The sequence below is a fragment of the Miscanthus floridulus genome, chromosome 5 (assembly GCF_019320115.1).
Source record: "Miscanthus floridulus cultivar M001 chromosome 5, ASM1932011v1, whole genome shotgun sequence".
Lineage (NCBI taxonomy): Eukaryota > Viridiplantae > Streptophyta > Magnoliopsida > Poales > Poaceae > Miscanthus > Miscanthus floridulus.
In genome coordinates this window covers 147,557,266-147,627,746 of record NC_089584.1, presented here as the reverse complement: position 1 = coordinate 147,627,746, position 70,481 = coordinate 147,557,266, and the positions used below count along the sequence as shown (strand labels likewise).

At 43.6% G+C, this 70,481-nt stretch overlaps 5 protein-coding genes and 2 pseudogenes across 7 annotated transcripts; 2 read left to right on the top strand and 5 right to left on the bottom strand.

Annotated features, from left to right (window-relative positions):
* The first annotated feature begins 32,336 nt into the window (after positions 1 to 32,336).
* LOC136455589 (secreted RxLR effector protein 161-like) lies at positions 32,337 to 33,164 on the top strand. The gene is made up of 2 exons (XM_066455548.1): positions 32,337 to 32,981; positions 33,126 to 33,164. The coding sequence occupies exons 1-2, from the start codon at positions 32,337 to 32,339 to the stop codon at positions 33,162 to 33,164; spliced, it is 684 nt and encodes a 227-aa protein (XP_066311645.1).
* Position 33,165: 1 nt separating this feature from the next.
* Positions 33,166 to 36,658, bottom strand: LOC136455588 (pentatricopeptide repeat-containing protein At3g13880-like; annotated as a pseudogene).
* A 2,391-nt stretch (positions 36,659 to 39,049) lies between these two features.
* Positions 39,050 to 43,831, bottom strand: LOC136454059 (serine/arginine-rich splicing factor SR45-like). 2 transcript variants are annotated; one of them, XM_066454615.1, is made up of 13 exons: positions 43,526 to 43,831; positions 42,581 to 42,691; positions 41,987 to 42,075; positions 41,417 to 41,463; positions 41,248 to 41,328; positions 40,999 to 41,164; positions 40,618 to 40,858; positions 40,463 to 40,531; positions 39,890 to 40,009; positions 39,733 to 39,808; positions 39,537 to 39,574; positions 39,342 to 39,444; positions 39,050 to 39,274 (listed from the first exon to the last, which is right to left on the bottom strand). In XM_066454615.1, exons 1-12 carry the CDS (start codon positions 43,702 to 43,704, stop codon positions 39,372 to 39,374), a joined length of 1,290 nt encoding a protein of 429 aa, XP_066310712.1. In that variant the 5' UTR covers positions 43,705 to 43,831; the 3' UTR covers positions 39,050 to 39,274; positions 39,342 to 39,371. The 2 variants fall into 2 exon arrangements, with proteins under 2 accessions (XP_066310712.1, XP_066310711.1); XM_066454614.1 differs by having other exon boundaries at positions 39,050 to 39,444.
* Positions 43,832 to 46,030: 2,199 nt separating this feature from the next.
* LOC136455587 (uncharacterized) lies at positions 46,031 to 48,038 on the bottom strand (annotated as a pseudogene).
* Positions 48,039 to 50,441: 2,403 nt separating this feature from the next.
* Positions 50,442 to 57,604, bottom strand: LOC136454058 (DNA mismatch repair protein MLH1-like). Of its 2 annotated transcripts, none has more exons than XM_066454612.1 (16): positions 57,004 to 57,604; positions 55,859 to 56,031; positions 55,689 to 55,761; positions 55,467 to 55,601; positions 55,144 to 55,354; positions 54,746 to 54,894; positions 54,544 to 54,642; positions 53,995 to 54,073; positions 53,682 to 53,814; positions 53,259 to 53,353; positions 53,073 to 53,181; positions 52,587 to 52,746; positions 52,275 to 52,436; positions 51,810 to 51,975; positions 51,353 to 51,501; positions 50,442 to 50,747 (listed from the first exon to the last, which is right to left on the bottom strand). In XM_066454612.1, the coding sequence occupies exons 1-16, from the start codon at positions 57,247 to 57,249 to the stop codon at positions 50,703 to 50,705; spliced, it is 2,184 nt and encodes a 727-aa protein (XP_066310709.1). In that variant the 5' UTR covers positions 57,250 to 57,604; the 3' UTR covers positions 50,442 to 50,702. The 2 variants fall into 2 exon arrangements, with proteins under 2 accessions (XP_066310709.1, XP_066310710.1); XM_066454613.1 differs by having other exon boundaries at positions 50,443 to 50,747; positions 53,995 to 54,067; positions 57,004 to 57,600.
* Positions 57,605 to 58,692: 1,088 nt separating this feature from the next.
* Positions 58,693 to 62,104, top strand: LOC136451119 (uncharacterized). The gene is made up of 12 exons (XM_066451866.1): positions 58,693 to 58,778; positions 58,916 to 58,989; positions 59,088 to 59,159; positions 59,248 to 59,276; positions 59,466 to 59,516; positions 59,820 to 59,870; positions 60,365 to 60,424; positions 60,508 to 60,590; positions 61,117 to 61,268; positions 61,366 to 61,424; positions 61,573 to 61,677; positions 61,792 to 62,104. Exons 1-12 carry the CDS (start codon positions 58,708 to 58,710, stop codon positions 61,936 to 61,938), a joined length of 954 nt encoding a protein of 317 aa, XP_066307963.1. The 5' UTR covers positions 58,693 to 58,707; the 3' UTR covers positions 61,939 to 62,104.
* Positions 62,105 to 64,669: 2,565 nt separating this feature from the next.
* Positions 64,670 to 69,928, bottom strand: LOC136454057 (MACPF domain-containing protein At4g24290-like). The gene is made up of 7 exons (XM_066454611.1): positions 69,444 to 69,928; positions 68,446 to 68,684; positions 67,946 to 68,147; positions 67,213 to 67,281; positions 66,907 to 67,093; positions 65,835 to 66,001; positions 64,670 to 65,644 (listed from the first exon to the last, which is right to left on the bottom strand). The coding sequence occupies exons 1-7, from the start codon at positions 69,699 to 69,701 to the stop codon at positions 64,955 to 64,957; spliced, it is 1,812 nt and encodes a 603-aa protein (XP_066310708.1). The 5' UTR covers positions 69,702 to 69,928; the 3' UTR covers positions 64,670 to 64,954.
* Between the last annotated feature and the right edge of the window lie 553 nt (positions 69,929 to 70,481).

The window sequence follows — 70,481 nt, the reverse complement described above, 5'->3', positions numbered from 1 at the left end:
CTAAAATCGCATAGCTTAAGCTTAAAGCTCCGTGAAGAAATAGGTGATGTAATTTTTCAAGAAACCTTACATGGGAAGAAGGATGGACATACCCATGTCATAGTGGCGAGGAAGCTGAGAATATCCAATAGATCCGATGAGTTTAAGAAGACGGTGCATTTGCTTCAAAAAGCTTTCAAAATGTGCAGAAACGTGTCAGTGCTACATGATGTTAGCATGGATAGAGATTATCTATGAATAATTATGAATTTCTATAACATGTCTTTAAGCAAAAGAATATCATATCTTGATTTAAAAGATACTTTAAAGTTAATACATTTTATTACTCATGACTAATCTTCTTGTTTGGATTGGTGGAGGATAGACCCTAGATTAAATGACACTACATGATTAATGTCTTTTACAGGATGACCGAAGACATCACTCGAGGAACATTGGATCTGTAATGTGAGCTGCAAGTGTGTGGACATAGATTCAAACAGTATCTTAATTGACCATAAGAGAACTGCATATGTTCTTATGTCAAAGACGATGCCATAATAAATAAATATATGACACCTGAAATATAGACCAACCCTTACACAAAAACTAAAAAAATCTATTTCATGGAGTTTGGGATGCATTTTCTATGAAATGTTCATAGGCCATAACTTGTAAGTAATTATTTACTTTTTGTGAAGCCATAGCTTATAAGTATGTTACATAATTGAAATACAGATGAAATAGAATGAATGAGGATGAAGTTATGAGTTTCATGAAGAAACAGGACCTTCCTCCCTTTTTAAAGGGTAAGTTTTCATCTCCTCAACTGGACAAGATTATTGATTCTTGCCTTAAGTTTAAAGCTTCAGAAATACCAACTTTAATGGAACTACTACTTCCACTTTTTTAATGTTATAATGATGAAGGTGTGAGTCTTATATGAAGGTATGCCTCCGGTTAAACGTACATTGTCTCTTACTTGCTTAATAATCTTAATAAGTGTGAGCAGTTCTATAAATTGGACAAACCTTTCAAACAAGACCTTGCTAAAGAGAGAAAGAGAATGTTTATCTGTAGAAGTGATGTCCTCATCATTTGTTACAGTTAGAATCCATATGTTCACCACCATATCTCCTCTGTCTGATGCCAACATATTGGGCTCCTGGATAAAAGCGCTGAACATTAACACATCACGAAAGTACTAAAATGCAAAAAAAAAGCTTAATTTCTAGTGTACCTCACAACACCATTTGATATCATGAATAGGCCCTTTATGCGCTCTAGTCCTTTTTGCACTCAGCACATACACCTACATTGCACATTGCACATTATTATGCTACAATTCGCCATGTTATCACTTACTAAAACTACCAAAGAAGTTTTGGAGAAACCCATCTCTTTATGTTCCTCATACACACAGATGGTCCTTCCCCTGCATGCGCTAGCTATAAGATTGCTCATTCTGCACCAAAAGTAACAGCTCAATTTACCCACCACCCAATAAGTGTGAAATAAGTCTGTCATTTTTGTTTACCTTGATCAGTCTGTGCAAGTAATTCCTGCGTTGTGTTCGTTCAGAGATGTTCCGAATCTGAGAAAAGAATGCATCAAAGGAGGGATTAAATTTGATACAATATATTCTTAAAATATTTTTTCTAAAAGTTGCATAAAAGCTTTCTACTTATGACTATTTCTTAATATATACAAACTTGGTAGCCACTCATCATAATTTAGTTGAACCTTATTGACCATGTGTCTTTATCATCAATTTCGAATTTCTAAAGGTGTTAACAACCTTTTCATTCCCTCCCCTATCTACTCAGTGCTAACGCTGTTTGACCTAAATCTTTTAGAAGTACCATCTTTAATATTGTGAAGAAAAAAATGAAGATCAGATACTGTGCACATAGTTATGCAGTTTAGTTTATTCCTTTGCTTATTCTACACTAATTCTACACCCTGGTGCATCTACACCCTTTGAAATTACTACTCCACTAATGTTTACTCATGAGAAAGAAAATTTAGTGACAATCTGAGTGTGTAACGTTCATATCAAGATGAGCAGATTTAGTAAACTTACTCCATGTTAGTAATTATTTACATGCTATTGGTATGTGTGTTTAAAATAAGCGCTATCATTCTCAATATTTCTTTTTGGTGATTACAGTTTCTTGATTTTGTATTAATTATTGTCTTTTTACACCTACTAGGTAGCGTACCCGTGTATTGCTACGGGACAACTAAACTTTTGTACTAAAAACACACGGATCACATGGTAAGATAACAATAATATAAAATTAAATACGGCCATTAAAATGACATTTAATTGAAAAAGCAAAGATCGTGAAATTAATACAGTTACGGAGAGCGCGGCGTCGCAGGCTCACCAACTCAACTGTATAGACCTTTCCGTGTGTTGCATCAGTGTTTGATATTTGTTGGTCCATGTAAACATGCTTGAGAAGTTCATGCGCTTTTGTGTAGTCGTTTTGTTTTAACCGGAGGAGTTCCTTGTGGTACGTCTGAGAGAGTGCAAATTCATGTCAGTATCAAAAAGGAATCTTAGAGACACAATGATACTGAGACACAGAAAGTCATTACAGATCCTTCAGATATCCTGCTGAACCATGAGACAGTCAAGGCTAGCACCGAAACAGTTTTTGTAACCATGTATCTCCTTCTGCAAAGAGAAAAGCAGCACATAGAATGAACACCTAAAGTATTCAGGCTCTACATTCATTGCGGGCGTGTTTGAAATCAAAGTAATACATGAAAAAGCAATGGCATGAGGATACTGCATTTGTGTGCAGCGTCCTTTTTCAGATTCTCGCAGCACAGTTATCTTACTGTAATAAATATAACCTTCACCATGTACTAAAATGGCTTGGGATTGGGAAAATATACCAGCAAGATTAGAAAGAATAAGTAACTCATGCATTAATATATTTCAACTTGAAGGATAGATTACTTCAAAGATTTGACAAATAAGACAAATACCTTCGCTAGACAATAGAAGCATAACAGTAATAAAAAACTAAAGATAATCCCCAATTAAAATTATTTGCCAGCTGGTAGCATGAAAAGTTATCCCTTCCATGAACTCCACAATATTAGCAAGGCAAAACTGATATGGAAACCAAGTTGGTTGGTCGAAGTTGCAGTACAAAATTTGGGACAAAATAAACATCCTCCTTATAATTTCCAACATTTGAGTGGTTTGTTACTTGGCTAAATCGGATTGAACAAACATCGAGGATGCTTTTTATCTCTACACCTGCGACAAGAAAGGACAAAGGGGCAGCAAAACCAAACCTCAGAGAAATTCATCGCAGCAGGCTGACCCTCGTTCCAATAGTCATCTCCATCAACAAATTGCCTGTTGGGATACGTGGAGAGCAACAAGATGACAAGGAACATTAGAGACAAAATAAGCTCTGATTGCAGTCACCCATGCGAGGTAGGGAACTTCGCATCATTGGTGTTCCTCCATCTAGGACACGCAGATAACAACGAGGTAGGGCACGATGCTGCTATGGGAGAGGGGCGCATGGCAACGTCGTCAAAATAAGGACCTCATATATCAGTTTTTTGTTGCCAAAATCGATGGGCAGTTGGCAATCTGAGATATCACAACTTCATAGCTAAAAATCAAAGCATTAACGAACACAGCTGTGAAAAAGAAGACAGTCTATTGTCCCATACATATATTACGTCCGACCATCCTACAATGAACAAACAGGTATGGAAGAGAAATAAAGGCATGGTATATTCAAATAAGGCTGGAAATGGAATTGTTCAAAAGAAGGGCTACCTGCATTTGTCGTAGTCACCATATTGGCACAATAAAAAGAAAAACAGGGAACCTAAGTTGCAGGATGCACCCCTAAATTCCATTCCGTTACCTTTTTTTTAGATATAAACCTGAAATTGTTTCTATGTTAAAAAAAGAAACTCAGAGGCTGTCTAATAAGCTGCGCAAATCACAATTACCAGAGGCGATGAAGTTGGCTTTTATGAGCTGTAGAAGATAACCAGCAAGCGGCTTGAGGCCTTCACTGACAGCCATGGTGGTTTTCTCCTCCGACCCCAGGATTAGAAGATCAGATGACATCCTTGGAATCATTTATAAATAATATGTCAGTGATTACCATACGGGAAATATGGAACAGAAGCAATGATACACTAATAGGAAATAACAGATAGATATTGCACAGATAAATATTGCATGCATTTATATTGGTCTAGCATCTGTGTAGCTGGGATTGTCCAGGCTTAAAACTGAGGACCTATGATGCACATGAAGCCATTAGGCACTATGTTCAACTGCAAAATAGATAGGGACTTGGAAAAATAGGAAGCCGCATTCATGTTCATATACCTTTATTCTGCCTTTTTTTGTCATCGATATTAGAGCACTATTACTAATTTGAAGGTGAAATCCGCATCATTTGTAGAGTGCATAGAGAAGAGACAGCTTGCACATTTTTAGTGAATTGTTTGGTTGACTTAAGAAATTATGGATCAGAAAATCAAATAGATAAATTGATTGCAAATTTCTGAAGTGGTTGTAGCTTCCTGCAATACAACCCAAAGGAATTGGGCTGACGAAAAAAATCAAACCAACAAAGAAAAAAAATGAGGTTTCATTTTCAGGTTACACCAACTCGATTTGGTACTCCCAGTCGTAAATATTTGTTCATATTTGTCCTTTGAGAAACTGAAACAGCCTGTGATGCAAACAAAATGTGATAGCTAAATTATTCTAGACTCCTTTGTAGGAGGAGCATCTGTGATGCTGAATATAGTACTGCAGCCATCTCGAAGCATTTACTGTTTCTTTTTTTTAGGATATATTAGTGTGTAAGAAAAATTACTCATGTAGCCCTACGTAAGTACGTAGTAGAGCTGGGCCACAATAATTAAGAAATAGGACACCCAATAAAAGAAATTCTTGGAGGTATGCAGGATGTAGTCTCACTGGGATGTGGGCACAGGAAACTTTTTCCAGCTCTCTCCCTGGCTTTTGGTTTGTAGAATCTGGTATGCAATTTATGTTGATGCAGCATCTTATAATGGGACAAATTAGCACTTGAGTGCGAATTGAATGTTGGATGGCAATGTAATCAAAGTTTCATGGTACCTGTAGTTTCTTGGCCTTCCTGAAATGTGTGACACAATGTTAGAAGTCGTAACTCCTGCATAGTATTAGATAGATTTGTCAGAGTACAACTTCTGTTATTTTTCTTATCATTGGATTGGTAAGTGTTTAGTCAGCATTCGGATTACTTAACGCAGTGTTTTGGATGGTTTAATCAGAGAGCATATTTTCGCATTAGATAGCATTTTGACTTTATTCAGTGATGTGAACTGCACTCTGTACTATGAAGCCACATCACAATATATTCTTCTATCCTTTGTAAATTTAACACATACATTGAACCATGGCAACATATAAACAGAGAAAGCCATATCGGTCCATATAGGAGCAGTAACAAGCAGTAATACATTACCAACTAAACAGAGTATCATTACCTTTTGGCAGCATGGTGAAAAATAGACCATCCTTGGTCTGCACACACCTTTCCTGCTGCAGCCATATGGCAAATAAAGGCAGTAATAATTCTGGCAAAGTAGTAAGGATTTAGGAATTCCACCTGCAGATGTGTGTACCTTGGTCCAGCTGCTTGGTCCACTGAATTTCCAACTCTGTAAACCCAGTCGCAGAAGCACTCACATTACAAACAAGCTCACCAAAGCATGCTGATGACTGTGCTAACCTATTACAAAGCACCCACACACCTGCAATTAGTTAGTCAATGCATAAGAATTGATAATTTTTAGCATACTGGTTGACAACGTAGGAATTCGGAAGAGGAGACTGAGCAGGACAAGCGACCTCAAGATGAAGAGCAGACTGCCAGACTCCAGACCACGCTAGGGCCTCCACGTCAGGGGCCAACCTCGCTGGATCCGCCGGCGCTGCCGCGGACCGCGGCCCTCCGTGCCAGGGCCGCCCTCGCGGGGGTCGCGGAAGAATGCCAGGGCCTCCACGTCGGGGGCCACCCTCGCTGGATCCGCCGGTGCTGCTGCGGACCGTGGCCCTCCGTGCTAGGGCCGCCCTCGCCGGGGCCGTCGGAGCTGCCGCGTCGGGGCCCTCCCGCGCCGCTGAGAGAGGGGGGGAGGGAGCAGGAGAGGCACGCCAGGGAGGGGGGAGGAGGGGGGCCGCAACCGCGCCCCGCTCGCGCCGGCGAGCGTCGCCCTGGCCGTACCGGGAGGAAGACGGAGAGAGAGCGTGGAGGGGAGAGAAGATGGAGAGCGAGGACGTCGAGGAGCGACGCACGGAGCCACCGAGAAGGCTAGACGGGGATTCCCCAGCTCTACGCGGCCGCCGGCGGCGCGCCCAGATGCGGGCGGGCGCGGGCGACGATGGTGCGCGTGAGGCAGCGGCGCAGCCTGCTTTGGGCGTGCACGGGGGCAGGGTGGGCGTGATGGAGGCGCGGCCGGAAACACGGGAGCGAGCGGGATCTCGCGAAGGGGAGCACACGCGCGGGGGAGGGGGAGCGAGCGAGTTTGGTGTCGCAGGCGTGGGCACAAGAACCAAAACAAATATCCCGTCAAAACACTGGCAAACAATGTTTGCGATTACTGACTTTGGTTGGCTTTGCTCCTGCAATGGAATGGGATAGAGAAGCTTCTCTGGCCTTTGTAGCCTCCGTGACGCCGGAGCTCGCCATGACGGGGAGGACGACGCTGCAGGAAGCGCACGCGGCACTGCAGGGGCACGTAGACGAGGAGCGACGGGATGAGCCACCGCGCGTACGCGCCGGCCTTCGCGGCGATGCCTGGGTCCTGGCCGAGGAAGAACAGGATGATCTCGCCGGCGCACGCCCAGCCGAGCGCGATGGGGACGTAGGCGAGCCCCATCACGGGCATGGCGTGCTGCTTGTAGACGCCCGAGCAGGTGGTAGTGCCGCGCCCCGAACGCCTGGCCGCACGGCTTGTCCAGCGACGCCATGCCGGTCCGCCGCGGCGAGGCCCTGCTGCCGCCCGTCTGGCGTCCGCCGCCGCCGGGACAGGGTGGCACAACAGCGGCTCCTGGGCCTCCGCGTGTGGCTTGCCGGCCTTCGTCGACATGGATCGATCCTCCCCCATCCCCGTCGGGAGACGAGGACCAGATCGGGGAGTTGAATAGGTTGGGATCTGATTACATCGTATTCCGTTACGGAGTGACTTCAAACAAACACGATTTAATGCGAATACGTTACAAATTACAAAATGCTGAACCAAACACGTCCCAGCTTTACAGAAGAATAGTACAAACTACACAGCTTAACAGGGGCTTAACAGCCGCAGTACTTCTAGGGTGCATTTCTTACTTCTAACTGCAGTCATCTTGTTCGCTTGCTCGTAAACGATCGTAAATTTTCAGTCGGGAACAGTATTTTTCTCTCACACCAAACTAGCTAGCAGTAAATAATCCACGATACGATACGGTCTCCCGAGCAGGCTGAATTATTCAACCCTATTTCCTGCATCAGTCTATGACTCCTGCTGCCCTCTGTGGGGCAGGAGACCGTACCGGCACGATTTCAGCATGATTGGGTCAGCAATTCTTTTCCCTTTTAATTTTGTTCTTTAGCTGGTAGGATTTATAAAAAAGCACCACTAAAATGTGAGTTAGTATATTCTTTGCTTGCAATGTGAAAGTAAGTTCTAGCAATAAATAAAAGATCTTCTGTCCAATGTCAAATCAATATATACAGCACCTGCTAATGTCATGATCAAGATCCATCACCATCGTATATGTACGTGATCACCATCGAGCACACTTTCTGCATGCATGGGCAGATTGTGTCCAGTAGGTTAATGAGGGGGAGTGGTTATGTTATGTGAATAAGAAGTAGCATACTGTAAAATACTAATATATATACTACAGCGCAAGCAGTCTACTGCTGAACTCTGTTACTTTTCCTCTCTGTTGCAAAACAGCTCGATTATCAGCCTACCCAGCCTGTTCGTTTGATCGTAAACGATCGTAAATTTCTAACCAAAAATAGTATTTTTCTCTCACACCAAACCAGCCAGCAGTAAATAATCCACGATCGTTCACGGTCTCCCGAAGAGTCCTACGAAGACAGGTGTGGGGTGAAGCATTTCCGTAGATCACATGATTGTGGCTCAGACAACGAAATACTTGAACAATCAGAATAGGATCTAGCATTGCATATCAATTATAGCCGGATTCTTGGATTGTTTTTGTACAGTATCCATGATAGATTATTTCGTACGACATGGAAAGTAACCCCAGTGCTCATATGCTACCAGTACCAGTAGCCTAGTAGTACGACTACCACTAGTAGTATGGTGCAATTTATGTAGCACTTCCTCCTACATGCATAGGAAACGCAATAAAATATGCACTGGTCACTTCAGTGTCCGAAGCTTCTAAATATACTCAACTCTAAAATTTAAACTTTTCTGAAAATCGGGTGTATAATATCAGAGTGTCAGAGAAGAACGAATATCTCATCCAAAATTTGTGGCAGCCCATGTATAACTAGTATACTTCTTTGGGTCTTGTTTAGTTGGCGAATTTTTTTGAAGATGGTTAGCACTTTCGTTGTTATTTGGCAATTAGTGTTCAATCATAGTCTAATTAGGCTTAAAAGATTCGTCTCGTGAATTTTGTCTAAACTGTGTAATTAGTTTTATTTTTTATTTATATTTAATGCTTCATGCATGTGTCCAAAGATTCAATGTGACGGGAAATCTTAAAAAAATTTACAAAATTTTGGGAACTAAACACTACCTTGGTTTGGATAAAGGCCTTTGTTTATTTTCCTGCTCCGTTGCATCTTACATGCATATATAAATCTTTCATCTAGTTACTCCACTGAAGCTACCACTGCACATACTCGGATGCATGTGCGATTACTGATCAGTCTGCAGCTTGTTTGGCAGGCCGTAAATGATCGTGGATTATTTACTGCTGGCTGATTTGGTGTGAGAGAAAAATATTATTTCAACTTATAATACACGATCGTATACGAGCAAACTAACATGCTGCTGATCAGCACTTCTAATGCAACTCCAGCCAAATCTCGACAAAAAAAAATGTTGCCCGCCTCATAGAGGCCGGCACAAATTATTGTATGGATCATGGGATATCATACTACCAGCACACTTATTAACCTCTACGCAAGGACAGCTTACTTTTTTATCCTACCACTCAAGTCCCATGGTTGGTACAACTTGGACATGACACGGGCGCTAGAAATTTTACCACCTCGGAACATGTTCTTTACCAAGGCTTATCCTTCTATTTGCCGAGGCAGTCAAACTTCAACGCAGCAGGGTAAGATATCGCACTCGAGGGTTATCATTCGTCACCTGATCTAAAGCCCATGCTGTCTTCAGTTTTTTTTAACTGCATTTCACACACCAGTGAAGAGATGATCGTACATCTCTTTCACGTACTCGAATTTGCAGTGAAGTGCAGTTGCGGTTGGTCAAGTCTTGCCTCGAGTAAAAGCTTCCAGCCAGCCGGCTCTCCTCGTGCAGGCCACGTACTGATTGATGGATGCCCATATCCTTTCGCTCGCTTTGCCCCTGCGCTTTCGCCATGGATTTCACCGAGGCTTTACTGCTTTTCTTGCCTTGCTGATCTTGTTCCTACCACTCCTCTTTATTTTTCCTTGGTGTTTTATCTTTTCAGACCGTAAAGTTGTGGGCAAAGGTTGCTGCATGGTGCATATATGTGGCCCTGGCAGCTAGCTCATTTCTGACATGTGCATATCAAAGCATATTTGAGCTAGCGAGACATGATTCAGGCCGGGTTTAGATCGAAGATTTTTTCAACCCGATGAATAGTAGCACTTTCGTCTTATTTAGTAAATATTGTCCAATCATGGATTAACTAAGCTCAAAAGATTCATCTCGTGATTTTCAACTAAACTGTGCAATTAGTTATTTTTTTTACCTATATTTAATGCTCCATGCATGCGTCCAAAAATTGATGTGATGAAGAGAGAGTGAAAAAACTTGGAATTTTGGAGTGATCTAAGCAAGGCCTCAGTTCGGATACCGAATGAAAAGCATAGCTCCCATGCGGTGCAGTGCAACGATGGCCAGAGTCACCACACTAAAAAGCACGCACCAACGCAGTCGCGCGGTTATTTTTTGCAGCACTGCACTGAAAGACAGCTTGTAAGGCCTTGTTCGGCTGACCTTGAATCCGGCTCCGCTTCTTTTTTCATTCAGAACAGTGTTTTTCTCTCATAAAATTTTAGCATAAACAATGTCTTCAGTCGTGAACAGTGCAATACCCTGCCTAAAACCGTTAAAAACTAGCAGCCTGTTCGTTTCAGCTGGATTGACTTATAAACTAGTGGCTGAAGTACTACTGGCTTATTTAGTGTGAGAGAAAATACTGTTGACTGGCTGATAAACCAAGTCAGATACTAGTTGTTACAGCCTGCTGAACAGGGCGTACATATGTTAATCGGATCACACACCTTTGAGGAAGTGGTCAAGATTTGCACCGGAGCCGATGCACAAGGACACGGCCAAATCACTCACCCCATGAACTTAACACCAAGATTTCCTCAAGCAAACATGGAGAGCCTTGTCCTTGTTAGAAAGCAGTTATCAGAGTGAACAATGTTCACTGAACATCCAGGTGGATATTGATGTGTTTTACAGCTTTCTTTTTCTTGTGCCCCTTGGCCCATGCATGTGTCATGTGTGGCCAACTATCAGGTCAATTCACTATGCATACGATGCGGCCCTGCGACCAGCCTGTTCGGTTGGCTGATTCGTATCGTTGCTGGTTCGTTTATGTGAGAGAGAAGTATTGCTGGCTGGTTCATGTAAATAGTGTCCATGTGAGGGGGCTGGCCAGCCAGCCCAGCCAGCCAGCCCCAGCCGAACAAGCGGGACATGTCCTGAAGCCAATATTAGCACAGGAACCCTAAAGAAATTGAGCGCAGCCATGCCGCTTCGTCTCTTCTGATCTGCATATTAGATAATCTGCTGCTTCCCTAGGCGTGAACGTAGCAGGAGGCAGGCGTCGAAAGGCACCCTACTGTGTCACTGTAGCACTGCAGGGGCAGACGTCGAAAGGCTCACCTGCCGCTCTGTAGCCGCAGCAGGAACAGGCGTCAAAGTCAGTCCTGCTGTCACATCTAGTCAGTAGGATTAGATTTGTAGAGTTGTATATATAGTTTCCCACTGCAACTCAGTAAAGAGAGCGAGTTCAGTTTGCTATCTCATCTGTAGAGTTTCGGTCAACGCTGGTGCTTGTGCTGTGTGTACTCTGTTCTCCCTCCCGTCTTCTACCTCTGTTCCATAGTGTGTGGTCGGCAGACCCAGTGCGTGGTCGGCAGAGCTAGTGTGTGCTCGGCAGCAATGCTAGTTAGTGGTCGGCTATCTCCTCACCGGAGATCTAGTGGGCTAATAAGTGGTATCAAAGTCGTACAAGCACCGTCGTCGGACTAACTGCTGGCGATGACGGACGGTTTGGAGTTAGGCACCAGCAGCGGTGCTGCTGAGGCGACCCAGTCACGACAGGAGGTCGTTGTACGTACGGTGCGGGAGGTCAGCGGCACCAGTTGCCCGACGCTGAATCGCACCAACTATAGCGAGTGGTCGGTGACCATGAAGGTCAACTTAGAGCCCGACGGCTCTGGAATGTTGTTGACAAGGGCACCGAAAACGAAGAAGACGACATGTTAGCGTTGAAGGCTATCCTCGCTGCTGTACCACCGGAGTACAGGGAGCCGTTGGGGCGAAAAGCTCTGCTAAGGAGGCATGGGAGGCCATTGCGTCGATGTGTGTTGGGTCTGACCGCGCAAAGAGGACGACGGCCTAGCTGCTGAAGCTGGAGTACGCCCTCTTCAAGTTCAAGGATGGTGAACGATGGAGGACCTCTCCCTCCGCCTGCAGACGCTCATGAAGGGTCGAGATGGCGACTAGAGGGGGGTGAATAGTCTTTTCTAAAATTTAATCGCGTCGGCTAACCGATATAAATGCTGAATTAAAACTATCGGTCTAGCCAAGACTATACCCCACTATATATGTTCACTAGCACCTTGCAAAGATAACAATTATGCAACAAAGGTGCCGGGCTAGCTAGAGCTCTTCTAAACAATTCTAGGAGCAAGGTCACACAAACCTATGCCACTAGTACTTTAAGCAACAAGGGAGCTCCTACACATGCTAGTAAGCAAAAGCACAAAGCTAACTAAGCTCACTAGCAATGCTCAATAACAAGGCAACCAATGCCTAATTAGAGAGCGCAAATACTTAGCTACACAAACTAAGCAATGTGACTAACAAGGTTACTAAAACCAAATTAGCCACGCAAGGGAGCTACTTCTATGCTACACAAGCAAGAAGGTAATTAGCAAGCTACACAAGCTATCTAATTACAAGAGCAACTACACAAGCTTAATATGTATAAAAGTAATTGCAAGCTTGTGTAATGGGGATGCAAACCAACGGGAAGAACAAGGTTGACACGATGATTTTTCTCTCGAGGTTCACGTGTTTGCCAACACGCTAGTCCCCGTTGTGTCGACCGCTCACTTGGTGGTTCGGTGGCTAATTAGCATCACCCGCTAAGCCCGCACGTCGGGCGCCGCAAGAACCTACCCCTTGAGTGAGGGTAGCTCAATGACACGCTTTACTAGAGTTGCTCTTCGCGGCTCCCGCGGGGCGAGCACAATGCCCCTCACAAGCACTTCTCCGAAGCGCCGCACAAGCTTCTTGCGCGCTTCGACGGAGACCACCACCAAGCCGTCTAGGAGGTGGCAACCTCCAAGAGTAACAAGCACCACCGGCTTGCAACTCGATCACCTAATGCCACTCGATGCAACCTCACGATGCAATCGCACTAGAATCGCTCACTCACACAATCGAATGATCACTATCAAGTATGTGTGAGATGGAGGGCTCCTAAGCACTCTCAAGCATGGACACAAAGTCCCCCAAGGTGCTCAGCCATGGCTGAAGGCCACTTCTATTTATAGCCCCAAGGGCTAAACTAGCCGTTACCCCTTCACTGGGCAACGGTCGGGCCGATCGGACGCTCCGGTCGTGTTGACCGGACGCTGGACCTCAGCGTCCGGTCGCTCACAGACGACCACGTGTCCCGGTTCCAACGGTCACTTGACCTGACCGGACGCAGCAGCACTCAACTGACCGGACGCTGGACCCCAGCGTCCGGTCGTTTCCAGTAAGCTCCCGAGCATGACCGGACGCGTCCGGTCGAACGCGATCGGACGCAGCCAGCGTTCGGTCACTCTCTAGCTACTGTGTCACCGTACGTCAGCGCGACCGGACGCAGCCTGCCAGCGTCCGGTGCATTCAGATCCAGCGTTCGGTCAGTTGACCGACGCCAGCATCTTCTCCATTCTCTTCACCCTTGCTCAAGTGTGCTAACCACAAGAATTTGCATCCGGCGCAATAGATGTGCCAACACCACCAAGTGTACACCACCATGTGTATGTGTGTTAGCATTTTCACAATCATTTCCCAAAGGATGTTAGCCACTCAACTTGCCACGCCACTCGATCCTAGCGACAATGCAAAGTTAGATCACTCGAGTGGCACAAGATGACCGATATGCAAACAAGTTTGCCCCTCTTGATAGTACGGCCATCTATCCTAAACCCAGTCATAAACTTCTCTACACACCTATGACCGGTGAAATGAAATGCCCTAGGTTATACCTTTGCCTTGCGCATTCCATTCCATCTCCTTCAATGTCGATGCAACACATGCACCAACATGATCAACAATGATATGATCCACTTCATATCATCACATGATCATATTGGTTCATCGATCTTGACTCTACTTGCTCTTCACCGTTGCCATCGTCCATCGGCGCCAAGTCTTGCTCAAGCTTCACCGCCACGCGGTCCATCACTCCAAAGCCTTCGACTTGCCCTTCACGCTTGCAACCGGTCCATCAAGCCAAGTCTTGTCTTGATCTTCTCCACCTTGATCACATGACTCAATGTCATGTCTCATGTGCAATAAGCTCCTTCATCATCACATGTGTGAGCTTTGCAACATCTCCAAGCCATTTTCACCTTCATGGCATATGTTGCTCACACACATGTACTTGTGGACTAATCACCTGTATATCTCACATAAACACAATTAGTCCACCTAAGTTGTCACTCAATTACCAAAACCAAACAAGGACCTTTCAATCTCCCCCTTTTTGGTAATTGATGACAACTCTACAAAGATATAGAAATTAAGCTCTTTTGGATTCATGTTGCTTGCCCAAGCAATTTTACCATGTCAAAATGATTTTGGACAAGTACCACAAACCCGAAATGGTAGTATTAGCTCCCCCTACATATGTGCTAGAGTATTCGACTTTAAGTTTGCACATATGCATAGATTAAAAGTGTGGGAGAGTAAATACTACAAAATGATGCTAAGGTGTATAGAATAAACCTTTGAAGCGTAATACCAATCGGAGTTGCACCTTTAAGTTCATCCTTAGCACCATGGTTAGCTAGACATCACTTGGAAATAAAACACTAGATACCTTGTGAGATCAACATTAAAAGCAAGGTACTAGCATTACTTAAAAGGCATACCAAGTGTCTAGCTATCATCCTATGCATGCTAGTTATCAAATCATCATCCAAGTTCTACAACTAGCATACACCACACAAGCATGCATATTGAATTTAAAAGCTTTATGCAATGCAAGCAAGCACATGATTATGCACATATCAAATGCAATCAATCAAAGTTCATGAGCTTGCTCCCCCTACTTGTGTGCTTCTCTTGTCCAAGAATTTTGATCCATCTCTTTTCTTCAATGTTGCTCCCTCTTTGTCCATGTCCAACCTCTATTTCTTTTATATCTCATCTCTCCCATTGTACAATCTCTCCTCCATTCAATCAAGCTTTCATATCTTTGTACAATCTCTCCCCCTTTGTCATCAATTTCCATAAAATGTGTGCTTCTTATTGATGCAAAGGTATGCTCTTTGGGGTAGATGGTTGAGACTTGCATTTTTGATGGACATTACTTGAATATTGGAATGACACCACAAGTAGATACCATTTAGAACTTGTAACTTGTATTACATGTATCTTATCATTCTATACATGGGTCATCCATTTTATGCACTTAAGCTCTTATAGGTGAGGGATGCATTCTTTATTTGATGATCACTTAAAGTTGAGGATCACTTGTGGAACCATCATCTTGCATGATTGATACTATGTATAGATACCACTTGTAGGAAGTGAATATCATTTGAAAGAATCTTCTAGAATGGAACCACTTATTTGATTTATCAATAAAGACCATTTCTTGAACATTTGTTATCTTCATGAGTACCACTTATAGGATATCACGTGTGAGTTGAAACATACTAACTAGATATCCATTTGCATTGTTGTCTTGTGCTTGTACTCTTATCACTATCATGAGCTTCTATGATTGACTTGAACTAAATTGTTTTGCCTAAGCTTTCAAGTCCGGTTTGAACCAATGACAAGCTTCTTCACACCTCTTGCAAGGGTTATCTTGCCAATGTTGTACTTGTCACTTGTTGGCAATCCAAATTAAGTCAAGTACTTGGGTTCACTAGCTCATGAACAAATTCATGTACTAACCACTAGAACAAGTAATCATTCAAGCAATAGTGGTAGGATATGAATTTCAAAACATTTCATTTGTAATGCATGATCCTATGAAGCATGTACTATATGCACTAACCGCATACTAGTAAGGGATGAAATAATCATGCACATTACAATGATACCTTTCCTATGTTGGAGTAGAGGATAGTCACATAGATTCCAATTCATTACTCCAATAGCAATGTGAAGTCCAATTATAAGCTTGGTGAAGACCAATAGATACCAATTTGAATCTCATTTTTCACCCATATGAAATGAATACCACTTATGATCAAGTGTACTTTCTTATTGTGGTTGACTTGCTTTATCTTTTGATCTTTGCTTGCATAAGAGCATCAATTTGAGAATACCACTTGAAATATCATGACTAGCTCTCTTTTGGGTGTTGCTTGCTTTTCTTGATCAACCCTTTTGATTTCTTCAACTAAGCATCTTAAATGTTCCTCGGATCACCACTTCCATGTTAGCCTTCCAAGTACCACACTTGGTTTACCTACTCATAGGCGGCAAGCCCCTACACTAGGGAGAAGTGACCTCTCTCCAAGAATCATTCTTGATACTCACTTGAAACAACTTGATTGATTGATCCAAGTGATGGACTTAACTTGATGAGTAACCTTGATTCCTTCTTTAAGTCCTTTTCTTTCTACTTGTTTAAGTCCTTTTCTTTCTACCAAATGATTTCCAATAGTCACTAGAACTTAAACTTCAACTTCATCTTGAGTTTGATCTTGATCTTCTAATTTGAGTACCAAAAGTGTGCAAAGTACACTCCTTAATCACATGACCTTGTACTCTTTGTTTAACATGTTTCTAGATCATCTTAAAACCAAACTTAGGTGCCTCAAACACTTGTAAACCTGTTTCCAACTTGAGGACCTTTTAATCAAAGTGACTCTAGATCAATCCAATACTTGTCACTTTTCTGGCAGATTTTGTACCCTTCAAAGAAATAAGTATATATTCCAAAGTACAAATCCAAATACCACGAAATTTGGTGGAGATGAGCTTCACTAAGTTATCTAGCATCCATAAAAATTTTAGCTTCATTTGATCTCATATGAACTGCCAAATTTTAATTCTTCCACCACTGCTACATGCTGAAAACTGCTGCACTATAGCTGACAAGAACCACTCCAAAACCGAAGCATTTCTTATCCAATTTCCATGAAATTTCTACAGCATCTCATACCATAAGTCTAGAGCATGTACACCAATTTTCATGCCAATCCAATAAGATTTGATCACTCAAACATGGCTATGATCACAGCTAGCTCAGATTTTGAATATAGGACAGATTTCAAGCAATTGAGCTATACTTCATCAAATATGAATCAAACTTGAAACTAACTTGTTTGAATACTTTCATAAGACATATATCCATTCAATCCACTTACTAAATGTCATCTCATGAATTTATCCAACACAAATCAATCCAAACTTGATTACTAAGCAATTATCCATTCAAACATCTCATAGCAAGCAACATTGCATATTTATCTAATTCAATCAACTCATATGCACCCAAATGAAATGATCAACTAGAGATATACCTTGGTTAGCTCATGATCATCCAACTAGCAAGCTTCAACTCAATTATTTGCAAGTCATCAAATATTCCAATAAATCACCACAACTTGAATATGATACTTGTATGTTGTAGCACATTTGGACTTCATTCAATTTGTCATGGCATTGGGATTGCATGTGTACTAAGCTTCATATCTTGATTCAATATATGATGATTACTATGAAGATAATTGAATCAAGCCTCCAATGCCAATGGTACCTACACACATTCATCCACTTTTTGATGGTACCCAAACAACTTTGGGTCCTCTCAAGTTAGGAGCAACATACTTAGGCAATGTCTTAGTATGAATAGCGGGATGTTTTGCAATTGCAACCAATGAGGTATCATTACCATCCTTTCTAAGCATATCATGATCATCAATTGAAATAGGCTTAGAAATTTTACCTAGGGGACATGAATGTGCCATGTGTCCCCTTTCCCGGCATGAGTAGCACTTTCTCTTTGCTTGAGCCTTCTCTTCTTTGCTCATATGGTGCTTCTCATTGCCTTGCCTCTCATGGATTGCTTGAGCCTTCTTCTCAAGCTTGTTAGGACACTTAGAGGCAAAGTGTCCCGTACTTCCACACTTGAAGCACTTGATGTGAGCATAGACTTTCTTCTCAACTTTATTCTTGCTCATCATCTTGGCATCTTGAGTTTGCATTGGATGCCTTGCCTTTCCACCCCTTCTTGTTTTCTTCTTCTTGATCATCAAATCATCACCATCATGTTGGTTGATCTTGATTTGCTCTTGGGGTGTCTTCTCTTGCTCAACTTGTGGCTTTAGTTGAGGCTTCACTTGTTGCTTCACCAATTGCTTGGTTGGGCACATTGAGGTAAGATGACCCCAAGTGCCGCACTTGAAGCACTTGACATGCTTAAGCCTTTCTTCTTCTTTTAGCTTCTTGAGCTTCTCGGTGTTAGGGCAACCATTTGCAAAGTGTCCCACTTCATGACACCAGAAGCACATGGTATGAGAGAGCTTTCTTTGTTGTAGCTTCTTCATCTTTCTTTCTCTCTTCATTTTGCCCTTTGTCATCTTCTTTTCGAAGCCAAGGCCACACTTGTCACCATAGTTTCTTTGAGTTTTCAACATATGCTCAAAGGTGACTTTTGAGTTGTAGCACCTCTCTAACTTGTTGCTCAATTTCTTCACTTCATTTTTGAGCTCATTGTTCTCCTTCAAAATGTTAGTCCCACAAGACATAGAAGTAGAACAAGCATCTATATGTGAAGAGCATGGCATATCTAATAAATCATCACAAGAGGTGGATACATGCTTCTTGCCTACATCACAAGGGTTAGCAATAGTATGTGATTGATCAATTGACCCATGTGATGAGCTCTCATTATTTTTAAGTTTCTTTGTAAATATTTTAATGAGAGAAGCTTGTTTTTCTAATAATTCATCATGAGATGTAAGTAGTGTCTCATGATTCAATTTAAGCTCATCAAGTGAAAATTTATAAGCATTATTTAATTTTTTATGTTCTTCACAAGAGTTCTTTAGAAATGAGTTTTCATTTTCTAATTTCAATGTTTTAGCTTTCTCATTTTCTAAAGACATGGTCATGCTAGCAAGTCTACTAACAAGCTCATCATATGAAACATGATCAACCACATCATCATTTGATACCTTGGTGTCACCTTGTGACATGAGACAATGTGGTGTAGTGGATGGGCTTGTAGTAGCATCATCATGGTTTGGGCATGAACCATCATCACCATCAAGTGTGCATGGGGTAGCATCATCACTTGCAACACTTGTGGCATCATCATCAACCTTGTCAAGTGAACTTGTAGTGGATTGATCATCATCATCCTCACTTGACAATGAGGTGGAGCAATCTTCCACAATCACCAAATTGTGGTTATGCTCAACACACTCATGCACCTCCTTCTTTGGTTCATCCTCCTTCTTGAATTTTCCATCATCCCATGTGGAGGAGTCACCGTAAAAGGCTTGGAGTGCTAGCCACATTTCATGAGCACTTTCCAAGTCCCACACACGTCTAAAAATATCATCATGTAAAGCACATATTAGATAATAAAGAGCACGATGATCAAGTTGTAAGCAATCCTCTTGTGCTTGGGTTAGGTTATCCTTATCCAAAGCATCATGAGAAAAACCAACAACAATGATCCACCATGCCTTGGGACCCAATTCACGGAAATGATCAAGCATATGACGTTTCCACCATGCATAGTTTGTGCCATCAAAAATGTGTGTGTCACAAACAACCTCTAGCCCAAAGTTCGCCATCCTCTCGGGTCGGTGAAGACCACAAATGAGAGACCGGGCTCCGATACCACTTGAAGGGTCGAGATGGCGACTAGAGGGGGGTGAATAGTCTTTTCTAAAACTTAATCGCGTCGGCTAACCGATATAAATGCTGAATTAAAACTATCGGTCTAGCCAAGACTATACCCCACTATATATGTTCACTAGCACCTTGCAAAGATAACAATTATGCAACAAAGGTGCCGGGCTAGCTAGAGCTCTCCTAAACAATTCTAGGAGCAAGGTCACACAAACCTATGCCACTAGTACTTTAAGCAACAAGGGAGCTCCTACACATGCTAGTAAGCAAAAGCACAAAGCTAACTAAGCTCACTAGCAATGCTCAATAACAAGGCAATCAATGCCTAATTATTGAGCGCAAATACTTAGCTACACAAACTAAGCAATGTGACTAACAAGGTTACTAAAACCAAATTAGCCACGCAAGGGAGCTACTTCTATGCTACACAAGCAAGAAGGTAATTAGCAAGCTACACAAGCTATCTAATTACAAGAGCAACTACACAAGCTTAATATGTATAAAAGTAATTGCAAGCTTGTGTAATGGGGATGCAAACCAACGGGAAGAACAAGGTTGACACGATGATTTTTCTCTCGAGGTTCACGTGTTTGCCAACACGCTAGTCCCCGTTGTGTCGACCGCTCACTTGGTGGTTCGGTGGCTAATTAGCATCACCCGCTAAGCCTGCACGTCGGGCACCGCAAGAACCTACCCCTTGAGTGAGGGTAGCTCAATGACACGCTTTACTAGAGTTGCTCTTCGCGGCTCCCGCGGGGCGAGCACAATGCCCCTCACAAGCACTTCTCCGAAGCGCCGCACAAGCTTCTTGCGCGCTTCGACGGAGACCACCACCAAGCCGTCTAGGAGGTGGCAACCTCCAAGAGTAACAAGCACCACCGGCTTGCAACTCGATCACCTAATGCCACTCGATGCAACCTCACGATGCAATCGCACTAGAATCGCTCACTCACACAATCGAATGATCACTATCAAGTATGTGTGAGATGGAGGGCTCCTAAGCACTCTCAAGCATGGACACAAAGTCCCCCAAGGTGCTCAGCCATGGCTGAAGGCCACTTCTATTTATAGCCCCAAGGGCTAAACTAGCCGTTACCCCTTCACTGGGCAACGGTCGGGCCGACCGGACGCTCCGGTCGTGTTGACCGGACGCTGGACCTCAGCGTCCGGTCGCTCACAGACGACCACGTGTCCCGGTTCCAACGGTCACTTGACCTGACCGGACGCAGCAGCACTCAACTGACCGGACGCTGGACCCCAGCATCCGGTCGTTTCCAGTAAGCTCCCGAGCATGACCGGACGCGTCCGGTCGAACGCGATCGGACGCAGCCAGCGTTCGGTCACTCTCTAGCTACTGCGTCACCGTACGTCAGCGCGACCGGACGCAGCCTGCCAGCGTCCGGTGCATTCAGATCCAGCGTTCGGTCAGTTGACCGACGCCAGCATCTTCTCCATTCTCTTCACCCTTGCTCAAGTGTGCTAACCACAAGAATTTGCATCCGGCGCAATAGATGTGCCAACACCACCAAGTGTACACCACCATGTGTATGTGTGTTAGCATTTTCACAATCATTTCCCAAAGGATGTTAGCCACTCAACTTGCCACGCCACTCGATCCTAGCGACAATGCAAAGTTAGATCACTCGAGTGGCACAAGATGACCGATATGCAAACAAGTTTGCCCCTCTTGATAGTACGGCCATCTATCCTAAACCCAGTCATAAACTTCTCTACACACCTATGACCGGTGAAATGAAATGCCCTAGGTTATACCTTTGCCTTGCGCATTCCATTCCATCTCCTTCAATGTCGATGCAACACATGCACCAACATGATCAACAATGATATGATCCACTTCATATCATCACATGATCATATTGGTTCATCGATCTTGACTCTACTTGCTCTTCACCGTTGCCATCGTCCATCGGCGCCAAGTCTTGCTCAAGCTTCACCGCCACGCGGTCCATCACTCCAAAGCCTTCGACTTGCCCTTCACGCTTGCAACCGGTCCATCAAGCCAAGTCTTGTCTTAATCTTCTCCACCTTGATCACATGACTCAATGTCATGTCTCATGTGCAATAAGCTCCTTCATCATCACATGTGTGAGCTTTGCAACATCTCCAAGCCATTTTCACCTTCATGGCATATGTTGCTCACACACATGTACTTGTGGACTAATCACCTGTGTATCTCACATAAACACAATTAGTCCACCTAAGTTGTCACTCAATTACCAAAACCAAACAAGGACCTTTCAATCTCCCCCTTTTTGGTAATTGATGACAACTCTACAAAGATATAGAAATTAAGCTCTTTTGGATTCATGTTGCTTGCCCAAGCAATTTTACCATGTCAAAATGATTTTGGACAAGTACCACAAACCCGAAATGGTAGTATTAGCTCCCCCTACATATGTGCTAGAGTATTCGACTTTAAGTTTGCACATATGCATAGATTAAAAGTGTGGGAGAGTAAATACTACAAAATGATGCTAAGGTGTATAGAATAAACCTTTGAAGCGTAATACCAATCGGAGTTGCACCTTTAAGTTCATCCTTAGCACCATGGTTAGCTAGACATCACTTGGAAATAAAACACTAGATACCTTGTGAGATCAACATTAAAAGCAAGGTACTAGCATTACTTAAAAGGCATACCAAGTGTCTAGCTATCATCCTATGCATGCTAGTTATCAAATCATAATCCAAGTTCTACAACTAGCATACACCACACAAGCATGCATATTGAATTTAAAAGCTTTATGCAATGCAAGCAAGCACATGATTATGCACATATCAAATGCAATCAATCAAAGTTCATGAGCTTGCTCCCCCTACTTGTGTGCTTCTCTTGTCCAAGAATTTTGATCCATCTCTTTTCTTCAATGTTGCTCCCTCTTTGTCCATGTCCAACCTCTATTTCTTTTATATCTCATCTCTCCCATTGTACAATCTCTCCTCCATTCAATCAAGCTTTCATATCTTTGTACAATCTCTCCCCCTTTGTCATCAATTTCCATAAAATGTGTGCTTCTTATTGATGCAAAGGTATGCTCTTTGGGGTAGATGGTTGAGACTTGCATTTTTGATGGACATTACTTGAATATTGGAATGACACCACAAGTAGATACCATTTAGAACTTGTAACTTGTATTACATGTATCTTATCATTCTATACATGGGTCATCCATTTTATGCACTTAAGCTCTTATAGGTGAGGGATGCATTCTTTATTTGATGATCACTTAAAGTTGAGGATCACTTGTGGAACCATCATCTTGCATGATTGATACTATGTATAGATACCACTTGTAGGAAGTGAATATCATTTGAAAGAATCTTCTAGAATGGAACCACTTATTTGATTTATCAATAAAGACCATTTCTTGAACATTTGTTATCTTCATGAGTACCACTTATAGGATATCACGTGTGAGTTGAAACATACTAACTAGATATCCATTTGCATTGTTGTCTTGTGCTTGTACTCTTATCACTATCATGAGCTTCTATGATTGACTTGAACTAAATTGTTTTGCCTAAGCTTTCAAGTCCGGTTTGAACCAATGACAAGCTTCTTCACACCTCTTGCAAGGGTTATCTTGCCAATGTTGTACTTGTCACTTGTTGGCAATCCAAATTAAGTCAAGTACTTGGGTTCACTAGCTCATGAACAAATTCATGTACTAACCACTAGAACAAGTAATCATTCAAGCAATAGTGGTAGGATATGAATTTCAAAACATTTCATTTGTAATGCATGATCCTATGAAGCATGTACTATATGCACTAACCGCATACTAGTAAGGGATGAAATAATCATGCACATTACAATGATACCTTTCCTATGTTGGAGTAGAGGATAGTCACATAGATTCCAATTTATTACTCCAATAGCAATGTGAAGTCCAATTATAAGCTTGGTGAAGACCAATAGATACCAATTTGAATCTCATTTTTCACCCATATGAAATGAATACCACTTATGATCAAGTGTACTTTCTTATTGTGGTTGACTTGCTTTATCTTTTGATCTTTGCTTGCATAAGAGCATCAATTTGAGAATACCACTTGAAATATCATGACTAGCTCTCTTTTGGGTGTTGCTTGCTTTTCTTGATCAACCCTTTTGATTTCTTCAACTAAGCATCTTAAATGTTCCTCGGATCACCACTTCCATGTTAGCCTTCCAAGTACCACACTTGGTTTACCTACTCATAGGCGGCAAGCCCCTACACTAGGGAGAAGTGACCTCTCTCCAAGAATCATTCTTGATACTCACTTGAAACAACTTGATTGATTGATCCAAGTGATGGACTTAACTTGATGAGTAACCTTGATTCCTTCTTTAAGTCCTTTTCTTTCTACTTGTTTAAGTCCTTTTCTTTCTACCAAATGATTTCCAATAGTCACTAGAACTTAAACTTCAACTTCATCTTGAGTTTGATCTTGATCTTCTAATTTGAGTACCAAAAGTGTGCAAAGTACACTCCTTAATCACATGACCTTGTACTCTTTGTTTAACATGTTTCTAGATCATCTTAAAACCAAACTTAGGTGCCTCAAACACTTGTAAACCTGTTTCCAACTTGAGGACCTTTTAATCAAAGTGACTCTAGATCAATCCAATACTTGTCACTTTTCTGGCAGATTTTGTACCCTTCAAAGAAATAAGTATATATTCCAAAGTACAAATCCAAATACCACGAAATTTGGTGGAGATGAGCTTCACTAAGTTATCTAGCATCCATAAAAATTTTAGCTTCATTTGATCTCATATGAACTGCCAAATTTTAATTCTTCCACCACTGCTACATGCTGAAAACTGCTGCACTGTAGCTGACAAGAACCACTCCAAAACCGAAGCATTTCTTATCCAATTTCCATGAAATTTCTACAGCATCTCATACCATAAGTCTAGAGCATGTACACCAATTTTCATGCCAATCCAATAAGATTTGATCACTCAAACATGGCTATGATCACAGCTAGCTCAGATTTTGAATATAGGACAGATTTCAAGCAATTGAGCTATACTTCATCAAATATGAATCAAACTTGAAACTAACTTGTTTGAATACTTTCATAAGACATATATCCATTCAATCCACTTACTAAATGTCATCTCATGAATTTATCCAACACAAATCAATCCAAACTTGATTACTAAGCAATTATCCATTCAAACATCTCATAGCAAGCAACATTGCATATTTATCTAATTCAATCAACTCATATGCACCCAAATGAAATGATCAACTAGAGATATACCTTGGTTAGCTCATGATCATCCAACTAGCAAGCTTCAACTCAATTATTTGCAAGTCATCAAATATTCCAATAAATCACCACAACTTGAATATGATACTTGTATGTTGTAGCACATTTGGACTTCATTCAATTTGTCATGGCATTGGGATTGCATGTGTACTAAGCTTCATATCTTGATTCAATATATGATGATTACTATGAAGATAATTGAATCAAGCCTCCAATGCCAATGGTACCTACACACATTCATCCACTTTTTGATGGTACCCAAACAACTTTGGGTCCTCTCAAGTTAGGAGCAACATACTTAGGCAATGTCTTAGTATGAATAGCGGGATGTTTTGCAATTGCAACCAATGAGGTACCATTACCATCCTTTCTAAGCATATCATGATCATCAATTGAAATAGGCTTAGAAATTTTACCTAGGGGACATGAATGTGCCATGTGTCCCCTTTCCCGGCATGAGTAGCACTTTCTCTTTGCTTGAGCCTTCTCTTCTTTGCTCATATGGTGCTTCTCATTGCCTTGCCTCTCATGGATTGCTTGAGCCTTCTTCTCAAGCTTGTTAGGACACTTAGAGGCAAAGTGTCCCGTACTTCCACACTTGAAGCACTTGATGTGAGCATAGACTTTCTTCTCAACTTTATTCTTGCTCATCATCTTGGCATCTTGAGTTTGCATTGGATGCCTTGCCTTTCCACCCCTTCTTGTTTTCTTCTTCTTGATCATCAAATCATCACCATCATGTTGGTTGATCTTGATTTGCTCTTGGGGTGTCTTCTCTTGCTCAACTTGTGGCTTTAGTTGAGGCTTCACTTGTTGCTTCACCAATTGCTTGGTTGGGCACATTGAGGTAAGATGACCCCAAGTGCCGCACTTGAAGCACTTGACATGCTTAAGCCTTTCTTCTTCTTTTAGCTTCTTGAGCTTCTCGGTGTTAGGGCAACCATTTGCAAAGTGTCCCACTTCATGACACCAGAAGCACATGGTATGAGAGAGCTTTCTTTGTTGTAGCTTCTTCATCTTTCTTTCTCTCTTCATTTTGCCCTTTGTCATCTTCTTTTCGAAGCCAAGGCCACACTTGTCACCATAGTTTCTTTGAGTTTTCAACATATGCTCAAAGGTGACTTTTGAGTTGTAGCACCTCTCTAACTTGTTGCTCAATTTCTTCACTTCATTTTTGAGCTCATTGTTCTCCTTCAAAATGTTAGTCCCACAAGACATAGAAGTAGAACAAGCATCTATATGTGAAGAGCATGGCATATCTAATAAATCATCACAAGAGGTGGATACATGCTTCTTGCCTACATCACAAGGGTTAGCAATAGTATGTGATTGATCAATTGACCCATGTGATGAGCTCTCATTATTTTTAAGTTTCTTTGTAAATATTTTAATGAGAGAAGCTTGTTTTTCTAATAATTCATCATGAGATGTAAGTAGTGTCTCATGATTCAATTTAAGCTCATCAAGTGAAAATTTATAAGCATTATTTAATTTTTTATGTTCTTCACAAGAGTTCTTTAGAAATGAGTTTTCATTTTCTAATTTCAATGTTTTAGCTTTCTCATTTTCTAAAGACATGGTCATGCTAGCAAGTCTACTAACAAGCTCATCATATGAAACATGATCAACCACATCATCATTTGATACCTTGGTGTCACCTTGTGACATGAGACAATGTGGTGTAGTGGATGGGCTTGTAGTAGCATCATCATGGTTTGGGCATGAACCATCATCACCATCAAGTGTGCATGGGGTAGCATCATCACTTGCAACACTTGTGGCATCATCATCAACCTTGTCAAGTGAACTTGTAGTGGATTGATCATCATCATCCTCACTTGACAATGAGGTGGAGCAATCTTCCACAATCACCAAATTGTGGTTATGCTCAACACACTCATGCACCTCCTTCTTTGGTTCATCCTCCTTCTTGAATTTTCCATCATCCCATGTGGAGGAGTCACCGTAAAAGGCTTGGAGTGCTAGCCACATTTCATGAGCACTTTCCAAGTCCCACACACGTCTAAAAATATCATCATGTAAAGCACATATTAGATAATAAAGAGCACGATGATCAAGTTGTAAGCAATCCTCTTGTGCTTGGGTTAGGTTATCCTTATCCAAAGCATCACGAGAAAAACCAACAACAATGATCCACCATGCCTTGGGACCCAATTCACGGAAATGATCAAGCATATGACGTTTCCACCATGCATAGTTTGTGCCATCAAAAATGTGTGTGTCACAAACAACCTCTAGCCCAAAGTTCGCCATCCTCTCGGGTCGGTGAAGACCACAAATGAGAGACCGGGCTCCGATACCACTTGAAGGGTCGAGATGGCGACTAGAGGGGGGTGAATAGTCTTTTCTAAAACTTAATCGCGTCGGCTAACCGATATAAATGCTGAATTAAAACTATCGGTCTAGCCAAGACTATACCCCACTATATATGTTCACTAGCACCTTGCAAAGATAACAATTATGCAACAAAGGTGCCGGGCTAGCTAGAGCTCTCCTAAACAATTCTAGGAGCAAGGTCACACAAACCTATGCCATTAGTACTTTAAGCAACAAGGGAGCTCCTACACATGCTAGTAAGCAAAAGCACAAAGCTAACTAAGCTCACTAGCAATGCTCAATAACAAGGCAACCAATGCCTAATTAGAGAGCGCAAATACTTAGCTACACAAACTAAGCAATGTGACTAACAAGGTTACTAAAACCAAATTAGCCACGCAAGGGAGCTACTTCTATGCTACACAAGCAAGAAGGTAATTAGCAAGCTACACAAGCTATCTAATTACAAGAGCAACTACACAAGCTTAATATGTATAAAAGTAATTGCAAGCTTGTGTAATGGGGATGCAAACCAACGGGAAGAACAAGGTTGACACGATGATTTTTCTCTCGAGGTTCACGTGTTTGCCAACACGCTAGTCCCCGTTGTGTCGACCGCTCACTTGGTGGTTCGGTGGCTAATTAGCATCACCCGCTAAGCCCGCACGTCGGGCGCCGCAAGAACCTACCCCTTGAGTGAGGGTAGCTCAATGACACGCTTTACTAGAGTTGCTCTTCGCGGCTCCCGCGGGGCGAGCACAATGCCCCTCACAAGCACTTCTCCGAAGCGCCGCACAAGCTTCTTGCGCGCTTCGACGGAGACCACCACCAAGCCGTTTAGGAGGTGGCAACCTCCAAGAGTAACAAGCACCACCGGCTTGCAACTCGATCACCTAATGCCACTCGATGCAACCTCACGATGCAATCGCACTAGAATCGCTCACTCACACAATCGAATGATCACTATCAAGTATGTGTGAGATGGAGGGCTCCTAAGCACTCTCAAGCATGGACACAAAGTCCCCCAAGGTGCTCAGCCATGGCTGAAGGCCACTTCTATTTATAGCCCCAAGGGCTAAACTAGCCGTTACCCCTTCACTGGGCAACGGTCGGGCCGACCGGACGCTCCGGTCGTGTTGACCGGACGCTGGACCTCAGCGTCCGGTCGCTCACAGACGACCACGTGTCCCGGTTCCAACGGTCACTTGACCTGACCGGACGCAGCAGCACTCAACTGACCGGACGCTGGACCCCAGCGTCCGGTCGTTTCCAGTAAGCTCCCGAGCATGACCGGACGCGTCCGGTCGAACGCGATCGGACGCAGCCAGCGTTCGGTCACTCTCTAGCTACTGCGTCACCGTACGTCAGCGCGACCGGACGCAGCCTGCCAGCGTCCGGTGCATTCAGATCCAGTGTTCGGTCAGTTGACCGACGCCAGCATCTTCTCCATTCTCTTCACCCTTGCTCAAGTGTGCTAACCACAAGAATTTGCATCCGGCGCAATAGATGTGCCAACACCACCAAGTGTACACCACCATGTGTATGTGTGTTAGCATTTTCACAATCATTTCCCAAAGGATGTTAGCCACTCAACTTGCCACGCCACTCGATCCTAGCGACAATGCAAAGTTAGATCACTCGAGTGGCACAAGATGACCGATATGCAAACAAGTTTGCCCCTCTTGATAGTACGGCCATCTATCCTAAACCCAGTCATAAACTTCTCTACACACCTATGACCGGTGAAATGAAATGCCCTAGGTTATACCTTTGCCTTGCGCATTCCATTCCATCTCCTTCAATGTCGATGCAACACATGCACCAACATGATCAACAATGATATGATCCACTTCATATCATCACATGATCATATTGGTTCATCGATCTTGACTCTACTTGCTCTTCACCGTTGCCATCGTCCATCGGCGCCAAGTCTTGCTCAAGCTTCACCACCACGCGGTCCATCACTCCAAAGCCTTCGACTTGCCCTTCACGCTTGCAACCGGTCCATCAAGCCAAGTCTTGTCTTGATCTTCTCCACCTTGATCACATGACTCAATGTCATGTCTCATGTGCAATAAGCTCCTTCATCATCACATGTGTGAGCTTTGCAACATCTCCAAGCCATTTTCACCTTCATGGCATATGTTGCTCACACACATGTACTTGTGGACTAATCACCTGTGTATCTCACATAAACACAATTAGTCCACCTAAGTTGTCACTCAATTACCAAAACCAAACAAGGACCTTTCAGCTCATCAGCAAGCTGAAGAGCCACAGCGTCACCATCAACGAAGAAGAGGCGGTCTCCAAGTACCTCCACTCCATACCGGCGAAGTACATCTAGATCGCTCTCTCCATAGAGACGATGCTGGACCTATCCACACTCACCATTGAGGATGTGACTGGTCGGTTACGGGCGGTGGACGAGCGCCTGAAGCAGGCGGCAGCAACGAAGGACAGCAGCAAGCTCCTATTGACAGAGGAGGAGTGGGCTGCCCGAAGGAACTCTGGGAAAGCCTCCTCCAGCCGCGGTGGCGATGGCAAGCGCCACGGCATGGCTTCTTCAGAGAAGAAGAAGAATGTCGACCCCAACGCCTATCGGTGCTATGAGAAGATGGGCCATTGGGCACGGGAGTGCCCAAACCACAAGCAGGAGAAGAAGGCTGAGGCTCATCTGGCGTAGGCCGATGATGAGGATGGGGCCACTATCCTGATGGCAACGTTCTGTGCACTGCACAACGTTAAGGCTGAGGAGAAGGAAGAGGTGGTGGCGGTGGAAGGGCCTAGCAAGGCTCTAAAGGTTGTCCACCTTGACGAACCACGCACCCAAGCCCACCTCAGACGTGTGGGCGGTGGATAGGAGCAGCGGTGATACCTAGACTCTGGCGCCACCAACCACGTGACGGGCTCTAAGGAAGCCTTCTCTGAGCTCGACGACGATGTGACTGGCACAGTGAAGTTTGGTGACGGCTCAAGGGTGGCGATCCGAGGGCGCGACACCATCGTCTTTAGGTGCCAGAATGGGGAGCACCTCGCGCCTAACGGATGTATATTATATCTCGCAGTTGCATTCAAGCATCATCAGCATTGGCTAGCTGGATAAGCATGGTAGCGAGATCCTAATCAAGGACGGTGTCCTCAGGATCAGGGATCGGGAACATCGCCTTCTTGCCAGGGTGAAAAAGTTCTAGAACCGGCTGTACCTTCTTAACTTGAAGGTGGAGCGGCCAGTGTGCTTGGTGGCATGGCACACCGAGGAGCCGTGGATGTGGCATGCTCGGTTCGGCCATTTTAGCTTCGACGCGCTCAGTTGACTGGAGAAGATGGTCTAAGGGGTGCCTCACATCAAGCACGCAGGCGAGCTGTGTGACAGCTGCCTGGCCGAGAAGTAGAGGAGGTCGTCGTTCCCAAAGGCGGCCAAGTATCACGCGGTGGAAGTTCTTGAGCTCGTCCACGGCAACCTCTACGGGCCAATCACGCCAGCCACAAACGGTGGTCGGCGATACTTCCTCCTTCTCCTGGATGATTGCAGTCGCTACATGGCTCAGTCCATGATGAAGGCCAAGGGCATGCCGGCAAGGTTCTGGGGTGAGGCGGTGACCACGACTGTGTTCATCCTCAACCGCGCGCCCACCAAGGTCCTGAAGGGCAAGACGCCGTTCGAAGCTTGGTATGGGCGCAAGCCGAGCGTGTCCTTCCTCGGGACATTCGACTGCATCGGCCACATTAGGAAGATGAAGCCGGTCCTCACTAAGCTGGAGGACAGGAGCACACCGATGGTGTTCCTGGGCTACGCAGAGGGTACCAAGGCGTACCGGCTCTACAACCCACGCGGAGGCAAGGTCCTTGTCTCGCGCGACGTCGTGTTCAACAAGAAGGCGGCTTGGGACTGAAACAGTCCGAGCACGAGGGAAGTTGGTGGCTCCAGCAGCACCTTCGTCGTCGAGCACTTGGTCATCCACGGTGGTGGAGACGCTGGGGAAGAGGTGCCGAACACTCTGAGAGGAGTGCCGAGTACTCCAGCGATAGAGCCGAGCACTCCGGGAGGGATGTCAAGCACTCTAGGAGTGGAGCCGGGAGGTCCTGCAGTGGTGGAAACCACTGCAGGACGGATGCCGAGCACTCCCGTAGTGGAGCCAAGAGGTCTTGCAGTGGTGCCGACCACTCCAAGACTGAGGCTGAGTACTCCTACAGTGGTGCCGAGCACTGCAGGAGTTGTGATGAGATGTCTAGGAGAAGTTTCGAGCACTGCATCCGGGGTGCCAAGCACTCTAGGTGTTGTGCCGAGCACTACGGCGGAACAGGGAACTCCATCAACGCTGATCGAGTTCGCCTCATCTCTAAGTGACATCACTAAGTTCGTGGATGCCTTCCACGATGGTGAGGAGGTGTGGTTCCGTAGGCTGGACGACCTCGTCGGCGGCACAGGACCCTCTGGCCTGGTTGGTCGGCTGCTCAATGACCCTGAGCTGCTGCTCATCAGTGTAGAGGAACCACCCACGTTCGCGCTGGCCAATCGCGATGCAAATTAGCGACGGGCGATGCTGGAGGAGATGAAGTCGATCGAGAAAAATGAGACTTGGGAGCTCATCGATCCACCTCTAGGATGCCGTCCGATCGGTTTGAAGTGGGTGTACAAGGTCAAACGGGACGAGTATGGCGCCATTGTCAAGCACAAGGCACACCTCGTCGCCTGAGGCTTTGTCCAGCGCGAGGGCATCGACTTCGAGGAAGTCTTTACGCCGGTAGCGCGCATGGAGTCTGTCCGACTGCTACTGGCTTTGGCAGTAGCAAAGGACTGGCGCGTCCATCATCTGGACGTAAAATCGGCCTTCCTCAACGGCGAGCTAGCGAAGACGGTCTTCGTCAGGCAACCTCCGGGTTTCACCGTCAAGGGAGCGGAGCACAGGATGCTTTGACTGCGCAAGGCACTCTACAGGCTGCGGCAGGCCCCGAGAGCGTGGAACGCCAAGCTTGACGCCATGCTGGGCGAGCTTGGGTTCACACAATGCGTAACCGAGCACGCGTTCTACATGCGGCGACAGGGGAAGAAGGAGGAGCTTATCGTCGGCGTGTATATGGACTACTTGATCGTCATCGACGCGCATGCGGAGAACATCAACAGCTTCAAGCGCGAGATGGTAGCTCATTTTTGAATGAGCGATCTCGGTGCGCTCTCCTACTACCTTGGCATCGAGGTGAGACAGAGGAAGGAGGCACTCACACTCGGGCAGAGCGCGTACGCCTCCAAGCTGTTGGAGCGGAGCGGCATGGCTGAGTGCAAGCCATGCGTGACTTCGATGGAGGAGCGGCTGAAGCTGACGAAGGCCAGTACTGTGGCGAAGGTCGATGCAACACTCTACCGGAGCATCGTCGACGGTCTGCGCTACCTAGTCCACACCAGGCTGGACATCGTGTTCGTCGTGTGCTACGTCAGTCGCTTCATGGAGGATTCTCGAGAGGATCACTGGGCTACAGTGAAGCGGCTACTGCGCTACGTCAAGGGGACGGTGGATCATGGGATCGTTTTCCCCAAGACCGACGGAAGTAGGCTGCAGCTCACTGTGTTCAGCGATGCAGACATGGCGGGGGACATCGACGGATGGTGGAGCACTTCTGGTGTGCTCGTCTTCCTCGTGTCTGCTCCAATTTCATGGCTGTTACTGAAACAGAATATGGTGGTGCTATCTACGTGCGAGGCAGAGTACATAGCGGCGGCCACAGCGACGTGCCAAGTTGTATGGCTGCACCGGCTGCTGGGCGAGCTGACCGGTGTGGAAGCTCACCCACCAGCACTGATGGTGGACAACCAGCCCGTCATCGCCCTCGCAAAGAATCCGGTTCTGCACGACCAGAGCAAGCACATCGATGTGAAGTTCTACTTCCTCAGGGACTGTGTCGATGGAGGACAGATCGTCATCGAGTTCGTCGAAACTGGTCGGCAGCTCGCGGACGTCCTCACCAAGCCACTCGGCCGTCTTTGACTCACGGAGCTGAAGAAGATGATCGGTATGGAGGGGGTTATGAGGTAGCAACATGATTAGAAGAAGAATTGTTAGATAATCTACTGCTTCCCTAGGTGTGTATATTGCATCTGACTCTGTGCTAGTGCTAGTATTATCCGTGCTCGCCAACTTTTCTATCTAGGAAAGCATCTCTGCCAGTTTTTTTGTATATTGCATTGCTCTCTGGATGGGACTTGTCACCGGCAACGAAAGAGTGAACCCCAGACCTAAGTTCAATCCAACTAAGACCAGGCTCTTTCTTCACGCCTCTCTCTTTCATCAGGTCTCGAGTTTTTGAAGCTAAGGACAGCTCACCAGCATCTAAATACATGTTGTAAAGAATTACATATGATGCTGAGGAAGTGGGTCCCAGATCCATTATCTGATCCACCACAAGTTGGCCTCTCTCCATGTCTCCATGGATACGACATGAGGCCAGCAAAGACCGCCAAAGCACAGCGTCATCATGGAAAGCTGAATCCCTTATAAATGCCTCGGCATCAGCTAGCCTCCCAGCTCGTCCAAGAAGATCAACAACACAAGTACAATGCTTTATGGTTGGGCTCAATCCATATTCATTATTCATAATTTCATAATACCTGCATAAGATCATCAAATGAGGACGTATGAGGCATGTATTGTATAGCAAAGAAAGTTGCACTGGAAATTGATTGAATGTTCTGACCTGGAAGAAATGGCAAAGGCTTACCTGAGTCCCTCATCAACCAATCCTCCATGACTACATGCAGTAAGGACGCTGAGAAAAGTAATCTCATTAGGCGCCACCTTTGCGTCCACCATTTCATTGAAAATGCGTAAAGCATCCCTTGCACAACCATGCTGTGCATGGCTTGATATCACTGCAGACCAGGAGACAACATCACGTGATTCCATTTCCTGAAACCTCTGAGTCGCAGCATCAACATCCCCTGACCTAGCACACATATGTATGAAGGAATTCCCCATGGCAGTGAACCGGTTAAAACCATATTTTATGGCAAGACACTGGATCTGCTCACCGGTCCTTGCAACCAGTGCCGGCCCTAAGGGGTGGGCAGGAGGTGCAACGGCCGAGGGCCCTCGCGGGATGGGGGCCAAGTCTAAGTATATAATACTTCATACTCTTTAGCTATAGTCCATTAGGATTTAAGATTAATGAGAAGATGCAGTGGTCCATCAGCAAAAGGAATCGTCGGCCTCTTTCTTTCCGGGAGGCTAGGAGCCGAGCCGCCAACACTCGCACACGCGCACATAGCGATCGCGAGTCGTGACTTCCGGACTTCTGGCGAGACGGGAGACTGCGAGAGACGCAGTGCCGATCACCAGTTCACCACGCGATCACCAGCGCAGATCACCGAGACACCGATGCTCGAGTTCTAGTCTTCCAGAAGCCGCGTTCCAGACGACGACGGCGACCAGGCAGCTGAAGCAGGGCTCGACGAAGACGACGACATCTGATCTTGGTTATTGCCTTCTGCCCTTTTGTGATTTGTGAATCTTGGTTTTGAATAAGTTCATATCCAAATTGTCTGGGCCCTAGGTTTTTTTTCCTTGTTCAATTTTTGTCTAATACTTTGTACTCATATAGTTATATTTTTCTTGTAATTTAGGTCATGTGTTAGAATTTTAAAATGTTACCTAAAAAACATTTGTCGAAAGGGGCTGTCGCGACAAGTTCGCCAGATGGCCCTCAAAATCTTAGGACCGGCACTGCTTGCAACAGCTAAACTGGCACATGCATTCATCACGCTCGACATCGTGAAAAGATCGCCTGTTCGGTTGGCTGGTTTGTATCGTTGCTGGTTCGTGAAGAAGTACTGCTGGCTGGTTTGTGTGAGAGAAAAATACCGTTCCGGCTAGAAATTTACGATCGTTTACGACAAGCCACAGTCAAACGAACAGGCTGGAATTGTAGAAGAACCAAACGAACAGGCTGGAACCTTCTCAAAAAGCCATAACGTATTGACTCTTGGAACAATCTCAGTGCCTTCTCAAAAAGCTCATTCTGAACACACCCAGAAATCATTGACGTCCAGGTGACAATGTCTTGCTTAGGCAGAGATCTGAAACACCTGTATCCATCTTCCATGCAACCAGAATCAGAGTACAAGTCAATGAGTGTGCTCCCAGTATAGTCATCGTCTTGGAAACTGTGTTTGAGTACTTGACCATGTATCTGTTTCCCAAATCCAAATTCACCAGCCAAGTTACACGCACGTAGAATACTTGAGAATGTGAACTCAGAAGGTTGCATCCCTCGGCTCTGCAGCTCTGAATACAGACTTAAAGCTTCTCTAGTGACTTCCTTACCAACAGAGGCTTCATCACGACAGAATCCTGCAATCATCGCATTGAAAACAATCACATTTGGGTCTGGCACCGACTTGAAAAGCACAACAGCATTTGTCAAGGCGCCTCTCTTAGCGTACACGTCGATCATTGTGCTCGCAAGAAACAGGTCGGCGTCCAGTCCAGCCTTCACCACGCATCCATGAACTGCCTCTGCAATGTGCCCTCCGACATCACCGCCAGAAGCACAGCACTTGTTGATGCTCCCAAGCGCGAACGAGTTCCACCCCACGCCATGCCGGCACATCAGAGAGAACACCTTCAGTATCTCCTCACGTGCGCCGGCGCGGACGTACCCGGACAGCAGCAAGTTCCACGACACGTCGTCATGCTCATCGGCGGCATCAAACACGCGCCTGGCCTCGCCCATCTCGCCGCACCCGGCGTACATGCTGGCGAGCGAGTTGGACAGGAACACCCCGTTGCCGAGACCGTCCAGGACGGCCATCGCGTGCACGGCCTTCCCGGTCCTCACGTCGAGCGCCCGCGAGCACGCGGCGAGCGCGGCGGCGTACGTGAACCGGTCGACCCTGAACCCCGCGGCGGTCCGCGCCCGCGCGAACGTCGCCAGGGAGCGGCCCGGGAGGCCCGCACGGGTGTAGGCGGCGATGAGGAGGTTGTAGGAGACGGCGTTGCGGCGGGGCATTTCGTCGAGCAGGCGGGCGGCGTGGAGGGGCGCCCCGAGGCGGCAGTAGGCAGCGAGAAGGAAGTTGCGGAGGAAGAGAGAGGCGGTCGGGTGGGCGCGCGCGATGTGGGCGTGCACGGCTGCGACGTGCGGCAGCGCCCGCGCAGGAGCGGAGCAGGTCGAGGTAGAAGGCCTCCATGATTGGAAGCCACAGCGGCGAGCAAACCGATCGTAATCTACATCAGCAAGGACACAGATAACCAGATTTCCCGGCCGCCGCCGCCGCCCCTCGGCCCCTCCCAGCCTCCCGCGCGGGCCAGCCCCCGGCCCCGGCCTCGGTGTCGCACAGACAACCAGATGTCCAGAGTGCGGAGCCACCGACAGGACGTGAGAGCGACCGAGCGCCTCGGCCCGCCGGCCGCCGGGGATTGCTCAAGAACGGAGGGAGGCAGAGGATTGCTCAAGAACGGAGGGAAGCGAACGGCGGCGGCGGCGGCATGTCGGCAGGGGAGAGGCGGGAGACGCTTGAACTGGCATTTGGGTGAGATGGGTACCCGTTGGATCAAAAACTTGCGGTTATGATCGAGTCAGTAGGGAAACTTTCCCTCCGTACATCATTCAAGTGAGTGCCCTGTCGGCGCACCAGATGCCTACTGGACTGTCGGCTTTCCATGGGCCGACTGTAATGAGCACCGAATTTTTGTACAACAGCTTGTAGATTTACAATTAATCATTAAAAAAATAATATTTAAAAAAATTCAGCTATAGGAACGGTTGATTATTGACTTGGAGAAGCCTTATGATAAAATACCAAAGAATGTTATGTGGTGGGCTTTGGACAAACATAAAGTCCCAACGAAGTACGTCGGGCTCATTAAGGACATGTACAGCAATGTTGTGACTAGAGTTCGAACAAATGATGGAGACACGGATGACTTCCCGATTAGGATAGGACTACATCAAGAGTTAGCTTTGAGCCCTTATTTGTTTGCTTTAATGATGGATGAGGTCACAAGGGATATATAAGGGGACATCCCTTGGTGTATGCTTTTCGCGGACGATGTAGTGCTAGTTGATGAAAGCCGGACAAGAGTGAATCAGAAACTGGAGTTATGGCGGGAGACTTTGGAGTCCAAAGGTTTTAGACTTAGTAGAACTAAAACTGAGTATATGAGATGTGACTTCGGCACTACTACTCGGGAGGAGAAAGATGTTAGTTTGGAAGGTCAAGTAGTGCCTAGGAAGGATACCTTTCGATATTTAGGATCAATGCTACAGAGGGACGGGGATATTGATGAAGATGTTAGCCATAGAATCAAAGCAGGGTGGATGAAGTGGCGGCAAACGTCTGGTGTCCTATGTGACAAAAGGATACCACAGAAGCTAAAAGGCAAGTTTTATAGGACGGCGATTAGACCTGCTATGTTGTATGGTGCAGAATATTGGCCTACGAAAAGACGATATATTTAACAGCTAAGTGTCGCGGAAATGCGTATGTTGCATTGGATTTGCGGTCATACAAGAAGGGATCGAGTTCGGAACGATGATATACGTGAGAGATTAGGGGTAGCGCCAATTGAAGAAAAGCTTGTCCAACACCGGTTGAGATGGTTTGGACATGTGCAACGGAGACCTCCAGATGCACCGGTGCGTAGTGGAATCCTAAGTCAGGATAGTAACGTGAAGAGAGGCAGAGGAAGACCGAAGTTGACTTGGGTAGAGGCAATAAAAGGAGACTTGAAAGGATGGAATATACCCAAAGACTTAGCCTTAGATAGGAGTGCTTGGAAGACAGCTATTCACGTGCCTGAACCTTGATTGCTTCTGTTGGGTTTCAACTCTAGCCTACCCTAACTTGTTTAGGGCTTAAAGGCTTTGTTGTTGTTGTTGTTGTATAGGATAAGTTGATTGGCCCTGGCCGAGACACCTGACCCCTCTCAGAATAGACAATCCGTCAGTTCCTCAAGTCCCTCACCATGTGTATATAAACAGCAGAGATCAATGAGAAGTTTCTAGTTCTTACATTCTATTCTTCCATTTAATAGTCTTAACACGTTACTGTTAATGCTGCCACTCACTCGGAAGGGAGAAAAGTTACATTTCTTCCGTTTACATTATTCAGGCCCCTTTAGGAACGCAGGATTTTCAAAACACAAAAATAGAAAAAAAAACACAGGATTAGAGTTCGCTTGCAATTCTACATAAATTGAAAACGCATGAAATTCTCTAATGGAGCATTTTGATACAACACAAGAGAAACACTGGAATGAGAAGAGAGACACAAAGAAAAGTTTTGAAGTTAGACCTCATGTTAGAGTTCTTCCAAAATTCCTATAGACCGAGCCATTCTATAGGAATTTTGTAGGATTTTAGGGGGGCCAATCCTTTGTTCCAAAGGTCAATATAGAAAATTTTCCTATAGGTCTAGAATTCTACAAAATTCCTCCATGAATTCTTTGTTCCAAAATGGCCCTCAAGTTTTAACACAAAACACACTCGTGTCTTATAGGCCGCCCCCAAAATAAACAAAGCACCTCGAAATCGTATACGATACGCTACTATCTGTGACGCTACTATCTGTGAGACTGTTGTGTCTGGGCAACAGGCAGAGCGGGGAATGGCGAAATGACCCTTCCCTTTTTTCAGATTAAAAAACGAACTGGATATTGTTTATTTTACTGCACGGGTAAGCTGTGCGTGCGCCTGCGTCTCAAGTCTCAACTACAGCGCTATAGTCGTATGTCACACTTTCACAAGTGTGACGTGCATATACAAATTACACGCATCAATTGGTTGATCAATGCAATCATACAATGGCAATGTTGAGGAATTCTTTCCAACAAAATAGATGAAAACTTTCGACACATTAAACGAAAGATCCAATAAACACTTCAGACACCAATTAGCACAATGGTTTACCACATAAATTTTTAGATCCAGACTCCTGTGCGGAAACAAGTTCAGAACTTCAAAATACTTCAGTACAATCAAGTACAGAAGCCAACATAGCAGATAACTTTGTCTCGGGTACAAATCACAAGCCAGAGTCCACCGGGCATGTTAAGTAGATCCATTAGAAGCATTGCCGTAGGGTTATCTTCTCCTCGAACCAACACTAGCTCACAGCAAGTCACAATCACAGGCAGACGATACACATAGAGTCAAGGGATAAAAGGCTTTACCTGCCGGATACACAATGCCACGGGTTCCTTCTACCTGCCACGTCTAGGGGAAGGTGAACTGCTGCTTCGGCTGTCACTAGATATGCTTCTTCCTCTAGGAGGCCTGCAAGCAGAGATATTTTCAGTTATGGAATACTCTTGGCATATGCAAAAACACCAGAAAAACTAACATTACAAAACAAATAGATATGTTACCTTCTAGGGCTGCGGCTCCTTGATACCCTTCTTGGACCCTATACAAGAAACACATTTAAGCACTTAGTCAATATTACAATGCATGACCAGCAACAGAGGAAAAAAAACAGCACAATGCATGACCAGCAACAGAGGCAAAAAAACAGCATTACTTTGTGTTTGATACTACAAATACCATATCAGTTGTAGCACTCACCTTTCTTGGCGGTGGAGTAGGTGATCGAGAATATGATGAGTCTGACCTACCACGCCTCAACGGAGGCCCTCGTCCCCTGCATTATACAAGACAATCAGAATTGTCAGGGTGCAAAAGAGGAACAGCATCAGCTAGTAGATTTCGGAAGATCCACTACCTTCTTGGAGAAATTGATCTGGAGCGGGAGCGAAAGGGTCGGCGAGGAGGAGAGCGACTATAGCGACGTGGAGGTGGTGGCCTTCTTGGTGGGCTCCTCAACCGCCTTGGAGGTGGCGAGCTAGAGGGGGGGAAAGAAGGAATGAGCACAGCAGTTAAGCAAGCAGAATAAGGTGGAGGACTAAAAAAATCGACAGAACTTTAATACGAACCCAAGACATGAAAAATAAAAGGGGCAAAACAAGTGTCCAAATACTAGAAGTGTAATGAGTACAGAGCTTAGAAACCAATCACAGGATCATGCCTAGAACAGCAATTAATTATAAACATGGGATACATATATCTAATCCACTTGTATTATCTAAAAAAGGTACATCTCATCCACAGCTATGAAATATAAAATAGAGAATACTTGATACATTTAGCAGGGATAGGCACATAGTCCACAGCTATGAAATATAAAATGGAGAATACTACATAGTTTTAGCACATCAGGGAAGTGCACAATATGTCCACCTTTGTATTAAAGGGCATTGCACAAAACTGGTAAATAGAGAAGCTCAAAGAAACTCACCGCCGCCTAAGAGGCCCAGGGGAGCGCCTGCGTGGTGATGGGCTGCCACGTCCCCTCCTAGGTGAAGGACTGTGGTTGAGAAAATAGCATTAGCAATTCCAGTGATCCATTCACAGATCTTATAGAATTATAGAAGTTATTTAAGCACTGATTACCGCATCGGTGACCTATGCCTCCTAGGTGGTGGAGAAGGAGAACGCCTTCTAACTGGAGATAGTGGTCTCCTGCGAGGAGGTGTGTCACCACGCCTGACAGGAGAAGGATCTGGTCGGCGACGAATAGGCGGAGAATCAGGACGACGCCTAGGTGATGGGTCAGGTGGACGCCTGGGTGATTCAGCCCTTCGATTTGGAGATCGTTTCCGTGGAGGCGAAGCTGGCTTCCTTTGTGGAGATGCTGCAGACAAGTATGTAAACAATTAAGTCATCATGAGCTGAACATGCACCTTCAGGGGGGGAGTTCCTTGATACGAGCAGAAGTAACAAGCAAAGAATAAGGAATAGTGATTATATAGTTCCAAAGCTTCAGAAGCTTACATTCCCTAGGACGCTGCTGGGCATCCTTTTCAGCACTGCTAACACCTTTTTCAATCTGGGGAGCATCTCTTTTTGGAGGAGGGGGCGGAGCTTTCATAGGTGATGCAGCCCTTTGGCGTGGTTGAAGAGTGAATCTCAACTTAACAACATTTCCATCAATTTGACCCTGGACAGATTTTTAGAAGAACTTGTTGGTCATTTGCTTTTCAACAAAAAAAAGACAGAATAAGCATAGGGTAGAATGCATACACCATCCATGTAAAGAAGAGCCTTCTCAGCATCAGCTCTCTTCTTGAATTCAATATATCCATAGCCACGAGGAAGGTTAACCTAAGAAAACAAATAGTAGGTGTTAAGGAGAGCACAAGGCACAGATCCCAGAATAATAAGAGAATAAGAGAGCAACACATTCACTTACCATTCGGTCCATTGATAGCTCCACATTCACAACTTCGCCGAAGTTTCCTGAAAATACAGATAATTAGTCGAATATAGTGTTTGGATTCATTTGGCAACATGACGACTTTTCAAAAGCACTTGTTTATTTCTAATTTATAAGAGTTTGTTAAATGCACATTATGTCAGGAACAACAGTAAAATCCTACTAGAATCAGCAAGCCTTTTTGGCCGATTACTATAGAAGCAGGATCATCCCCACTGCATGAGCCTACCAGTGGGAAGATCAGTGTGTTTAACCAACCTAACATGTGTACATCAAGGAACACATGATTGTTGGAGATAGATACAAATATATATATTGGCTCCAACCATAATGTAGACTGTAGAAATTTGAATACTAAAAATGCATATTATCAGCATTTTCCCTAAACGCTAAGAGGTCACTCAAGTGACAATCACACAAGGCATATTCACGTTAATGCAAATATAATTTCACTATCTTGGGTCTCTTCACTGTGACTACAATCATTACAATAGACTTCCGAGTTCTAACAGAATAAAGTGCATGAAAATATAAACACAAGCTCACCAAATATCTCTTTCAAGTGAGCCTCACTAACATTCCTTGATAAGTGATCAATGCAGAGAACAGCCGACTCGGCAGGAGGTGACGCTTTCCTGAAACCAATAACCATTTCTTCAATAATTTAGGGCTCAAGAGTTACATGTAGAGGTAGATATGAAAACAGGGAACACAAAACCATGCAAAGTTCCTGGGGAAACAGATGAAATCTACAGATTTAACAGTAAAAGCCCAACAGCATGTTATGCACATGATAGAAACTTCCCCAGAAAAATATAGGGCAAAAGAAGTCGATGGAGTTATGAACAGTAAGCAGCAACATCACAGCCACAAAGAAATTTATCAGATGCTGCTATGACATTTTCTTAGTAACATGTGGAGCTGTAGCATCCAATATAATAAGAATTGAAGATCCTTTGTATCATTAGCCCATATACAGCATCCTATTTGACAAACTACAATTACTTCATATATATACAAGACCAAAAATGATAGTCAAGTAACAAGTGAAACAGCACGCTATAAATATATATAATTATCAATAAACATAGCCAGAGAATTAAAGTAACATATGCAGTTTATATGCAAACTTGTATATACCTAGGGGGTGAAGCCTTTTTAGGTCGTGGTGATGGCGAACGGACTTTCTTTGAGGGTGAGCCCTTTTTGGGGGGCAGCGAAGGTGATCGGCCTTTTCGTGCTCCAGGCGAACTGGGCAGACAACAGTATCCAGAAGTAGCACCCAAGATAAAGAGAACCAGCATAAGAAACATTACAGTTCATGAGAAAAATACCAAACAACCATGTTCAAGCAGAATGCACGTCGTGTAACTACATGACTTCATATATGAGAAGACTTTAAATTAAATTGCCATGAGCCCATGACAGCAATAAAAACATGTTAACAGGGCGAAGCAAAAGCATGAGGCATGATGGATTCATCAATCAATAAAATGATGTCAAGAAATTGATTTGGGTACCAAATGCTGGTCAGTGCAGGCAGCTGCTATTACAGAAAATGCAAAAGGCACAGCTAAATAATAAGCCTACAGCAGGGAGTTGGAACCAATCAAAGGTGTCCATCTGAATTCTGAATGCAGGGTCACACAATTAACTTATGTTTCCAGTCTATCACGAGCATGATTGAAAAACCGAATTCAGCATTAGAAAACTGTTACCAAACTCTGGTTCTGTTCAATGCTGAATGACAGCATCCATACGTTGAGTGCCACAAGGACAAACTGTAATTGTATTCAACAGAAGTAGTCTGAACACGCAAGCCACGCCTGAAGTGTAAAATTATCTGAATCAAGCAGCCTCGTACTAAATACTCTAGTCCTCAAGGTTTATGATGAAGTTACTGAAGGCACTAGGGTTTAACGAAGCGACTCTCAAATAAGTATAAACGTTGAAACGGGGGATAACTCGCTACCCGGACGAGCAAACAGCACACACACCCAAAAACAAACTCCGAACAAATGCAACAAAACCTAATAAATTAGCCTAGAAAACAGTGGATCTATAGGGTGTAGGGTCGAGCCTCACCTGCGCTTAGCCGGAGGAGGGGAGCGGCTCCGGGACTGGGAGGACGACGACGAGACGGAGCGGGAGCGCGACCGGGAACGGGACGAGACGGAGCCGGAGGAGACGGAGTGGGACGGCGAGCGGGAGGAAGAGCCCGAGGAGGAGCGAGACGCGGAGCGGCCGCGCCGAGGCTTCGCCATCGTCCCCGGCGGCGGCAGTGGCGGCGGCCGGGCGAGCGTCGGCAACCCTGCGGTGCTGGGCTAGGGTTTTGAGCGGGTTGGGAGAAGGAACAGATTGGGAGTCTATGGTTCCATCCCAGACTCCAGTTCAACCCACCCGTGTCGGTGTGAAAAGATCCCCTGCTGCTGTCCATGTCCACTCCTGTTTTTCGGCCCAACGGGCCCAATAGACGCCTCCGCAAAGGTGTAAGCCCTGTTTCGCATAGCAGAATCCGTGGGAATTGATTCTATTGTTGAAAATGATTTTTTTTATATTAGGATATAAACTATTTAACCCCTCAAAAAATAGAATAAACTATTTTCATAAAGTAATTATATGCATGGAGTGAGTAAGGAGAAGCCATTTTTTAGCTCCTATAGTCTGTTGATTCATTTCGGAAAATCACTTTACAAAATCAACGTAGAATCATTTGTTAGAAAAAAAATATTTAGCAGAACTCCTGGATCCAACTTCGAGCATCTATATCCCTTCATAAATGTTAGGAATAGAGATTTTGATGAAAAAACTACCCTTCAACAGCTTCTTCTATTCTGTATTTTTCGCTAGTAAAAAATAGAAGACAAGAATGGCTCTCCAGAGTGCGCATGAGATATAGGAAAACTGTTGGAAAGTGAAAAAATATAGAAAGCAAATTTTATGAAAATAGCTCTCTACATAATGATTTAGAGAGTGAGATTTAGAAAGGCTCTCAGAGATGCTCTTACAAACTGATTTTGGAGCTCCGTCAAAACCTCAAAGAAGCCCTAACATGCGGTAGAGCAGGGGTATATGTTTAGACTGTGCTGTAAAAAATACCAACATTATAATTGTTTGGGGGCTTAAATAACCGTTTAGGAAAAAAAAATTTAAGGAGGGACGTATAAGCGAGTGGAGGGGGGGGGGGGGGGGGATAATTAATCAAAGTGAGATCTATAACCAGATCATATTTATAGGTGTAGAAAAAAGAGATTCCATAACTGTACAAAAAAAATATTCCACCAATTTGGAGGTCAGGATCAGGATGAATCCTCGGAGGCAAAGAGCACACGAGTTTGCGGCGGCATGCGGCAGTTTACCAAGTGGAATTGAACAGGGCACCACCGTACATGTGGCAACAGGTTACAGCTTAGGCCTGTAGTTGGTGAAAATTTTTGAGAAATAGTACTGTAACATTTCGTTGTTACTTAGTAATTAGTGTTCAATCATAGTTTAATTAGGTTTAAAAGATTCGTCTCGTGAATTTCGTCTAAACTGTGTAATTAGTTTTATTTTTCTATTTATATTTAATGCTTCATGCATGCGTCCAAAGATTCGATGTGACGGGGAATCTTAAAATTTTTTTGCAAAATGAAGTGGAACTAAACGGTACCTTACTCTATTCAGAAGTGTCAGGTTACATGCGGCATTCAGAAGTATATCTGGGCCTTGTTTAGTTGCCAAACTTTGGATGTGCAAAGTTGACAAAACATACTGTAGCGACACTGTAGCATATCATTTGTATTTGATAATAATTGTCCAACCGTTGACTAATTAGGCTTAAAATATTCGTCTCGCAAAGTACAACCAAACTGTGTAATTAGTTTTTAATTTCGTCTACTTTTAGTATTCTATGCCTGTACCGTAAGTTTGATGTGACGAAGAATCTTCTTTTTGCATAGTGCCAAAGTTGGGAGTTTGAGAGGAACTAAACAAGGCCCTGAGATACGTATCTCTGAATGCTTGTCAGGCCAAACAGATTTATAGATCCATCAGATAACATAGGGAGATTGCAATTCAATGGACTACAATTGGACATAATGCTTCTACGGCTCTGTTCGTTTGTCTTATAATTCGTATTTTTTAGCTTATTTATTCAGTCGGAACAGTGTTTTTCTCTCACAATAAATCAGCCAACAGTACTCAGTACTTTCAGCCATGGCTTACATTTGCAATGTCACTCCATTCACAGCTGTACCTTCTAGATTTTCCATGACCCTCCAGTCAGCTCTACATCGGGTCAAATTTCTGATTGGCATTTTAGGTCCATACCTTTTCAGAGCATCAGGACGACACCAGAATGGCAATGGCACGAACCAACTGCCATCGATAATATGGCCACAATACAACGTCATCCACAAATTTATACGAAACATTGAACTCATAATAACTGATGCACCAAATTACCGATTAATCATGACACTGTGATCTCCGTCTATAGTCCAGTCAAGCTTATTAGATGCATAATCATCATGGCCAGCTTCATCAACAGTCCTATTAAACATGCCAAAGAATATAGTAAATTGCTTATTATGCTTTACTGACCCTGCTTCAATGAATAGTTCGATTGCTCGCACAACTCCTGTACGTTATTGAAACCTGAATACCCAAACATACCCTTTTTTTCTCAAAATGACCCAGGACGTGGAGAATCTCTTCCCATGTTAGGTACCAGGTTCCTCCTGCATGCTTGTCGTAGAAGTTCATGCCAACAAATTTCCCGTCAAAATCAAGAAGGGGCCCTCCAATGCCAGCCTAGCCAGGTGACACAGAGAAGTTGTCATCAGTAATGTCAAAGAGATATGGTCATTATACAACCATGATCTTCAACTGTGTAATAATATACGAGAAGATAGCACACATACTTTACTGATTCTACACTTAGAAAAACGGAGATATCCACAATCATGTTCGCACACCATGCTAGCTTTGTGTCCTCTCGAAGCCATTAATTCGCCGGATTTGAAGATACGGCCTTACAGCTAGTACTTCACGATTGTCACACCGCCGATGTTGAATTTTTATTGGATGGCTAGGACTGTAATCGTTGACCCTAACTAGAGCAATATTGTAATGTAAATTATAATGTTGTAATATTCCGGCTGCTCGTTCTTTGCTTGGAAGGAACACTTCAATCTGCAAACGACACAATTAAGACTCCATAGATTCATAAAATGAACATGGATCACGTGATAGCTAGAAGCACAAACCCTCAAGTTTTTAAAAATCTCATCTGCACGACGGGAATGTCTAATCAAGCTCGCTGACGTTAGAATAGTGGTACCTCCATTCCATTCAATAAAGCAACCTGTGCATGCAAAAAAACTTTTTTCTCCTGAATACCGTAATTGATCATTAGTTAGTTGTGAACCTGTGGTTAGATACAGATATGAAATAGTAAACAGCACAATACTGCAAAATCACCATTGAATGAAGCAAGTGCAACGATATTTTCATCTATGTTGGTGGCAACTGTTTCCTTTAGTTCGCTCCAGACACCTTTATCACCTTTATCATGTGTGTCACCGAAAGGCTCTTCAAAACTACTAACCAAAATGCAATCTGGTTGAAAATACAATGTACAATACTTGTAAGTGGAACATCAAAAAAGGAAAAAAAATACAATGCATGAGAAATCAATATTTATAGGCTTTTTTTAAAACAAATATTTATAGGCATTGACTCACCAGTTAACATTGTTTCTGGACGTTCAGGATAACCCAAGGATTCTAGATCCCCAAAACCATCCCCATTAAACCCATCTCCATGTACTGGTGCAACAATATCAATAGGTCAAGTGTCTAGCACTAATGTAAGTTAATATTAGATACAATAAGTAACATTAACGTAAAATTGTGTGCAGAGGATCAGCGCACACGATGAACATATGATGACAACTTGAGCTGAGCCATACTAAGTGATTCTGCTTGAACATACCCATGAACAAAGTAAAATAAGGACCATCAGATAGGGCTGCAAGAAACATGAGCAGAGTAAAATAAGGACCATCAGACCTGAAATTGGTAACCCGGTTTTCTCTCCTTCATTGCAAATTGGTTTGTCCTTTGTTGACCTTCTTGTAGGATAAGATCTTTTATTCTTCTTTGAGCTTCTCGTGTGATTATCAATTGTTCTGTTCTTTGTTGAGCTTCTTGTGAGATAAGGTGTATTCTTCTTCGAGCTTCTTGTGAGATCACCAACTCTTTCATTCCTCTTCGAGCTTCTTGTGAGACCATCACCACCCCTATTACTTTTTTACCATCTTCCATTCCAAGCACTGAAGCAGAAGTTAACAAAAAATAAGTGCAAAGTGTGAGTCAAAACAGTAAAATGAATAAATGATGCAGTAAAAGTAACCCAGATCTACTAATCCGAAGGTCGCACATACTGATTTTAAGTCAAGGCCGATGGCTCGTGACCTAACATAAGTTTTCGTGTAATACAATTCACTCGATGGCAGGTCCTCGACGACGACATTTGCCAACTCTGTGGTAATGCGGCAGAGACTGCCGATCACCTCATCTTTCGCTGCCTGGTTCCTTCGGCTTTCTGGAATCATATTGGCTGGACTGGGGTCAACCTTCCGGAGCCAACTCACCTATGGGAGATGCCACGGCCACCACATATCCCGGCTAAGCACTTCCTGATGATGATACTACTGTGTTGCTGGCAAATTTAGAACCATCGCCACGACGTCGTCTTTCGCCATCAGCAACCCTGTCTGAGCCGCCTCCTGTACAGCTGCAGGGAAACATGTCGCCTATGGAGCAGCCGCCTTCGTTCCCAAGACCGTTCCATTGCTGATCACTGGTGTAATTTATTTGTCATGAATTAATGCCCTTGACGATTAAGACCATGTAAACTCTAGGTGCCTGGCACCCTCCATTTACCGGCTTGCCGGAATCTATGGAAAATCATTCAGGTGGGGCTCTCCCCCCTCCGGTGAAGTCTTCAAAAAAAAAAAATTCACTCGATGAGTTTGTTGGATAGCGCTCCAAACAATTACAAAAGCCCCATCGTGTCATAAGCGATCATTTCAATACCTTTTCCAGATCAGGCATACATAAACACAATTCACCAACTTTGATAATTTTGACAGGGGTCTCCAAAACTAGGTAGCTGCATATGCTCATTTCTTAGCTCAACTATGTCGTGGGAGACTAATCTGAAATACAATCATACTTTTTCATAAATGTGTAGTCTTCCATAACTAAAAAGAACAAATCACAGAAAACTTTATACGACTGAAGAAATTTGTATGCTGCCTGAAGCCATTAATGTCCCTTGTAAATTCTATCATCCACAACAATTCTAGATTCCTTTACTCCATCAGATCATTCGTAATGAGTCATCTCACATTCCAGAGTGTAAGACAGCATACATATAAAACCATTCCAGGAGCAGCCCGCCAGCATTTAACAAGAAATAGGTACAGGTAGCAGGTTATGCTTCATATACAATTACCCAAGGCAATGCAAACATTTATAAAAAGTTTTCTATGAACAATGAATGACTGCCTGCACCCAAAACGAACCAGGCGCGCGACCGCCGGACAGCGCGCCGCGCTCCCACAGCCACAATGCACGCGGAAGGCATTGCCTCCGCCCCCTACACCCCCGCACTCCACTAACTGACGCGGCTGCTCGCCCCCGACCTCCCCGCGGGACGTCCTCCGCCACGCCCGGCCATCCCTCTACATCCCAGAACCACTTCTTGTCCAACCCGGGCACTCCCAACGTCCTTCTGAAACACCCAGGCTGTGAGCCACAGCTCACCTCCAATCACACGGATAAGGTGGAGAGGGGGAGGAGAAGGAGGAGGGCGTGACCCCTCGTCGCCGGCCGTCGGCTTTACCTCCTCGTTTTCCTCGAAAGAGAAAATTGAAAATCAAAAGAGAAATAGAGAGTGGGGGATGCCCTGTTTTCCTTAGCCCAGAGCCCAACCTTGTATAATATCTTTTAGGATACTAATTGACTGTTATGGGGCTTGTGCGTATCCACTCTTTCCGATACTAATGGGCTGTACGGCAATTCTTATTTACGTATCGAGGTGAAAATTGGATTATCCGAAAATCGTTGAGAAGAGTCACCTTCACACACACCCACATGTACAAAAAGTAACATTCTAGTTAGTAAAAAAAAGTAACATAAAATAACTAAATTCCATTCTAAAAAGTAACATTCTAGTTAGTAAAATAACATTCCCAAAAAAAAGTCAATAAAATAACTAAATTCCATTCTAGTTAGTAAAAAAAATAATTAATTTTCACCTCGGTTCACTTCAAAACACGTGAATTAAGTTGGCCAAACAAGCTCTTTGATCGGACATAAAGATAAATTATGTGAACTCAAGCTGGGGAAGGAGAGATGCGACAATTTTTAGTATGCCAACTTTGGAACACAGATTCTCAGACACACAGGAATAAGGGGAAAAAAGAGGATTAGAGTTGCACGAAACTTGCAACGTTGGCCTCTGTGCCTATGTGGTGCTCCTTCTTGACTCGTAGGTAGGGATAAAAACGGGACCAACTGCCCGAATCGGATATTGATAGTCCGTATTTGAATTCAGACATTTAATATCTGACCGTATATGAATCCAAATAGATATATGAGATAAATATCAATATCCGAATGATCCGTATCCGAAAGATCCAAGAAAAATATAGGACGGAATAAGGGATATGGGATAATACAAGATCACAGGCATATGTCTGTATCCAATTCGGTTTCATCCCTACTCGTAGGCAATCGGTACTTGCTCCTCCAGTAGCTAAAACATCTTATAATTTGTATTGGAGGGAGTAGTTATGTAGCATTTCCGTTTTTACTTCCATGAACATTTGATAGCATTTTTCTCCTGTTACAACTTACAACGCACGAACATGTTTACTAGTACATGAAAAAAATGCAATATGATCTTGGGAGATGTATTTTATTTAAACTCCGAAGCCATACTGCTAATTTCAACAAGGTGCCGACACATCACAAACTCATATTGAATTGAGCCATCAAACAAGAGGATACTGAAACTGACAGTACATGCGAATTTGCTTAGGGTACGCTTCCAATTTCATTAGTTAATCTGTCTACTACTAAAAAAAACGTTTATGTTTTGTCAAAAAAGAACATTTACGATGCCACAAGTACAAAATTATATACAGCACAAAATGTTTCATTGGAGTGTTCCTTCGGCTTCTTGTAAGTTGTTACTTGTGTTGTGTGAGCTAACATCTCTCAAAAATCTTGTAAAGTTTCTCCAGAGAAGCAATCTGCACACACAGTTCAGAAAAATAAATAGAAAGATGTTAGCAACCATTGTTATTATCATCGACAGAGGCGAGTCATACAAGTAACATTATTTCAAAGCTTGGCTACATGATGACTGAGAAAGGAAGACAATCTACTCAAAACAATGCAACCCACCGGTGGCCTGGTGATGATACTATGATTTGTCTAAGATAATTTGCAGCTTTTTACTGGCAATTTAAAGAAAATGCAAGACCACTTGTACACGTACTACCTTGTTAAAAGATTATGCCAAGGACATTGCAACGATTAGAAGATGGGATGGTGGTTTCAGTTTCAGAAGTATGCATCAGTCTGGAGGCACATTTGACGGTACCAATAGTACAAGTACATGCATTTCTAAATAGGACTCCGTATTGGCAATTTGTTGAACAATTCAATGCCAACCTGGTGAGAAATATAAGAACATGTATGTAAAGCATGCCAATGAATTAGGTGCAGCAACTAAACCATCCATAGATCAAAGTACAATGTCAGGGGTTTGGGCGTTTGGCCATATCTAATATCTAATGGTTTCTATACACACTCAAAGGTGTACATGTCAAAGCTTTGAAACAAGGGAACAAACCTGAACAAAGGTTCCATCTGTTGCCATTGACTTTGGGGGCTTGAGGAAAAGTCGCATGGATGGAAACAAGACATGCTGAATGGTCCACTCGCGTTGGGACCATGCTGTCTCTGCTTCCGCAAGTAGTTCGTGATCAATGTCATCTTCATCTGTGGCACAATTCACCTTTTAGTGCCAATAGCAAATGATGATGATGAAAATACATGTATTCAGCGCTAGAATTGAGCCTACGAAATATGTAGCCCTAGCATCATATATCATAATTATTAGTGTTTTCTTTATTTTTTCATCTCATGTTATAGGAGTGGTTTCAGGGTTGTCAACTGGGATAGAATCCAGCTTCAGTAATATTGATGATGTCTACTAAGGTGTACACCTTGCAACTCTTGATAATGTCCTAGCACTAGTAGCACCTCACTGAGCAATGGCTGCAAAGTACGTATACCAATCCGCTCACCTGTACTATCAAAATGTTCGCCACTCGCCATGCAATCTTTATTTTTCTTGTACAACTGAATGCCACTCCCTGATGGATTTGGAAGGATGGGCGGATGGAGTGCGTAGAAGTTCCCAACAGCAGCAGCTGCCGTTCTGAAGCACTCTTTCTCATCATCCCAGGTAACCTATTTTAAGATTGAAATTGCTAAAAAAATCAGGGTTGCCAGAACTAGGAGGACTGCATCATCCAAAAAATGCCATGAGGCAACATATATCAGGGCTCAGACTAAGAAACAAGTTAAATAAGAAGTTATGTTCAGATACTTATATGAAAAGCTAATTAAATTTCAAACACTGAAACAGTTCTGCTAATGAATTACTTGCCATCTCGATAGGGAGTGTATAGTCTAGCACTATAGTTTCACGCTCCAATTTTAAATTAGCACACATAATGAACTTGATGACTTAATAAGAGAAAACCTACATCATTCCCCATAGTCAACACAAATTCTGGGAGACGATCCATATCAGGGGTGTACTGATCAAGTACAACTGGAAGCCTGGTCAAGTTCCCATCTTGATCAACATGAATAGAGAAGTACTCATTAATCATCTCAGAGTTTTCTTTCAGTATCTTTGAGTTTACCTGCAACAATTAGATAATGTTCGTTTAAAGGGCTATGTAACAAGAAGTTGGTGGACTCAAACTGAAATAAACAAACTTATCAATATTATACATCACCTTAGGAACCTATCACATTAACCAAGATTTTGGGCAATTCAGAAAACAACTTACCTCTGCAATCTCCAGTTTCTCCTCATCATTTTCATCACCAATTAATTCATCGTCTTTCAGTGCCATCAGCAACAGCTCCTGAAGAGGAGCTGGTTCACTAAGCTGTATAGCATTGAAGTTTCCAAAACGGCGCAGAGCTTGCTGGTACATGAGTTCTTTACTGCACCGTAAATTGAATAATTAACATACCACATGAAATTAAATACTAAAATGTCCCTGGAAATAAATAATATCAATGCAATATGTCGAATTGGCAGCAGTAGTTGCAATGCAGGTGGTAGCAGGGTGATGGTCTGGCATGGCATCATGAGGTCCTGAACAACTTTATGTGCATGCATGCATCTTATCTGTATGGTTAGACCATTACAGTGGAATTGGGTTTCTAGTGCCATCTGCGAATCATGTAAGAATTTTTTTGTTTTTGCTCAGATAAGGCACTGGTCACATGTGGAAAGGACGAGAGATAATTCACTGCGTTGGAGTTACCTAACATTTACAACATTGACAAGGTATAAGTGAGTATTGCACTGTATCAAAGCTAAAACTTCATCAGCCAGGCCAACATATGTGCAATTCTTAATAACCTCTAAAAGACCTGCAGCAGTAGATAAAACATCAGGCTAAAAGAATAGAGGCACTCCTTTCAGTCATCAAAGGATAAGATGAACTCACCAGGATGGCAGTGAGAATCTATTTCCATAAGAAGCTCATGACGGCTAGATAGATCACCAGCATCCTTTGGATTCCTCCTTGATCTTACAACATTTCTTGTAGAATCATGTAAACATTGAGAAATAAAATCAGCCTCAGCAAAAATAAATGATAGCAATCACAGTTTTCACTTCTTAAAATAGATTGTTTGAATTAGCAACCAGCATAGAAAAAGGAAAGGACAGCACTCCCAATAAAACGAGATCCAGCATGCAAGCAAAAAAAACATAACAAGGATAGGATATCAACTTTGTAAACAAAAAATAAAGGGTGCATGTGAGGGGGTGAAGTGGTTCAATGACACAAATACAAGATCAAATCAAATGATGAGGAAAATCTGAAAGGAACGCTCAGTGGTTGCTAGCTTGATAATTAAGAGCCTACCTTACAGAAACAAGGTCAGATTTCTTTTCAAGATTTGAAGATTGCCCATGCCAGTAAGTGTGCAACCTTCCAGATGGATTGCGTGGATCAGTTCTGACCATTTGGCTCACAGGAGTCTTTTGAGATTTCATTCCTACAGTACAAATGGTTACAATGAGATGATTCGCTGGGCGGGATTCAGACACTACTGATCAGGTAGCAAATAGTAATAAGCAATTAACTCATACGCCAAGGCAGCATAGGGCACTACTGGAAAACATTTAAGCTTAAAAAGTTATGATCCATTATATGTGTTGATTGACATTGTACATACCAGAGGCCATTTTGACATCAGTACCCTTGTCCTTCTGTGTGCAAACTTGAGTAAATGCTGAGGAGTTTACTGCCTGCAACTTACATGGAACAACATCATCAATGGTACAGAATTCACATCAAAGTTCAATTACATGTGCACAGACATCATAGGACGTTTCAACTTTCAAGTATAAGAAAGTCTGTTATTATAAATAATGAAAACGAACGCCAAATCATATGCCATAAAAAACCACATATCAAATAAAGTTCTCAGGTCAATGCTTGTGTTTATAGGCAGGGTCACCCAGTGAAGAGTCATGTTTCCAAGAAAGATTTTATGAATATGGTGACCAAGTATGTAATCAAAAGTTGTCAGACAGATATATGGCAACTGGTAAGTAAAGTATAGTAGCGGAATACAGGCCATGACCCAGAAGTACCACAAAATATCAATGTTCACAATACACATGCAATCCAAGGGTAAGTAACTAAGTATCACAGATTTGTATGGGACTAAGTAATAGAAACAGGTTTGCAGATACACAGTGCTAAATTGCCAATTAATTACCTGAGTTTGGAATATCCTTGTGGTATTAGAATTCCTCAGTTTTTCCTCAATGGTATTTTTTATAGTTTCAATAATACGCTCTTGATTCAAGAGGCTAACCTGAAAGTCAAAAGTATTCACAAAAGTATCCAATCATTTGTTTTATAATTGGAAAAACTAAAAGAAAGAAAAATGCTTGAACATCAGAAGCAGAACAGCATACCTCTTTTTTGGTTGGGTGTATATTGACATCCACATGTTCTGATGGAAGATTGATGGACATGTATATGAAGGGTTTGGATGCTTGAGGCAACGTTGCAGAGTACACAAATTCAATTGCCCTTTTTAAAGCAGTACAGTCTACAAGCCTATCTGAAGAGTAAATATGAAGATACATAAATGATAAAGCACAGAAATAATGCATACAGTAGAAAACAAAAAAGGAGTGGCTAACTTGACTAATTCTGACCAGAACTGCAAAGGTGGATTATCTACATGATCATTCATATTGTAGAGAAAAGTTTCCAAATCTAAATAAACCAGCAGATGTTATTTACACGGGAATGGAGAAATATTGGCTCCCTAAAAAAATTCACTAGTACTATTCTCGTATGTTTCTACCATTTATGAAAAGGATCATCGTGATCTTCTTTGCCACATAATTTGCATTTGATATATAACCATCCATCTTGAAAACTGCATCTCCAGCATCCTCATCTGAAACTTCTATTTCAATCAGATCACGAACAACAGAAGCCCCATAGATATTCCTTATAGCATCCAGTCTAGAAGATGTGCTCGAACTATGAACATCTGCTCTATTGGCTCCATGCTGTGACATAAGAAGCAAATGATACCCTATTAAATCTGACGAGTGATGATATAAAGGGTGCCTTATTAAATCTGATGATGATATAATGGGGGGGAAAGGCAGGGATGTTTACCTTTCTGCAGGAAAAGTTCACATTGATGTGATGGACTGCAAAACGGCTAATGAAATCCACAATCTTGGGGTAGTCGTCATTGGAGTTCTGCAATGTTTTTCTACGAGCTACCATATTGTAAAATAAATTTTCAACCTGCAGAGAATTATGTTGTTGTAAACCTTACAGACATATCCAACAGTATTAAGCAGACAAGGAAGTAGCACTTCATGTTAAACTGACCATGACTTGAGTTCCTTTAACTGCAGCACAGGGTTTTGGCTCATTCTCCATTACTCCATCTTTATAACAAACACTGACGAGGAAAAGTGAAAACATGGCATAACTTATATCAGCAGCAAATACATAGAATACAGAAGAATCATAAAATTTTGAACTGTTCATGAACTAACCGGTAGCCATGAAGTTGGCCCTCTGTTATTGTTGTCACAGTAACATGGCCGACATAAGTCATACTGGCCAGGGCCTCCCCTCTAAAGCCCATAGATTTTATGGTCTGTAAATCCTCATATGCAGATAACTTCGAGGTAGTATGCCTTTCACACAATATTGGCAAATCCTCAAACTATGAAATGGAAATAAATTAGCTACATAAGTACATTTTCAGTGGGACGTTTAAGGTGAAACAACGAAAATATGAACAGAGCATATATTGAATGCATTTACATCCTATAATTGAGAGAAGGCCCTCAAAATGCAACAAATCTTGAAAGTCTTGACAGACCACATAATGAACATGCTTATCCTAGGCAGCAGGCCCCTCGAGGGCAACAAACCTCTTGTGGTCACATATGACTTATAGGACTAGGAGTAGCATCCAAAATTGTGGCAACATCGTGTTCCAAAGAGGAACGACAACGGTGCAAAGGTTACTCGCCGAAAGGAGGGAACAAGCAAATCTGTGGAGCTGCAGACTTCCGGCGAAGACAAAGAGTGTGCGGTCTGAGAGTGAAAGGTGCACAGTCTTCACATCAGCGATATGAGTCTCTAGCATGTAGTCTAGACTAGTCTGGTCAAAATGAGGTGGTGCAATCTGATGAAATGTGACACAACTTGACGTATCCTGATGTTTTCGCCGGACCAGCGGGGCCATTTCAAATTGAATCAGGTCTCCCCACAATCGCCCCCCCCCCCCCCCCCCCCCCCCCCACCCCACCCCCGGAAATTATTAAAGAAAAAACAAAATCGTGCCATCGTAATTTATTAGCCATTCACATCCTGGACTGCTTAACAGGGGTAATTATATCCTGGTAGTTTTGTTCTCTTAATATTGTTTGCGCTTTGGTCAAACCTATATAACATTTCAAGCATATCAAAGCACAGAACCAACTGTCCCTAATGGTTCGTTCCTCATTCACATGCTTGGCAATTCGTTGAATCCACCAACCGCTCCAAAAAGGATTCAGGGATACTATAAGGCAACAATAGCATTTACAATCACAGTCACAGTCACACGCCCGATCCTCCAACAACTCGACACTAGAAAAATGTGGGGTCGGACGGTCGGTTTCAGGGGTTTAGGGTTTAGCGAGCATACCCGGATGCCGTGGCCGTCGTCGGAGACCTGTATGAGCTTGAGTCCTCCGTCCTTGACGGTGACGGAGACCGTGGACGCGCCGGCGTCGAGGCTGTTCTCGACGAGCTCCTTGACCGCCGACGACGGCCGCTGGATCACCTCCCCCGCCGCGATGCGGTTCACCACCGATTCCTCTAGCCGACGGATGCGGGGAGGGTCCCCGCCGCTGCCTCCGCCGACGCGCGGCGACGGGTGATCGACGTCCATGGCCGCCGCGGAGGCGCGGAGGCAGAGAAATTGGAAGCTGCTGCCCTGAGGCGAGGTGGGTTTGGGCTTTGGAGTTGGAGTTCGCGCCTTGCGCGTGATATCCTCCCTGTATGCGGTTTGGAACAATTTCCTTTCGCAAATTAAAAGCAAGCAAAGAAAAGTTTGGTTTACGGCAGTTTTGAGACAAAAGGTTATATTACATTTACATTAGTTTCAAATTTCAAAATTATAGGATGTATGTAAAACGAGTAATGCTACGGCTACAAATAGAACTCTAAGCTCGGCTTACATACTGACATGGACGGCCACACGTGGTAATTCGAAGCAAGCAGGCAATTAAAAGGCTTCATTCATGTGGTGTTGGTTCTTGTCCATCTAGGAGAAAATAAAGGGAGTTTTGATTTTTTTTTTTCTAAAGAAAGGCAATATTAACATTAAACTTAACTGCTTGGTGGAGCATGGATTTTTTTTTTCTTTCTAGCTCTTGCACCCATCTCGCCTTTGTTTTTTTTGTTTTGCCCTATACATATACGAATAACGAAGTGGGAGTACATGAATTCCCCAAGGGCCCGTTTTGTTTATGGAGGAGCTCTAAAATTCCTATCCTATCAAATATTTGAACACATATATATAGTATTAAATATAGACTAATTATGAAACTAATTGCACAACTTGCGACTAATTTACGAGACGAATCTTTTAAGTCTAATTAGTTCATAATTTGATAGCGTGGTGCTACAGTAAACATGTACTAATGACGGATTAATTAGGCTTAAAAAATTCGTCTCGCAAATTAGTCTCTCTATGTAATTGGTTTTATAATTAATCTATATTTAATGCTTCTTATTAATATCTAAATATTCGATGTGACATAAATTTTAAAAGCGACTAAAAAACCCCAACAACCGTTAAGTAACGTTCTAATACATTATTTTCATAGGAAAAATAAAACATTTATTTCTCGGTGTTTCCGAACCACGGAACGATCCAACAAATTGACATGGCTTGGTCGATTCTCCCCTGTCCGACCTGTGACTGGGACGTGGCAGCTGGGCCCTGCGCGCTCCACCGCTAGCCAGTAGGCACTCTCGTCTCTCTACTCTCCGGCGCCCGCCGCACGCGCGCGAATCCCCCACCAGCTCCTCCTCCTCGTCGTCCCTGATCGGCCGATCCAGCAATCGGATGGGTAAGCATCTCCGCCCCTCGGGCTGGAGCCGCCGCTAGCCTCTTCCTCCCGTAACCACCAACCGCCTCCTTCCTACCGACTAACGCTCTCCGCTCCTCGTCCTCCGCGTGATTTCTTCAATCTCGCTCCGCTTTGGTTCGAGCTGCCCGCTCTTCCAATCCCCACCGTATTACAATTCCGTCCGTGCGTGATGTCTCCTCGCGCGGTTAGCGCTGCAGGTGGTTTAGATCGGCGTGCGGCGCGACGACGGGCCGGGTCGAAGCACGGGATCCATGGAGAGAGCCAGGCTCACGCCGTTCCCGCCAAGGGAGCAGGCCACGACCAGGATATGCAAGGTGTCGAGGTACTAGTACCACCGCAACTTACACTACACGGACGGACGACCCTACACTGGTGTTTGAGCTGACGAATTGCTGAATCTGGATGGTTATAAGCTGTTCTTCAGTTCTAACCACACGCGCTCGCCGCGATTCCCTGCAGCTTTGCTACAGAATTGCTCGAGATAAGGTCCAAGGAGCCGTCTCTCCACGTGCTGCTTATTCCTGGGAATCCAGGTCGGTGTGCTGCGCTGCGCGTATGGTTCAAGCAAGAGAGAGGATTCGAAATGTTGAAATGCTCTTGAATGTAACCAGTTTCTGTTTTGTTTTTGTAGGCATAGCTGCGTTTTATAAGGACTTTGTCGAAGCGCTCTATGAAAACCTCGGTGGCCAAGCATCTGTTACAGGTAATTGCATAATGCATTTTTCTTTGTGCAGTATGGGCTAGTATCTGTGTGACTTGCTGCTTGCTGATGAACCTTGCCTGTTTTTCAGCAATAGGGCACATTTCACATAGCCAGAAGGTAACTTATACAACTTACCTGATACTGTTTCACATGCAACTATGGGTGCCAGCAACCCTGCAGCAAACCTTGTAATGCACATATATTAGAGATCCTTAAATGTTTGGGCTACAATTTAACTCTGTTTAGATTCCTTATTCAGCATATTAGTATTGCCAGCAGGACTGATTTTGATACATCTTATGGCAGGACTGTGAGCATGGACGATTGTTTTCATTGTATGAACAAATTGACCACAAGGTGCAGTTTACATGCTCCATCAGTTGAAACTTCTCTTTACTATTTTCTGTCCATTTGTGTTTCTGCTGCAACAGCTTTTTCTGCAACTTCTGTCATGAAAGAAAATAGCAAAATAGAGAGGAAAGCCTCATATTTGTTTCATCTGCCATTGTCTTAATATGTTCTGTTTCATGTACTGGTTTACTTTTTAATCAGTTTGTTCCAGGGAAGATTTAACTCCTTTATTTGCTTGGCCAACAGGCCAAGACTGCCCTGTGGTTTTATCCCATGTTTATCCCATTTAATCGGTGTTCATGCATGCAGGTTGATTTCATTGAGCAAGAGCTTCAGAATTCTGAACAACCAATAGTTTTGGTAAACTTTCGCCTTCACCACTACAAGCCTTCATTCAAGTTGTTCTATGTTAACTGAAAACTCTAGTATGTTTCTTGACATACTAGCATACAAATATATGCAATCTAAACGAGTATTACAGATATCAGAGCTTAGGTGCTTACTCTTGTTTGGAAGTGAAAAGTCGTAGTTTCCAAATAACATCCGGATATTTATACAACCTAGAGGAGTATGCATCACATATTTGACTGCTTTAACATCTGGCCCAAGTTCCCATTTGCCTTTTGTAATGTGAAATCAAAGTATTATAGAACCTTTGCCACTGTAATGTTCACAGCATTGTTATCGCATCACACAGGTTTTTATTAATATATATTAACATAACATGTTATGTTCAGTACCTCTGGAACATTCAGATCTATTCCTTATTTAAATACCCAATATGAAACCTGTGCCTTTTCTCACCATCTCTTTATTCGTTCCCAAAAGAAATGCATTTGTTTGTTTAAATGAAGGTTGGTCATTCAATTGGCGCATACATAGGCCTGGAAGTCTTCAAAAGATTTCAGAATAAGGTCTGGATTCTTGCCCATGTCTGCCAGTCCTCTCCCACAATCCGCCCATAGCGTTTACTATTGTCTTCGCTTCTCCTGGACAGATAATTTTTTTTGTAGGACTGTATCCATTTTTAAAGATGAACAAGAGTTCTGTAACACAATCAGCAATTGGATATATCGCAAGGTACTGAAATGCTCTGATCAAGTTTTTATAATTGTCACCATAGCATGTTGCTTTTATTGCCAAAGTTTTGATAATCTAACTTGGTGGCATGATTGCATCAACACTGAATATATTGCGGTGAGCAACTGTTTTGTAGTCAAGTAAAATAGTATAGGATGATGCAATATAAGATTATTTTCCCATTTGAACAAGCAATGCAACATGGGAAGCTGGATATGAGTGGCGTATAGCTGGTTATAACTTTTAAGCTAGTAGTGATTTTCATCTGTTCAGACGTTAATTTTAAGGTCTTTTTGGTCGCTTCCCTTTCTATTTTCGGGCGCGAATGCAATTTCTGAGTTGTGTGGGGTCGTGTGTGGCATGTGTTGTAGGGCTCTAGCCCCTTTCTTTCTTCTTAATATAATGAAGCAGCTCTCCTGCGTTTTCGAGAAAAAAAAGAAGACCTTACTTTTGACTTGTGTTTCAAATATGCTCCCAAATCTTTACTAATCATTTTGCTGAAGTGGGTCTCCTCAATTTGGATCAGGTCATCACTCCTAAGTAAATTGGTTAGTTTATCTGCATCTTTGATCGGGTCACTCCGACCTTCAATTACAAGGGGCATTGTGAGAAGGTTCCTTGGACCTTCATGGTCTGTAACAGCTGTTGATGCTGTATGCTGCCATCTCTTAAGGGTGAGTTCTGAACTTTTAGTAACCAACTTGGTGTGTTGTTTCATATGCTTCAACTGTCACAAAATATTGAGACATGTGCCCCTTCTCCATGCCCATTGCAGTACAAATGTACAATACAGTGCGCAATGTTCTTTTCATGGCAATGACAGAGTTCCAAAAGGTAACTCACAATGCTGACTACTTGATGTTCTACTTCTACTTCTACATACATACGCATGGACCATTATAACAGCACATCTATTTGAGTAACTAGAGCCCCTCCATCCTTGCATAGTGGCTATGATTATTTCTTTCTTGTTGTGCTCCAGCTTACTGAAGAACCAGACTGGACTTTCATCAGAGCACAAGAGGAGAAAATGGCCTTTTTGTTTGGTGTGGACGATCACTGGGGTCCACTATCTCACTTAGAAGAGGTGAAGTGATGATATGCTATTTGACAGCATTCTATTCTGATAGAGTGATAGCTGGTGTTTGGGAACTGGGCTGCTAGATGCTAACTATCTTCAGTTAATTTGGAGGATTTGCAGATATCAAAGCAGGCACCCAGGGTCACCCTGTCGGTTGAAACAGAAGGTCACACACACGGTTACTGCTGCACTGAGGCTGGATCCGTTTGGGTTGCAGACTACATCGCAAATTTGATTAAAAACCAAATGCTCCTTAGAAACAACTGATGTTCATTTGGCAAATGTATCATATGACTCTTTTCTTTGAAAGAAGTGAATAGCTGGAGTGTGGTGGAACTTATTGAGGTTCCGGTTATACATTGTTTGGCTTACTGGTTCTCTTTCAATGTCACCAATGCTTCGAGACTGTTACTTGATAATGCTATATCGGTAGTTTGGTACCTCTTATAACATTTTTCACAATACAATCTGGGATGGTGAATACGATATATGGCGTGTTTTATTCTACGGAACGTTCAGCGTCTGCACGTTCGGACGGACACCTGCGCCTACTGTGCCAGTTTCATGTGGGGGCCTGTGCCACCCCGTGTTCCACCATGCGTATGCAAGCGGGCAGGTCGCTGCTGCAGAACATCAAGATCTAAACAGTTTCAACATACGTCTAAAACAATAGAAGCACTTGCAACATGCGTCTGAAATACTAGGAAACACACGTTTGTAGCTATTGCAAAACATACGCTACATCCAGATAAAACACTTGCAATATACGCTTAAAACACTTTGCAACATACGCTTGCAACATGCATGTGTATGCAACATCCAAATCTACTTTTGTAGCATCCAGATGAAACACTTGCAACATATATCTGAAACAAATGAAATATTTGGGACATACACTTGAAAACACCATTACAACATGTGCAATATCCCGATCTACGTTTTCAACATCGATATAAAACACTTGCAACATACCTCTGAAACATTTGAACACTTGAAATAGATGCTTGTAACATGCAGTTTCAATGCAACGTCTCCTTGTTGCGTGGGACAATGGATCTTCGTTGGCATGTGGAGTTCTATCCTGGCCGTCACGGGCTCCACGCGGGTGAGTTCTGCCCCGGGCATGACGAATTGGGTAGGCGGGGTGCGAGATGTGCGTGGGCGGGGTCCACCCGGGCTGCCGTGAGCTGCACGTGAGCGAGCTCCACACCCGCCCGCAACGAACTAGGCAGGCGGAGGCAGAGGTCTTCCTAGCCATCGACCAGGCGTCCGCCTCCCGTGATGGAGGCAGAAGCGGTCTCCCACACCACTGGTGGGCGACGCAGCGTAGCCGGTAGAGCGCGTGCGTACACGGCTAGCGGCGGTGCTCGACGCTCGTGCGTATGCGGACGGCGGCGGCACTCATGCGGATGCGGGCGCTAGCAGAGCTTGGGGCGTACGCGACTGAAGGACGAGCAGTGCACTGAAGCCAATGCGAATGGGAAAGATAAGATGTCACTATCTTTTCTTTTTTTTATTTTTTTTGGAGAAATCATGTATGCCGATGAGGAGAGCAGGCATGTGGGCCAGTCCGCAGCCCACTTAGCTTCGTCGGCATGGAACGGACGCCTATAGTGGAGCAGTAGCGTTTATTTTAGCGTTGCCAATGTGGATTTGTGGATTATTTAAGCTAACTGGCTCTGATTGTAAAAACCCGCGATTAATTGCCATCGCTCCTAGTGAATGTGTTACCGCGCCTTTCATTGGTTCCGGTCCGTACTCCAACCTTCAATTAGAAGCTAGGGCATTGTGAGAACGTTCCATGGACCTTCATGCTATCCGCACTCGTCGACCTCTATTTCCATCTCTTAAAAGGAATATTCTATTCTAGTCATCGAGATTCTCTACTCTATACCAATTTCTCCCGCACCCATGTTATCTTTATCTCATACTCTATACCAACTACTCTATATTTTATTCTCCTCCCTCCCCCTTTCTCTCTCTCCAACTCTCTCTCTCCCCGCTACAGTCCATTTAGCGTGTGCACAGTGGTCCTCCAGGAGTAGCGTTCGACCGGCCGGCCGATTGCGTAGCGCGCAGTTTCCAGGTGAGCAGTGTGGGCTTTAGCGGTGCAGCCGCGGCGTAGTGCATGCTTTAGAGGCGAGCGGTGCGGACAGCCTCATGGTCTAGCTGTTCATGTCCCTGTACCTTCGATGTGACAAGATATCCTGCAAGGATACAAATCATCAGGAAGAATGAGAAAAGGGTCAACTACTGCATCGGTTTCCAAATAAGTTTTATTCTTACTTTTTGATAAGTCAAACATTTCTAACTTTAACCAACTATGTATAAGACAGACACCCTGTTCGCTTGTTGGTTTCAGCCAGCCTTATTTAACCAACCAACAGTGTTTTCCTCTCACAACAAACCAGCACCAGCCAGCCCAGAAACCAACCAGCGAACACGCCGAAAGAAAATATTAATATTTATGGTGCATAATTAGTGTCATTAGTTGAATATTTTCATCTCACAACAAATCAGCATAAATTAAATTTCAACATAAGCAATTGCTAATATTTTTTACAAACCTAGTTAAAGTTGAGAAAATTTGATCAGCACGAATACCATAATGACATATTGACATTTATTTTAGGACAAAGAAAATATGAAATAACAGTGATCAAGTTGCAGGTACTTATAGACTTCGTAGCAGATTAGATCGCCGAAAGAGAACCAGGCTTGGCTGCCCAGGCTCCAATCCTAGCCAAGCTTCAACTAAGAAACCAAACACATCCTATGTGTCATGCAGCCCACCGGGAATAAAATTAAGATTGCAGAGAGATTGAAATTCTCATGAAATAACAAGCTCACATAATACGAATCCATACTCTTTGGGTCTTCCTGAAATCAGAGCACTCGGAGCTCAGAGGTTCATCATCAAATCGGATACCCAGATGAACACAGGGCCTGTAGAAAAAGAATATATGGCAAGGGAGCCAGAACTCGCAACAAGGCATACTTACTTGTACACAGGATACGAACAAACAATATAATTTTTGATCCATCTCATATATATACAAATAATTTGATCTATCTAATGCTGATGGCTATGTGCCACGTTACAAAGAAATGTTACAACAAATTTTCTCGCTCCATTCAGAACAGAGAACTCATTTATGCTATTACATTTAAAAAAAAAACACAAAGCATACAACATCAGACAAATGCACAAATTCTATGGAAATCTTAGATTCTTCATCTGTATCCTCAACGTTAGCTACACAGTTTTCTTTTGTTCCAGGTTCTAAAATTCTTCATCATCAAGTGACTCATCATCTGGCATCATAGCTGTCAACAGTGAGTATTTCACCCGCAATGATATCTTACCCCTCTCAAGGTTCAGCTTTGCGCCTGAAACCACCCAATAGCCCGGTGAGTCCTGCGGCCCGCGCATCATCTCTGTTGGATCAACAAACTTGAGCAGCTTTGGGGTCTGCACTGGAACAGGTGGGCCACCAGGGTACACTGCCGAGTTTATGTTCACATCGGCTGGCCGCGGTGGGGGCTTCTGAGCTACTGAGGAGAAATGTGTGCTGATGAGTGTTGAGATAAGGCCTGATTTCTGAGCTAGGTTGGGAGAATTCTCCCATTCCGAGTTCCTTACAACGGCATTGCAGGCTTTGGAGAAATGCAGGCGAAGGAACAGAATTTTCTTGAGGCCATGGTTAACCACATCTAATTGTGCCCCTGTGACAATGGACAAATCATCTGACTCGACTGGTGCTGTGCAGACATGACAGAAACGCTTCCACGGTCCAATTGGTTCGTAGTATTTGCGGTCATATTCTGGAATTTGGTGATTGTAAGGGTCATCTTCAAGCTGAATAATTTGAGGAAGAGAGCATAGATGTTGGAGATGTATAGCTAATTTGTTGCTCTTCCTTCCTTCAAGGAACAACCGGAGTCCTGTAACTGGTCTTTTACCCACATCAACCTGCAGCGAGTTTGATATTGGGTTCAAAATATGAATGGGGGAAATACATGAATCAAAAATCAAACCATCATCTTAGTGAAAAAAAACAACTGAAATAATACTATAGTTTTTTTTCAAAAAAAAAAAGGTACAGAAAATGAAACAGAGAAAGAAAACTGTCGATTATGACAATAGCAGAAGCTGTCCATACCATGTTAGTGCAAATATAAAGCTTTGGACCGATTATATTTACTGGCAACGATGTACTGCTTTGTCTTTTCCTCTGAGGGCCCAGAGCGAGATCACTGTAAACAGGTGCCCACTGCCTTGGTAGCTGGAACTCCAGAAACTGATGTAATTCCTCGACTGGGGGTTTATCTGCACCAAATTTCAATATATCACCAAATTGTTGCAGTTGGACTTGCGGCCGAATATTAATTTTGCTAGATTGTGTGCTTTGCAAGTTGCAACCAGAAGTATTATGGCACATATAGGATTTCTTCCCCGTAAAAATTTGCACCACCTATTTTTCTACATTTGCATGTTATTAGCAGAGCAGGAGCACAACCATTGTGTTGCGGATGCCTTTGTTGGCAAATACTAACGCAGAAACAAAAAGGCTGTGGCGTCCACAAGTGGTTAGGATAGAATTTGTTGCTCTGGCAAGTCAGCTTTGGTTGGCACTTGAGATTAGGAATTTGTTAGCGTCGACTCTACTTAAGGAGAATGGCAGAACTTTGTTTGGTTAAGCAGTAATTGAGTTAATCTGTTCAGAGATTCCTAGGAAGGGTGAACAAACTCCATTCCCTGCCATTGTTACCCTTCTAGTCAGATTAATAAAGCCAATCATCCAGCCATAACACATTGTCTAACTAAAATTCTCCAGCCATGCATTCAATTGTGAAACTCCTTAAGAAAAGGAACTGTTTGTTTCTCTTGAGAAAAAATGAATAAATTCAGCTCCCTTTTATTTTCAACCATCGATTTTCCCAGGTGGCAGGGTATCTCAACCCTAACAATCGAGAACCTCACACCAAAAGCATATTAGAAAACAGTCCCTTTCAAATGCTAAACCAGAAGCATCCTATTCCTGGCTATGGCTAGGGCAAAAACTGTAACCAAATTTCAAAAGTGTCAACGCCAACATTGTGCTGTAATATACTGTGGCTGTATATCCAGATTTCTCCTAGCATCATTCATATATACAGAGTACAGAACAGGGTTTTTTTTGTGTCAACCTAAATACAGCACAGCAGCTTAAAAGAGGGTGAAATGACACTTACATCGGAGATACAGATTAATTGCATGGTTCAAAAATCCACTTCCAGGAACTCCATTCAATAGTGAAGTGATTGGTATAAAGGACATTGAGATAACATCAGGCTCTGTTTGAACAGTATTAAGCCACTCGCTATGAGATATAAATTCTTTATCCCTCCCACCTCTTCGCTTAGGCATCATCACCAAATCCTGAGATAGGGCGAACAAAAATGTGTATCATGCTAAGACATCCAGCTAAGCTAATATAAATATGATTCTTTGCTTGAGCAATGATGAGCGATTGAACATTATAACACAAAGCTCCGTACCTCAGTTGACGAGTAAGAATTCAATGGACTGGACTGTACAAATCTCAGCTGTTGCTCTCTGATATCACTCTGTACAGTGTGCAACAATGTTAAATCAGAAAATGTGGAAGAAAAATGTAAGCTGAGAACATATTACGTCCAGCCAGCATCCTTTCATGATAAAATATACATGACAGTACCCAAAAAAAGTAAAACCTAAGATTGAAATCAGAATTCAGAGCAAGTAAGCAGTTTAGATCTATGAGCATGGTATATCAAGAAATTAAATATTTTTGTCAATGTATATTTCTCTTTGCCATCTAAATATTTCTCAACCAGAACAGTCATACCAGCCACAATTTGAGGCTATGGTCGCATGCCCATAGAACCAGTGTGTATGTAATTATGTATCATGTCACAGAAAAGGGGAAACTACCTATTGAAAAAAAAAAACAATATAGGCCAGCTGCTTGTCCCAACTTCCCCACGAATTCAATGAAATAAATTGGAGGGAATCTATTATTTTAATGTTTGTTGGACTAGTAATCGAGGTGATAAACACAAATTCCACTGATCAAAAGCTGCAGTTTTTAAGGCTCACAGAAGTAAACGTTACATGTTGTGGGGTGTTCAACAAAACAATCATTAAATCTTAAATAAGTTATACTGTACAGGTACCACTTTAACAGTAATCATTGATGTTAAATGGAAGAAATCCTGGGAAAAGAAGAAGAAACAAAGGCTCAGAAAGCACCTTATTGTTCCCATATGTGTCCTTGAAACCCATGTCAGATTGCCCATTTGCATCAAAAAATCTCCTGTCTGACATCTCCTTCAATCGTTTTTGAACATCAGCAGCTTGCAAGGTCGATGAATGCTGTTGCTTCAAATAAATTACATCTTTCCCGCCCATCTTTAGACCAACAACTATATGAGTGCCAAATTTTTTAATGAACCTGAAGAGTAAAGCAACTAAACTTTAAGTTTTATATTGATGAACTCAGAATGATTCAGTGAAAATGGTAAGCTGACATCATTCACATGTATTCAATTAGTAAGGATAGGAAATGGCAATAGATGACAAGTTATGACGTGTGGGGTGACACACATTTGCCAGGAGGCCAATGATAAAATCAGGGGAGCTATGAAAAATGGAGAGTTAAAAAACTGAAGGTAAAGACTAATATGAACTGAAGGAGAAACACAGAGTTTCATCCTACGTGCCAAAACTGTAGATTCAGATGTGGATCTAACCTTGCCAAGGCAGCAGGTTCCCAGGTTGATGGAACAGCCTGTTTAACATGATCCCGGAGTACAATTTGCCCTTTTGAGAGTGCGACACTGTATAGTGTGACATACCAACCATCAAAAGCAAGTGTTTTGGTATTAGCAGCATCTTTCTGCCAGCTGCCAGAAAACTCAAACATAGTATTGAAGAAGCCAGATGGAATTTTCCCAGACAAAGATAGCTCCTGGTTGAATTGCTCAGACATCTGCAAAGTGTTTCATAATTTGAGGAAGGTGGCTAACTGGCTTTTCTCAGCATTGTAAACACAAGATATGAGCAGTAATAGTTTCCATGGATGTAGATGTACTCTAGTATTTAAAACAACAACACTTGAAGAGGAAAAGTGCATGATATGACCATATAACAGCATCTACCTAAAAGGACTCAAACGTCTCAAGATTGTCCTTGTGTTTCTATCACTCAAAACGTTTACCGATTCGGATCCTATTTTCTATTGAATGGCAGGACTTTGCAGCAGCTCCGGATATCGTCTAACTATACGGTATACATGCACAACAGAATTACTACTTAGTAGTTGAAAGTAGCAATAGTTAAACATGGCTTTTTCTTTGCTTAGTCTGTTTGATCGGTAGATTATTTGCAGAGGACGCCATGCATCACTGCAATACCCAGTTCAGTTGCTACACTCTATCATATAGATATAAGTAATAGGAAACTAACACTCCTATATGTCACTACGTATAAGAATAAGTGAAATGGGTATACAAACAAAACCACACCTGCTAAAAGTAGCAATAGTTTAGCATGACTTTCTATTTGCTTATTTCGTTTGGTGCGGTAGACTATTTACAGTTACAGAGCACGTCGTTCAACCCTATAATACCCAGTTCGGTTGCTATTCTCTGTTATGCTGGTACAATCAGTATGAACTAATATAGGGATCCATAAGAAGTGAAATGGATATACAAACAAAACAGGAACCGAACCAGAACCAGAAGCACACCTGCTGGAACGACAGGACATCGGAGCGGAACCTCATCCGCTCCCCTTTGTCGCACTTAACCGATTTTGTGACGCCAGCAACGGTGACGCCGCCGGGCAGCACGATATCCTGGACCTCCCCATGGTCGAGCTCGATGAGCCAGGGATCGGGCGCGCCGCGCTGCTTGCAGTACTTGAGGCGGACGTCGCGGACGACGTCGAAGCCGAGGCCGACGGAGCGTATGGCGGCCTCCTGCGGCGTGGCTCTGCGCGCTGCCATCGTCGTCCTCAGCCGCTCATCCCGCCTCCGGGGTCCCGCCCGTGCGCGGAGGGAGGGATCGCGGGACCTCGATCCCCCGGCGCGGAGAGGCCGATCTGACGCGGGGAGAGAGGAGAAAGGGGAGGAGCGGCGGGCGACGGGAGCGGGGGCGGCGCCGGGGAAGCACAGGTTGGAGAAAGGCGAAGTGGCAGGAGAGGTAAATTTGGCTCCTGCCTGTCTCTCCGGTAGTCCGGTCTCCTTTCGTTTTTTTTTTCTCTCTTGTTGATTCAAAAAAGGCAGGTCGTTTTGTGTTTTTGGTGGGCCCGGTTATGTCTGGTCAAACTGAGGTGGTTGCCGAGCGAGTCCCACTAGCAGTAGAGATCTCTTGCTCCGTGTATATGTGGTACACCTCCTCTTCGTTTTTGCAATTCGTTGGTTTGGTATTTAAAATTGGTTGGATGGCTGTGTACTAGATTTGAATGCAACATTTTGAAGTTCCTATTGCTCGAATTTATTGTGGGAGAAAAACGTGATTGTGGGGGTATGGCCCCCGGTATCCACAAGACAAGACATGAGCTGTATCATCAGAGGTGACCTAGCCCACAAGATCAAGGCGTGCACGGCGCTGCTCGACGTGCACCGCAAGTTATTGTATAGTACCAAATATAATACTTTCCTTATAACCTTACCCCTCCAGAGTATATAAGGAAAGGCAGGTGTCCTATAGTGGACATGGATCTACATACATCTCAATACAATACACCAAAGACACATGACATAGGGTATTACGTCGATCAGACG

What these genes read in the sequence shown, in the direction of transcription:
- LOC136455589 (XM_066455548.1), top strand. Translation starts at nt 32,337, where the DNA reads ATGAGCGATCTCGGTGCGCTCTCCTACTACCTTGGCATCGAGGTGAGA. An exon ending in CTCACCCACCAGCACTGATG is followed by an intron (nt 32,982 to 33,125) that starts GTGGACAACCAG and finishes ACTGGTCGGCAG; the next exon opens with CTCGCGGACGTCCTCACCAA.
- LOC136454057 (XM_066454611.1), bottom strand. Translation starts at nt 69,701, where the DNA reads ATGGCAGCGCGCAGAGCCACGCCGCAGGAGGCCGCCATACGCTCCGTC. An exon ending in GAACCTGCTGCCTTGGCAAG is followed by an intron (nt 68,148 to 68,445) that starts GTTAGATCCACA and finishes TTTACTCTTCAG; the next exon opens with GTTCATTAAAAAATTTGGCA. An exon ending in ACACATATGGGAACAATAAG is followed by an intron (nt 67,282 to 67,945) that starts GTGCTTTCTGAG and finishes CACACTGTACAG; the next exon opens with AGTGATATCAGAGAGCAACA.
- LOC136454059 (XM_066454614.1), bottom strand. Translation starts at nt 43,704, where the DNA reads ATGGCGAAGCCTCGGCGCGGCCGCTCCGCGTCTCGCTCCTCCTCGGGC. An exon ending in AAAAAGGCTTCACCCCCTAG is followed by an intron (nt 42,076 to 42,580) that starts GTATATACAAGT and finishes TATTGGTTTCAG; the next exon opens with GAAAGCGTCACCTCCTGCCG. An exon ending in AGGCATAGGTCACCGATGCG is followed by an intron (nt 40,532 to 40,617) that starts GTAATCAGTGCT and finishes TCTCAACCACAG; the next exon opens with TCCTTCACCTAGGAGGGGAC.
- LOC136454058 (XM_066454612.1), bottom strand. Translation starts at nt 57,249, where the DNA reads ATGGACGTCGATCACCCGTCGCCGCGCGTCGGCGGAGGCAGCGGCGGG. An exon ending in GGCCAACTTCATGGCTACCG is followed by an intron (nt 55,762 to 55,858) that starts GTTAGTTCATGA and finishes TTTCCTCGTCAG; the next exon opens with TGTTTGTTATAAAGATGGAG. An exon ending in AGATTCTCACTGCCATCCTG is followed by an intron (nt 53,182 to 53,258) that starts GTGAGTTCATCT and finishes CTACTGCTGCAG; the next exon opens with GTCTTTTAGAGGTTATTAAG.
- LOC136451119 (XM_066451866.1), top strand. Translation starts at nt 58,708, where the DNA reads ATGGAGAGAGCCAGGCTCACGCCGTTCCCGCCAAGGGAGCAGGCCACG. An exon ending in TGGCCAAGCATCTGTTACAG is followed by an intron (nt 59,160 to 59,247) that starts GTAATTGCATAA and finishes CCTGTTTTTCAG; the next exon opens with CAATAGGGCACATTTCACAT. An exon ending in CACTATCTCACTTAGAAGAG is followed by an intron (nt 61,678 to 61,791) that starts GTGAAGTGATGA and finishes GAGGATTTGCAG; the next exon opens with ATATCAAAGCAGGCACCCAG.